Raw genomic sequence first — 60,948 nt, 5'->3', positions numbered from 1 at the left:
AATGTCGGCTTTAAATGCAACTCACTGATTGTTTCTTTTGCTGAGAAGAAGCTTTTAAGTTTGAATCCATCCCATTTATTGTTTCTTTATTTTAACTCTTGCACTATAGGAATCTTTATTAAAGAAGTCAGGGCCTAATTCCACATGATGGAGATTTGGGCCTACTTTTTCTTCTAATAGTCATAGTGTCTGGTTTAATTCGAAAGTTCTTGATCCACTTTGAATTGAGTTTTGTGCATGGTGAGAGATAGGGGATTAATTTTATTTTGTTGCATATGGATTATGTTGAAGAGGTTATCTTTTCTCCGATGTACGTTTTTGGCTACTTTATCTAATGTAACTGTAGCTATGTAGGTTTGTCTCTGTGTCCTGTAATCTATACCACTGATCTACAAGTATATTTTGGTGCCAATACCATGCTATTTTTTGTTACTATTACTCTATAGTATAGCTTAAAGTCTGGTATACTGATGCCACTTGCTTCACTCTTCCTGTTTAAGATTGCTTTACTATTCTGGGTCTCTTATTTTTTTCAGATGAATTTCATGACTGCTTTTTCTAATTCTATGAGGAATGTCATGGGGGTTTTGATTGGAATTGCATTAAATCTGCTTTTGGTAGTATGATCATTTTGACAGTATTAATTCTGCCTATCTAAGAACAAGGGAGAACTTTCCATTTCTAAGGACTTCTTTTATTTCTATAGCATTCTATAGTTTATATTATAGAGGTCTTTCACCTTTATCATTGTTGATTCCAAGTATTTTATTTTTTTAAGCTATCATAAATGGGGTAGTTTTCCTTGTTTACCTTTCAGAGGATCTGTCACTAATATACAGATATGCCTTTGATATTTGTGTGTTGATTTTATATCCGGCTACTTTGATGAATTAATCTGTTAGTTCTAGAAGTTTTCTGGGGAAAATTTTGGGTCTTCTGGATGTAGAATGATATCACCAGCAAATAGGGCGAATTTGAGTTCTTCTTTTCTTATCCATATCCCTTTAATTTCTGTCATCTTTTAGTTGCTCTGGTTAGTGTTTCAAGAACTATGTTAAATAGAAGTGGTGAAAGAGGGCATCCCTGCCTTGTTCCAATTTTTAGAGGTAATGTTTTTAATTTTTCTCCATTTAAAATGATGTTGGCCTGTAGTTTAGTATACATAGCTTTCACAGTATTGGGATATGTTCCTGTTATCCTGAGTTATTCTAGTTTTTTGAACTTGAAGAGGTGCTGTATTTTGTTGAAATTTTTTTCTTCAATTTTGAGATGATTCTTATCTTTAAGTCTATTGATGTGATGAATTACATTTATTGATTTCCATAAGTTGAACCAACCTTTCATTTCTGGCATGAACCCCACTTGATCTTGCTGCACTATCTTTTTTATATATTTCTGTATTCCATTTGCCAGAATGTATGTACATTAGAGATAATGATGTGTCATTGCCTGGTTTAGGAATCAGGGTAATACAGGCCACATAGAATTACTTTGGAAGTGTTTCCTCTTTTTCTATTTCACAAAATATTTTGAGCAGTATTGGTATTAGTTATTTATAGATCATGTAGAATTCAGCTGTGTATCCATCCCATTCTGGGAATCTCTTTGTTAATAGGCTTCTGATGGTGTCTTCTATTTCATCACTTGGAATTGATCTACTTAAATTGTGTGTATCATCCTGATTCAATTTGGACAAATTATATGACTCTAGAAATTTGTCAATGCCTTCAATATTTTTAGTTTTATTGGAGTACAGGTTTTCAAAATAATTTCTAATTATCTTCTGTATTTCTGTAGTGTCTGTTGTGATAATAAATTTTTCATCACATATTTTAGTAATTTGAGTTTTCTCTCTTTTTCTCTTCATTAACATGACTAAGGGTTTGTTTTATTTATTTTTTAAAGAACCAACATTTTGTTTTGTCAATTTTTTCAATTCTTTCTTTTGTTATAACTTCATTGATTTCAGTTATTTTTCTTTTTCTGCTGCTGTTTTTGGTGTTAATTTGTTAATTTTTTAAAGGCTTTGAGATGTAATGTTAAGTTATTTATTTGTTGACTTTTTCTTCTTTTAAAGAAGGAAATTCATGCAAAGCCTTCATAGTGTCCTAGAGATTTTGATATGTTGTAGCAGTGTTCTCATTTACCTCTAAAATTTCTTAAACCTCCTCCTTGATGTCTTTTACAACAAATTGTTTAACCAGTAGCATATTACTTAGTCTCCAGATTTAGAGTAGCTTTTATTTCTTATTTTATCATTGATTTCTAACTTCATTCCATTATGATTTGATAGAATGAAGGGTAGTATCTCTACTTTTTTATATTTGCTAAGAGTTGCTTTCTGGCATAATGTATAGTCTATTCTAGAGAAGGATTCATGTGCTGCTGATAAGAAAGTATATTCATTCATTAAAGGCTGAAATATTCTATATATGTCAGTTAAGTCAAAGTCATTGATTGTATTTTTGAGTTTGATAGTTTCTTTTTTCAGCTTTTGTTTGGAATATCTATCCAGTGGTGAAAGAGGTGTGTGAAAGTCACCCAGAATTATTTTGTTGTGGTCTGTTTGACTCTTGAACTTGAGAAGAGTTTGTTTGATGAACATAGATGCTCCATTGTTTGGAGTGTGTTTATTTATAGTTTTCATGTCTTGTTAGTGTATGGTTGCCTTGCAAAATTTAAAGAGTTCTTCTCTATCCCTTTTGAGTAACTTTAGCTTGATGTCTACTTTATTTGAAATGAAGATGGAAACCCCTGATTGTCTCTGTAGTCCATGTGAGTGGTATGATTTTTCTGAACCTTTTACGTCTGTGGATGTCTTTTCCTATGAGATGAATCTCTTGGAGGCAGCATGTTTTCGAGTCCTTTATTAATCCAATCTGCTAGTCTATGTCTTTTGATTGGTGAGTTTAAGCCATTAACATTCAGAGTTATTATTGAGACATGATTTGTATTCCTAGCCATTTTTGTTTATTTTTGGTATTTCAATTGACTTTGTTTCTCCTCTGTTTAGTTTTTCCTTTAGTGTAATACCTCTCTCTGCTGATTTTCATCATTGTTTTTAATTTCCTCTTCATGCAATATTTTACCAAGGATGTTTTGTAGTGCAGGCTTTCTAGTTGTAATTTTTTAAACTTTTCTTTATCATAAAATGTTTTTATTTCATCATCAAATATAATGCTTAACTTGGCTGGATATAAAATTTTTGTTTGGCATCCATTTTCTTTCAGAGCTTGGTATATGTTGTTCCATGATCTCCTTGCTTTGAGTGTCTGGGTTGAAATATCTGCTGAGATAAGAATTGGTCTTCCCCTATATGTAATCTGATTCATCTCTCTTGCAGTCATTAAGATTCCATCCTTTCATGATAATGTGCCTTTGTGTAGAGCAATTGTAATTTTGTACATTTGGTGTCCTATAAGCCTTTTCTATTTGATTTTCCAATTCATTTCATGTTTGGGAAATTTACTGATACTATCTCATTGAAAAGATTGTATATTCCTTTGGTTTGAAACTCTGTGCCTTCTTCTATCTCAATAACTCTTAGATTTGGTCTTTTGATGCTAGACCATAATTCTTGGATATTCTTTTTATACTTTCTAACTTTCTTCACTGTATGGTCAATATCTTCCAGTTTGTATACATTGTCTTCATTATCTGACCTTCTTTCTTCTAAGTGATCTAGTATGTTGGTGATGCTTTCTAATAAGTTTTTTATTTGGTTTATTTTTCTTCACTTCAAGGATTTCTGACTTATTTTAAAGAATTTCTATCTTTTTCTTGAAGTAATCTTTTGTTACCTGCATTTGCTCTTTTATCTCTTTGTTGGAGTGATCAGTTATTGCCTGTATTTGATCATATAGGTCATTCTTTAGTTCACTGATAATTTTGTAAACATTCTGAACTCCTTTTCTGACATTTCATCAAATGCATTCTCCATTGTTTCTGTTCTTGTAGCAATCTGGTTTGTTAAGGGCAATTTTCTACCTTGTTTTTTTCATGTTGTCAATGTGTCTTTCTTTCTTGCATCATGGATCTGAGATATTACAGTTTCTACCTATAATGTTGTAGTATCCACACAGATTATATGCATCTCATCTTGATATTGGGCTTCCAGACTCTGCTGTTGTCCCACAATGTCTACTTCCGCAACTAAAGGTGATTGTGGTAATAGTTCGGGTAATTCAAGATAGCAGTGCAGGTGCCTCAAGATGAATGCAGTCTCTCTGAGATGGGGCTGAAAGGTGAGCCTTACATTGGCTTTGGTATGCCTGCTCCAAGATATAGCTGCTTCTAGGCCCTATCTATTGTGGCAAGGTAGAGGCTACTGCATGGGGAAGGCTATGGCAATGGCTACAGTGTCCCAAGATGGAAGTGGTTTAGGCCTGGGCTCCCAGGTGGAGCGGGGTGCCAGACTCGAACCTACCCTGGGCCCGGACTCCCAAGCAGATGTCAGTGGAGGTAGATCTGCATGTAAATTTTAACGTTAAATTTAAATTAATCACAAATATTATCACTCAAAAATAGGTAGGTACATATATAACCCTTTAATAGTTATAGCTCTCAACATCTGGAAATCAGGAAGACATATGTTCTAAAGTATATTTTCCATTTATGTATTCATTATTCCTTATGTTTATATACATATATTCCAAGTTCCTGTGACTTCATCTTATATTGTCTTCCTTGAACCTGTGAGTGTGTCTAAGTGTGTTTGTGTGGATGATTGGGCAAGTTATAGATACTTATCTTATTAACTACCACTCAATTTGAGGAGCTGATTGAATCAATAATCAAGCAATAATGTCTTAAAATTCTAGATTTTGGCAATTGAGGGCAACTAATGATAAAATAGTAAATCATACTTGGTTACCTGGCAATCTCACTAGAAGTTACATTTTACAGCCTCTTTTCCAGGTTTCTGTAGTCCTGTCACTAAATTTTACATTGGGGATTATTTTTGGAAAGTCTGCATGACTTTTCCAGTTTGTGCACCTGAAAAGATAAAGTGAATACTAGTCTTAATTCCCCTTCTCCTTCTTTCTTTGTGTGGGGGATGATGAGGTCTAACTGTCCAATGCAGATTTATAGGAGGCAGACTTGTGTTGACGATGACAGGAATGTCTGAAGAATCTTGAACCTCTTAAAATTTTTTTTTTTTTTCTGGTAGTTTAATGCTTTGGAGGCAAGCCCTCTCTCTACCAACAGAGCTATATCCCCAGCCCTCTTGAAAACATTTACTGGCACATAAAATCCTTTTTAATTGAAGGCACTGACCATTTGCAGTTTTGATAAAATATTTTTGTTTGAATCATAACTAGCAGTTGTTAACTGTAGATTTCTAATGTTTATGTTTATTAATAAGCACAAAAAGGAAGAGAAACTGAGAATATAAGGGATGTATTAACCCCTTATATTAAACATAACCAGGCATGTTTAACGTGTTATATTAAACTCCTTGAATATCATGAAAAGTTTTCCTCAATTAGGAAGTTACTTGGGAAAAGACTTATCCCCAAGGCAGGCACTATTTCCTACCTCAGGAACACTGCTTTTTTTTTTTCTTTTTTTCCTGGGATAGAATATAAATAGACAATGCTTACCCTTTGATTCAAATGCAGGTAAATTTCTAAAATATAAAAAGGACACACTTGTTTATTATTTTGGTCTTTTGCTATCATTAAGGTAAGCATTATGTCTAACCCAATTCTAAAATAGATAAGCATGGAGTACTTTGACAAATATAGCATGTATTTTCATGTCTACTTATAAGAACATAAGCAACTAGAAATATTTAAAATTTTAAAGGAACCATTTGTTGTTGCTTACTTTTTCAATTCCAAGATGCTCTTTCAGATAACATTTGTATTGTTGTGATTTCTGCCATTTTTAGGTGAACTGAAAGCAAAATGAAAAATTCTTTGCAATAAAAAGAGGCAGCCTCAAAGTATTTTCATCATCTTCTTATGTGCTAATATTTGCTAAATAATTATGTGATAAGCATGTTTTTAACTGTTTTACATCAACAAGACCTGGACTTCTAATCTGTTTTAAACCAAATTATATATATATTTTGCATATATATATATGCAAAATATTCAATTCAGAGTATTAAAACGGCTCTGCATTCTACTACTAAAAAAGTTTCCTGTTTTAAGGGTCAAATCCATGATAAATGAATCTAAAACTGCTAGAGAAATATTAACATTTTTGTATATTTTTATTTTCAGAATCCAGGGGTACCCAACCACTTAGCTTCATACCCAGGGCTTTACTCCTTTTTATTTTGAGAAAAGTGTTGCTAATTTTCCCAGGCTCATCTCAAAATTTTCCTCCTCCAGCTTCAGCCCTCTGAGTAGCAGGGATTATAATATTCTTTCCTTTATATATAGTTGGACACAGAGAATTACATTAAATTCTCATAAAATTGTTGGTTCAATTTGTTAATGGAAATTTAAGTCTCTCTCACCTAGGAAAAAGAAAAGAAAATAAATGGAAAAGAAAGTATACATTTTAGTAGGTATAGATAGAGCACAAGTTGTGTTCAGAGTGCTTTTTTTTTCCTTATTAAATTTTGAAAACTTGGTTGTAATTTGCTTTATAAAAGTACCCTCCTTCTTGAACAGAGGAAAATGAGAGCAAAAGGAGATTACAATGTGCAAAAAGAATTAAAAAATCGAGAACTAGTATAGCAAAAAGATAGAAGAAGGTGGCAATTTCTAAAAGTTAAGGTTAGATAATCAAATGTGGTCTCAAATATATCATAGTCCCCAATAAATTGTTGATTCGATCAATGGTTTTCATAAGTGTCAATTTATTGAGTTCTCAGGCTAATTAAATACAAGAATAACTGCTTAAAATTTTTTATGTTGAAAAATAAAATACTTTGTGTAAGAGTTTCACATCCTTATTATCGCAGTAAAGCCAATTTGAGTCTCAGTTACACATTTTTACATTAGAATATCAAATTTTCTTTTAGAGTAATTTTATAATTGTTGAAGAAGTTTGAAGTACCTTTAGGATTTCAATATTTGGTAGAATATTGTAGATGTAGCAAGAAATTCTTATGTAACTTTGCCATGTTCAATTACGAACTCCACAGGATGCCCAAGTTCAGCATGAACTGTTGATCTTTCCCTATTTGCAACTGTTTTAGAAGCTCAAATCTTGACAACTGTTCAAACTTAACAATCTTATAATAAGATTAGAGGTATTCATCATTATTGCATATAGTCTCTTTGTATTTAAATTATTTATTACTCATATGGAAATTACTTAGCAAATAATGAGATGATAGACTTCTTCTGAAAGAGTTAATGAGATATAATAATTCACACATAACCATGAAAAACACAAATACATGTACAAACACACACACACACACACACACACACACACACACACATACACATATACACAAGGCATGAATAGAAACTCAGAAATTCAGGAACCAGTACTTAAGTCTTAGGCATTACTTCAATTATTTGACTCATTTTAATTTATCCAAAAATTCAGCCAATGAAAAATGTTTGGAAAACTATACGTTTCCACATATAAAATAGTGTTTATAATATCAAATATGATATATTTCATAGGTCTAGAAATAAAAGGAATTCATTCATAATATAAATAAATAATAGCATACAAACACACTCATATATGAAACCACACATAAAGCAAGGGAATAGACTGAATGCAGCAAATGAACTTAGCAGAACAGCAGTCATTCCTGAGGATGTGAATTATCTAGGAAAATGTCCAGGAGAAGAGATGTGCTAGATGTCTTTTATATGCATACATCTGCATTCAGAATAAAGAGGTGCGTAGTCTATCTAGGACCTGTTTCCTGAATGAAGATGTAAATGAGATTGCTTCTTGACTATTGAGCTTCCTTCTGTAGGAAAATCATGTTAACTGTCCCTCATCCTTCTTGAGATCCTCAGTATCCTTCAGAATGTCTATTGTACTAGAAAATCTGAACAAAATCTATGATTTCTGATTTCATAAACTTACAGTTAAATGAATATACAATTTTAAAGATTAAATAGTATTGCATTATATTTCATGGACAGTTAATCATTATTTTTAATGGATTTTACAGAATATTAAAGCTAAAATGATCTTAGGAAATATAAAAAAATCAATTTCAAAGATTAAATACACTCTTTCCTAAATTTAGTAGAAATGTCTTAAAGAAAATATTCTCATAAATTTAAGATAATTTTGAATTGATCATTGTGCACTAAAGAATGTTGGGAGAGCAGAAAAATATGAACTAAATGAGTAGAATTTTTGCTCCACTTGAACCTAGACTCAGATTTTTTGAGTATTCAAATGAAAATTTAAGTGACACGTCTCATCACAGAAACAGAAAAAATCTGTAATAACTTTCAGCAGAAAAAAAAATACAACTTTCATGTAGCTATACTTAGGGATAATTTTTAAAAAATATTTATGGCAATTTCAGACCAAATAGAAGACATAGGTCTTTATCTTAAAGGTAACTGGGAAATTTGAAATCAGGCCATCTTCAGTGTACACATAAGAAAACAAAAGGAAAATGTAGTTAATTTTCTATTTTTGATTGACTCTTCCCCATAGATGAAGCATGAAGAGATAGTAGTAGAAGACAATGTCTCCACAGTGGTAAGGTTTGTCCTGCTGGGATTTTCTGAATTTCCAAATATCCAAGGTTTCCTATCTGGGTTTTTTCCCATCATTTACATGGTTGTCCTCATTGGAAACTTCCTCATAATCATAATAACCAGGCTGGACCCTGCACTGCACAAACCCATGTACTTTTTCCTGGGACATTTTTCTTCACTGGAAATCTGTTATGTTTCAGTCACTCTCCCGAGGATTCTGGTCAGCCTTTGGACTCAGGATAGGAGCATCTCTCTACTGAGCTGTGCCACACAAATGTATTTCTTCCTAATGTTTGGAGCAACAGAATGTTTCCTCCTGGCTGTGATGTCTTATGACCGCTATGTGGCCATCTGTAACCCTCTGCACTATCCTCTAGTCATGAACCCAAAGAAGTGCCATCAACTGGCAGCTGGCTCCTGGCTTGGGGGAGTGCCAGTCCAGATAGGACAAACATGGCAGATATTTTCTCTGCATTTCTGTCATTCCAACCAAATCAACCACTTCTTCTGTGACATACCCCCCATTCTCAAGCTAGCCTGTGGGGACACTTCTGTGCATGAGGTGTCTGTCTACATAGTAGCTATGTTGTTTGTTGTAGTCCCTTTTATGTTGATACTTGCCTCTTATAGCAAAATTGGACTCACAATTCTGAGGTTGCCAACAGCCCAAGGAAGGGCTAAGGCATTCTCCACTTGTTCCTCCCACCTGCTGGTTGTGGTTTTATTTTTTGGATCAGCTTCCATTACCTACCTTAGGCCCAAATCCAACCATTCTGCATTAACTGACAAAGTGCTCTCTCTTTTATACACCATAGTGACCCCTATGTTTAATCTCATGATATACAGCCTTAGGAATAGGGATGTGATTGTTGCTCTGAAAAGATTCATGCTTAAAACATAGTATCACATATTTGTGTATGAATGTTTGCATTGCTGATCTCAAAGTTAATCAGAGAAATATTTCAGATCTTACATTTCCCCTTTGACATGCCGATCACTTCCATCTTAGCATCTATTTGTTTTACTTCAGAACATTAGCCTGAAATTTACTCAACCTGGATGTATTTTAGGCAAATCAATTTATTTTCAATATTACATATCTAAGGAAAAGTATTTTCTCATCAATGAAATTGCAATGTACATCATATATCCCTTGAAAAATCTATTATCAGAATCCAGTACTATGACTTGTGACAGAAATAAACTGGCCCAATTTTTGCCTGTAAAAATTCTTATGTATTCACAGCTGTAGTTGTTAGTTTTCCCCTTTGATACTTAACTCCTGGAGTTAACAATTGTGGTTGAATATTAAATATTTACTGAGTGAGTGATCAAATGAGTGACAGTGTACTTGCATACTTCTGTTCCCTACCTCAAACTCCTGGCAACATTTTATAACATTGCTCAGCTCTGATAACACTTTAACTCACTGTGTGTCAGTATACAATCCATTCAGAGGCAATACCAAAAGAAAATTTTATGAGCATTCAATTATCTTCATTAACACTTTCTATACTAGTACATAAAATACAACATGCCTATCTGGTGAGTTATTTACTCACTTAAACATCTAAAGCCTTTGATTAATATGAACTCTTTTGAATTTATTCCTCTATAACCTATGACTGACTGAAATACATGCTGTATGATGCATCAGTTAATTATTTTAACATTTAAAGATCTGATCAAATAAAACATTTATAGTAGTCATTCAATTTCACTGGAATATTGTGACAGACTAATGGTCCCCCAGATATCACCTGGTCCTAATTCATGGAATATATGAATTCAATGATTTTATGACAAATAAAACTTTGCACAGGTCTACCAGATTACCAGCTATAAAACTAGGAAATTATCCAGGTAACACAACTGATGACATGAGCCCTACAAAACAGAGAGAAGAAAGATGAATGTGTCAGAAAGAGGCAATGACAGAAGAGTAAGGAAAATTGCTGCCTTTCAAGTAGTAGACTATATGCCCAAGTAGTGACTTTGAGAAGTCACCAACAGCATTTAACTGACGTTCATTGAGATAGCAGGGACCACAGTTTGTGACCTCAAAGAACAGTATTCATAATAACATAATTGAGCATGAATGGATTCCCCAGGATAGCCTACCAGCCTTCTGAAAACCATGCATCTCTGATGATAACTTTATTTAAAAATAAAGAAGACACCTCAAGGCTCTATAGCATAGCTTAATCTCAGCTCAGAACTTGAACATGATCAATAGAGTGAATAAACAACCTATAGAATCACAAAGAGTTCTCCATCCATAGGGGGTTAATATCCAAAACATACAAAGAACTCAAAAGCTCAATACAATGAAAACCAAGAATCCAATTTAAATATTGGGAAAAACATGAGCAAACATTTCTAAAGGCATAAAAATGGGCACAGTTATGTAAGGCAAGTACTCAATATCACTAATTGCCAGAGAAAAACAAATTAAAGGTACAATGTGATACCACTTCACTTGTGCAGATTCATGATATCAAAAAGATGAAAGACAAATGTGTTTCTCAGGACATGGAGAAAATGAAACTTGGAGCATTTGGGGGGGTGATATAAATTGTTCAGTCATCATGGAAGAGAACGTGTTGGCTCCCCAGAAGTTAAATAGAACTACCATATGATGCAGCAATCGCACTGCTAAATATGTGTCCAAAGGAGATTAATCCATAGGCTGATGAGATACCTATACTGCCATGCACATTTCAGCATGCTTTATAATAGTGAGGATATGAATAAGCCCTGTACATCAACAATGAAATATAAATATAGAACCTGGCATAAACACAATGCAATATTGTTTGTTCTTAGAAAAAAAATAAAGAAAATCATGCCATTTGTGGCAACGTGGAAGAACCTTAGTAAAGTAGGTGACATAGGCCAGATACAAAAAGAAACACAAATCATGATCTCACTGATAGGTGTGATCAACAAATATGAATGGAGGAGCAGAGAGTAGAATGGTGGTTGTGAGGGTAGAGTGGAGAGATTGCAGAGGTGCTGATAAGAATAGGCATAACACATGGAGGAGGTGCAGGTTGAAGAGAACTGTTTTGCTTCATGTTCAGTTTAGACACCAAAAACAATATAGGTTTATGAAGGTATTTTATTTTTAGTTAATTTTAAATAATATGTAAACACAAAAGTTTACATATTAATTGGGTACCATGTAGGGTTTTGATACATACATAAATTATGTACTTTTACATTATGATAAATGTATCAATTTCCAAAAGCTTTTATGATTTCTTTCTGGGAATAATTTCAAAATCACTTTTTTTCTAAATATGGAGCATAGTATTGGTGCCTCTAGTCACCCCAATGTGCAACAGCACACCAGAATTCTTTCTCAAATGTAAGTGTAACTGAGAACACATTGATAAAACTTTCCCTTTATCTCAAAACTTCCTGCTCTCCCCGAGTTCTGCTAACCAGAAATGTACTCTTAATGTTTGTGAGATCAACTTTTTTTAAGATTCGACATGTGAGTGAGATCATGTGGTACTTGGTATGCTCTTGGCTTATCTCACTTAATATAATGATCTACAAATATAATCACACTGTCACAAATGACAGCATTCTACTCTTTTAGTGGCTGACTCATAGTCCATTGTGTATATGGATCATATTTTGATTACTAATCCATAAGTTGATAGACACTTAGATGGTTTGTATTTCTTGGCTGTTGTGAATAGTGCAGCAATAAACACATAAAGGCACATTCCTTTAAATACTGTGGTTTATTTCCTGTGGAGATTGGTGACAGAGAATCGGACAGCAGTGCCTCAGATTGGAGTCTCTGATGACCTCTTGCATGTGGCATACCTGGTGCCCTGGTATATCCCTTTGCAAGGGTGCAGGATGCCTAACTGCTATGGCCATGTCCTGCAAGAGGAGTCTCTGCAGAAGAGACTTATGAGCTTCAACTTTGATCTCAGACACATAGTTTTGAGAATAGAGAAACTTCCTTGTTAGACAACCACAATGTTTTACAAACTCTTACTTCTGAAGGTTCCTGCTTAACAGTAATATTTAAAAATGTACTTTTTTATTGGAGATCTACACAAAGTTCCTTGCAAACTATAGATTGTAACGGAGAAAATAATACACCTTACCCAGGATTTGTCAAGAGGCCAACTCACCTAAGACTCTGCCTTTCACATTCCATTGTTATGAAAACCACTCATGGTAATTTATAGGTAAGTTTCAAAGAAAGATTTTTTAATTAAAATTACTGTAATCCTAAAATAAACAAAAAATGTAAATGTTTCTAGCCCTGTAACTTTCTGAGTACAAAGAATAAACCTTGCATGGCATGACCTTTAACCTGATGAGGAGACATATAATTTATATATATATATATATATATATATATATATATATATAAAATATATTACTGGCATAACTCTTTAGACCTGCTTCTCCATCAGAGAAGTGTTCCACCAAACCCCGGCTTTATCATCAAAATTATTCACATGTGTGAGTCTTTGTTTTTCTTCTCCCACTTTGCCCCTCACTGAAACTGCAAGTTTGGCAGCTCTTGTAGCACCATTAACATCCAGTGTAAAAAAAAAAAGAAAAAAAAAAGGAAAGACAAGGTCCAAAAAAGGGGATCTTTATGTGTCTATCCTTAAAAGTATGCTTAAAAGAAGAGGTAGTTCTATCAGAAGAGCACAGTTGTTACAATTTATGAACTTTATTTCTAAAACTAGACTTTGCTTCCCTACAGAAGGAATGGCAAATGTAAAGACATGGACAACTGGCACCTTACTTAAGGTAATCCTTAAAACTTGAGGGAAAATAAGAGGTGGGGCTCCCCAAGGAAAACATAAACTATGAAACCATACTGTAAGGGAAGAAAAAATGGTTACTACAATTGCACTTACTTCTTCATTTCTGCTGGATGTCTAGTTCTCCTAGGCTTATATTTAAACTAGAAATTACAGAGCCAAAACCAGTGAAGACAAAAGAAAAAAGTGTTCCTTTTAAATCAAAACTGCTTGGCTACCAATCTTATCTGTTTTCAGCCAGTTTTCTTAACCAGTTTCTCCCTATTGATATAGCACAGAATGACAAAAGGTTCTATTTTTAATGTTTTGAGGAAGTTCCATACACTTTTTCATAAGTCTGCCCTAATTTAGAATCTCACCAACACTGTGCAAGTGTTCCCTTGTCTCTACATCTGCACTAATTGCTATCTTTTGTCTTATTGATCACAGTCATTTCTACTGAGGTAATGTTTTAGTTTGCCTTTCTGTCATGGTTAGTGAGGTTGAGTATTATGTCATATAATTTTTGACCACTTTTCTTCTTTTGAGAAATATCTATTCAGGTCTACTGTCCATTTTTAATTGGGATATTTGTGGGTTTTGCTGTTTGGAAGTTTCTTATATAATCTCTTTACCCAGAAGTAGGTAAATAAATAAAAAATACTAGCATCATATATTCTTTGTCAATTCATCACAAACTCTCAGTCCATTATGTATTTTGGGTGTATATTGTAGTCATGAGTTTTTACACTGTTTCATATTTCTTTGTTTTTTGTTCTTCTTCCACTCTATGTTGGTGACACTTGCTGATATATTTGATATGCAGGTAATTAATTCCCTTTCATTTCTGTGTAACATTCCAGTATAAAATGAATCATAATGTTACTTATGTAATTAAAAGCTAAAGTCAGCATAATATGGCACATGCAATTTTTAAAACTCAAACAAGAAGTTACTAATGCACTGTCTATTTCTGTTTATATGATAGAAGATAAACCTGAGTGGCTGTGATAAAGTTCAGTGCTGCAGACCCTAACATGTATGCATGTGTGAGGTCTGGTTTCAATTCCCAGCACTACACTCACAAATGCACACATGCAATTACCTCTTCAGAAGATAATTTTAAAAAAATGGATATGTGTTAATCTATGATGATTACAGATGGTATTGCTCAGTGCCCAATTCACATTAAGAAAGAAATGTACTGTGCACTCTATTCCATAGGGAGCCTAAAGAGAATGTATTCTGGCTACAGTGAGAGTTATCTGGGCAAAATTAAATAGAGCAAATAAGCAGAAGCCTAAGAGCTGCTCTTAATTAGAAATTTAAATGTGTAGGTGAAAGAAGTCCTTGGACTAGACAAAACAGCTGACATTTAAACAGCTCTTTGTAAAGAACAATTATCTTAAAAGCAGAAGGAATATCTATAATGACATAAGGGGTCTCATTTTAAGCAATTTAAATATCAAAAGAGTTAAGCTTTACAGTGAGGGAAAAAACAACCCATTCAAGAAAGGTAAATATGAACTCTTTTATCCTGATAGCAAAATTTAATTCATAAGACAAACTAAAAATTGATATTTAAATTATCCTGAGAAGATATATGTTTTATGATAGTGATCAATATATAGTTCTTATTCTATTAAATATAACTTGCAATGAAATAATAATTATAAGTTTTCTTACTTCATACAAAGTTTATGTGAAGTAAGAAAACTGTGCTGATTGTTGTGTTTTTAAGCATAGATAATATCATTGGAAAATTTAATTTCAAGCTAACACCTTGTAAAAAACAAGGCCCATATATGTGTATTCAGTCTAGGTTACACTTTAATAGATGATTTAAAGTAAAAGAATCTATGAAAAAAACTTAGAATCATTGAGGAATACAATAAATAGTACTGTAGATATGTAATTTTTAAAATAATTATTTATGATATAAAATTTTATAGGATCAAATTTTTCTTTAATTTTAGTTTAAGTTGTTAATGTACAAGAAATACACACAGAGAGAAAAGCTTAGGTAGCATGTAATAGTTGGGTGAACTTAAACATTACTACATAATACTTTAATCTTTTGGATTTTTTGAGAAAATAAGGACCTGAATTTAGAATAGAAAAATTAAAACAGTAAGATTTTTTACTTTTGGTTAAGAAAAACTAAATATTTGCCAAAAAATAAAATAAAATCGTATTTGAAGATATTGAGGACATTTCTTCTCTTTCTACCTTGCTCCCTTTGAGTACAATAATATTTAATTTTTGTATGTACTAATTATTTCATAAAAAAATATTGGTTTTCTATTACATTCAATTATATTTTATTTATCACTAAAAATTATTTTAATAGTATAATTATTTGTTAAATATTGTCATTCACCATAAAAATACATAAAGTTTAAATTATTGTCCTTTTTTCTCTTCAGATGGATAATTTTAATAGTATCTTTTACTTTGAATAATTTCTGAAAAATTACTGAGCACTATACAAGGTGGACAACATTTCTGAAAGATTAGGCCAAATTTCAACACACTGGGCTGAGGAGTGATTTGTATTTTGTATACCAGAACCACAGAATAAAGATGAGAATATAAACAAAATGTGACAGAGGACTACTGGATATTTCATCTTGAGACTCTGGGAATTTCATAACTTTGTAAGATTGCTATAAGATCTCTCTCTATTCTTACAATAAACATATCATATAAAGAAAAATGATTTATAGAATATTTTTCCCATTGCCTGAAACAATAAACTTGAGAGAATATTAATAAGTAGCATTTACATAGATTTGCATAAATGCCATAACCTCTTACAGCTGTCTTACATAATCTGGGTACAATTCTTAGCCTGCTTTTTTTGTTATTTGTTTGGCTTTTGTTTGTATTTTTTTTAATCCTGTGTCACAGGGAATATAGTGATTTGTAAGAATCTCACAGCCAGCAGGAAAAGGATCTGTAAATCAATTCCAGTTCTTCTTAGTAGGATTCTGTCCCTACTGTGTGGGGGGGACCAAGTCTAAAGTACCAGGTTTGGAGGGATGATAAGCAAGACTGGGATTAGTAAAGAGGCAGAAACTTTGGGTGCAATATCTAAAGTAGCCTTCACTTTCAGAATTGTACACTAACTAAATGCTCCCTGAAAATGAGTGAGCCCTTCTTAAATATTTTATCAAAGAGTCAACTTCAACTTTCCATCATTCTGACACAAAAGAAAAATAAATAAGAATGGGATAAAGTACATAAAAAGTAAGCAGATAACACTATGCAATAAAAATTTCTAAGCAATGTGCTATCAAGGGGGTGGGGCTAGTGACATATTAGCCTAATAAACAATATCTATAGTCTATACAATTATATGTATAGACCCATTACTAGATGACAATTCTTCAAAAGGGATCATTGATATTTTGCCAATAGTATATCATTTACTTGTCACAAATAAGGTAACTTAGAAATGTTAAATAGCTTTTTCTTATATCACAGAAAATAGTCAAGTTACGATTCAAACCCAACTTCAATAAAAAAATTTTCAATGAGAAAATGAAAAAAATTGTCTATTCTTATTGAGCCTCAATATATTAATTTCTAAAAAAAAACCATGAAAATAGAAAAGTTTGTAGAGTTTTTTGGTTTCTTTGGGGGTTTGTGTTTGCTTTATTTTATTTTTGTTCATGGAACAGCAGAGACTGGCATGGCATCTTGAAAATGGAGTTTACATTAGTGGAGAGTATATTTTTTTTTTCACTTGTGCCACACAGATATACACTGTTGCATACCTCACTGCCCACCTTGGTTTACTTCAGTACATTCTCAATTGATTCTATCTAGATCTATGCTGCAATACTAAATAAAATCCTTCAAGTGTGCCCACTTACTATCCTACTGAAGGATACATTTTCCTTTTGTCAATAAAATATTTTCTATTTTTTCAAATCCATGTAATTATGAATTCTGTTAAAGACATTTATGTTAAAATCAAGTGATGGGAGGAGATGGAGAGGTGAAATATCCACCTAAAAATGTATTCTATATTTTAAAAAGTATGAATGAATGATCATGAAATTTTTTACAATAAGGAAATAATGATTTGGGAAATAAATATGTAACATGATTTAAACATTACACAATGTATACATGTATGAAAATATACATGGTACTCCATTGATATGTTTTAGAGGGGAGAGAAAGGAAGGGGAGGGGGTATGAGTGTAGGAAGTATAGTAGAATGAGTCAGACATCATTACCCTATGTGCATGTATTATTCCATTACCGGTGTAATTCTATATCATGTACAACAGGGAGAAGGGGAAGTCATATGCCATTTATGTATGATGTGTCAAAATGCATATTACTGTCAAGTATTACTAATTAGAACAAATTTTTTTAAAAAATGTTTTTAAAGTGAGGGTTGGGAGTGTAGCACAATTAACATGGGCTTGAGCCTAGCAGTACTAAAAAAATAAATAAAATTTATTTTTAATAGTGTGGGAGAAGATAATCTATGATACAGTCCTGTTGACAATGATTGAGAAAATTCATGGAGACATGCAAGAACAGGGTTTCTAAAAATGTAATTAATTTAACCTAATTAAATTTACTTAATTAAACCTAAGATACCAGGGCAGACCTATAGATTCATCTTTAATGTTGCCAATTGTACAGCTGCCTGTGCATAGTATGGATTATGCTGGGCTTTAACAGGAAACACCTGCAGTGATTCTCAAGCAATCTCAGGGTAATGTGTGCTGTGATCATGCATAGGATCTAATGCAATAAAAGGTGGAATGTGTAAGGAGTCATATTCTTACAGTGCAAACCATCTCAGTGGTCTTGAGCATTGATGTGGATGACCAGATTTTTAGAGAGCAGGCACCTATTGCTGAAGGTCTATGAGAAGCACATGTTCCCTTTTTGCTTTCCACAGATGAAACACCAGGGAAAAGCACCAGAAGGAAACCTAACAGCATGGAAGGAATTTGTCCTTTTGGGGTTTACTGAAGTGCCCCAGCTCCAGTGGTTTCTGTTTGGACTGTTCTTTGTCATCTACATGATCATCCTGCTGGGCAATGGAACTATTTTGGTAATAACAAAAGTAGAGCCTGCTCTCCAGACCCCCATGTATTTTTTCCTTGGCAATTTTTCCTTTTTGGAGATCTGTTATGTTTCAGTTACTCTCCCCAGAATGCTCGTAAGTCTTGGGACCCAGAGAAGGACCATCTCTTTGGTTGCCTGTGCTACACAAATGTGCTTCATTCTTGTACTGGGGGCCGCAGAATGTTTCTTTCTGGCAGTGATGGCCTATGACCGCTATGTGGCCATTTGTAACCCTCTGAAGTATCCTCTGGTCATGAACCACAAGGTCTGTATCCAGCTGGTGGCTGCCTCCTGGATCAGTGGAATTCCTTTTCTGGTAGGGCAGACTTACCAGATTTTCTCCCTGCCATATTGTGCTTCCAATGTAATCAACCACTTCTTCTGTGACATCCCCCCAATACTTAAGCTGGCCTGTGGAGAAACCTTCACGATTGAGCTGATCGTCTATGTGGTTGCTCTGCTGTTTGTCTCGGCCCCGTTTCTGTTAATACTCATCTCCTATATCAAAATCATCTCCACAGTCCTTAAATTGCCATCAGCCACAAGCAGGGCCAAAGCCTTCTCCACCTGCTCATCTCATCTTACAGTGGTGGTGTTATTCTTTGGATCAGGCATTATTACATATTTAAGACCTGAGGCTAGTCATTCAGCAGAAACTGACAAAGTGCTTTCTCTTTTCTATACTGTTGTGACTCCCATGTTCAACCCCATGATATATAGCCTGAGGAACAAGGATGTTATAATGGCATTGAGAAGATTATTAGGTAAATAGTTTACTTGATTCAATGTAAGTTATATTTGCAAGACTTTTTTTGTCTATAATAAAATCTTCAGTGGCATCCATCTTTAGCTCTGTGTCTTAAGTATCTCTTCAGTGGAAACTCTTTTTAAATTAAATATAATTTGTGATGTTGAGAGAAGCTATATAGGTGACATGTGTCACAAAATTCCAAATCATATTTCACTGATATTTTTAAATTTTTGTATGTGTGGGAAACATGTTTTCTCAATGTACTACTGTTAGCTTTAATTATAATTGTACTAATAATATTACAGACTCCATCCTATCACTTTTTGAAAATCATGTCATTCACATCCATAGATTTGTGAAAACTATATTTAAAACAGGTACAAAGTGGACATTAAATGAAAAATACACAAAGTGACAAACACACATACCCACAATATGTTTTGACCAACAATGACCATTCAGTGAAACCACTTGTCTAGGAAAAAAAAAAAACGTAGTTTCATAAATGATGTTGGTGAATATTATGCCTGGCTTATGTACTTTTAAAAGTTAATATTCCTATGTAGTAATCATGATATGTTATAATAAATATTACTAAAATCACACAAATAAAATGGAGAACTGGGAAAAGGAAGAATATTGTGAATAACTGACAAGTATTATTTTATTGAATATTGAAAAGTTATTGTTTTTCAAGTTAAAATTTTCTTGGGGAGATAAAAGATACAGTAGAATTAAGGAAGAGGATATAATATTTTATAAAGCATGTATTTAATATAAAATCACAGATATTTCACACATACTTTTACACAATAGTCACTGAAAATGATGAATTAAAACCTAATCAAAGTTAATGGTAGCTATCTCAGAATAAATTTTTCTCTTATGTCTCTTTTATTTCCCTGATATTTAGAGCTTTTGCCATTAATTGGTGTTATTTATGTAATAAATAAAAGTGACTGGTAAATTGTATACACTGAGGATAAGAAACATGTAAAAAATTTCATGTGCTATTTTTTCATTCATATTCACATAAGTAAACTTATTATTATTACTATACACAAAGGTAACATATTTCTGAGAAATTTGTCCTATCAACAGATTAATGATTAAACAAGTATGTTGTAAGGTTTGCACCTGCTATTAAAGGCATTTGTCTTTAAGTAAGTAATACCTGTTCTTATCACACTTACATGGAGATATGTATCACCAAGGGGAGACAAAATGTGGTACTACTTTCTGACTAGCAGAAGATATTCAGAATATGTTTTAATAAATCAAATGACATGTCCGAGAAATCTACCCCAGCTGAGATCAAAGAAAGGCATGAATAAATCACCAATAATTTCACATAAAGCCTCTATCAGAAGCTACTAAAACCTAACATAAATGATTGGTAATAAAAGAATGATAAAAGAAAGAAAAATATACTAAGAATTGTTCCAGGAAAATAATTTCAAGACAGAAATTGGACAAACCAGAAGCTATTGCATTTAGAATTAGATGAGGCAGAAACTGAGGAGACTTTTTATTCTCAGTGTCCCTCCTGTGAAATACAGAAAAAAAAAATTGTTTGAGAGAAGTGAGTTTTGGAAGAAGCAAGCTCTTAATAAGAACACAATGTTTCTCTTTTTGTGATGGAATAGGTCCAATGTAATCAGTCTGCCATTAGAGAATTGGAGGGTCAGTGGAAGAAATGTTGTCATATCAAGAATTAGATATTCCTCAGTGACTCTAATCAGATTGAGGATAATGATTTGAAGTTCATGTGTCTGTGTCCATTCATATCCTTACCCTACATCTGCATGATCACTTGGCACAAGAGCCAGGGGACCATGCTAACAGTAACTGGGGACAGAGCCTGGGTGGTAACCACAGAAGGGATTTTTCTATCCATTTAATTATCCAAAACTTCCTCAATTGAGGTCAACCTTTGATAAACATTCACATGGTTCACAAATATCTTCACTTTTTTTTTTTTGATCATTAAGAAAAGTCTATTTATGTATCTTTTCTAAAGAATTCTTAGTTATCATTTTTCAATTTTACTACTTCAAAATCCCTCACTGTTCTCTCAAACTATTACCTTAAGCCCACGGATGGGTACACAATCACACAGCTGGCCATTTTTTCTTTCAAGCTAAATGAACAATCAGAAGTTCTGCTCAGAGTTCTTCTCCCTGGGAATACATCCTCTCACCAATCCCCCTCAAAGATATTCCAGAAAGTGGCTACATGGTTGCTGAGGTCAGCTTTAGCTTGATTTCTGAATGCCACACAGAACCAAGTAAATCAGACCCATACTTTCTTTAGCCAAATCAGCTTTCATGAGGTCATTAGTGTAGAATTAGAGAGTAAATAATTTAGCAAGAGAAAGGACCCTAAGAATCTGGACCTTTTTCTCATGTAAATTACTTGTGTCATCTGGACCTGTTGAGCTCCTATATACATCACTTCCATTTGAAACTCAGGCCTTTTAAATAAAAATTCAACTTCCCTGATAGTTAGGTGGACTATGCACATTATCCATTTAATCTTGAGGAAGAATAGCATTTTGTGGATTTTAGGAATGATTTTCATCTACTTGCCATATTCATAGTTTTAAAGTCATTAGGAGTATTATTATTAGTACTTCAATAATGTCTATGGGTTTTTATGTAAAATTTCCTTTTGATCCTCATATCTACTATTTCTGATTTTTCTATTTTTATCAATCATCTAATATACATGCATATATTGTTGAGCTTCATAAAAACAGTTTATTGTTTTTTTTGTTTTGATTATCTTTCTAAGTTTCCACATTTATATATATTAAAAATATGTAGAATGAAGAACATTAGATTAGAGGAAGCCTAATACAGAAAGGGGGAGGGGAGGGAATGAAGAGGCACTAGGAACTGCAATGGATGGGATTTAAATCCATACTACTATGAATATGTCAAAATAAACTCAACTGTTACATATGAATATAATGCAGTAATAAGAGCATTAAAATTTATGACACAAAAAACTGAAAGAAGAAAAATAGTGAAACCCTCTCATATTGACTTTTTGTGTATAGATTTATTATCAATTTAATTACTCATTAGAAGTCTATGTAGATATTTTATTTTATATTAATGCACATAATTTGGGCTATAATGTCATTTTAGAAGTTGATTTGTCATATGATAATTTTTTTCTATAAAATGTTTATATTATCTTTAATAGTGATTTTAATCTTTAAAAAATCAGTTGTAATATATACAAAATCACAATTTTAAATGATTATTTTAAATTATTTAAAGGGGAAACAGAAAAATTATGCAAACACTTTGCCTTATAATTACTGGTATAATTTGCTTCATAATGGCTCTCTTTGTTTTTTAATTTTTTTTAATTGTGATTTGATATATGGTATCACTTCCTTTCAACTCAAAGACTTTACTTAATATTTCTCATAGTGAAGGTCTCCTAGCAGCAAACTGTGATTTTTTTCAATGTTATTGACTGTGATTCTGTGTATAGGTCATACTTTCTTCTTTCTTTGCATATCTCATAAAGTCTGGTGAAAACTGAACAAATTATCTAACATTCTTCAGCAACTTCAGATTCTAGTAGCATTTAGGAGCGGGGGTTGTTGCCTTTTGTTTGTTTATTCTCTTGCCTGAACTAATTTTGTGGAATTAGTATACATTGTTGTTGTTGTTATTATTATTATTATAAAATCTGGTTGCTAGTAGTAGTAGTAGTAGTAGTAGTAGTAGTAGTAGTAGTAGTAGTAGTAGTGGTAGTAGTAGTAGTTATATTCCATTGTCTGAATTCCTAAGTATACCTCATTGGTCAGTATAGCTTAGTGACCAGCCAATGATATTTATTGTAGGCAGGAAGACATCCAACATTTGTTTGTTGATGAATTTATGGCTGACTTGTAAACTTAGAAAATGTATTAAAATTTCATGAACTTTGCAAGTGTTTGATGGATTTTATTTTCTGCATTTACATGGTCACATTTACCAGAATCTCTCTTGGGATAACCTTGAGTGTGTGTGGCTTTACACTTGCGCCCACTCATTCAGATCACTGCAATAATTAGAATTTCAACTGTATCCATTTTCATTTTATCATTCTTCAGAAACTTCTGTTAAATTGTTGGCTAATCTGTCCCAAAGTCTATGCACATCCCACCATAGCTATAATCTTGGCCCCATCCCCACAATGACTTGCTTCTGATGTTGACATCATTTATAATAATTCTGGAAATTTTGTTCCAATATGCTGCTTGAAGTCACAGAACATTCTCTTATAAAATTAGAGAGCTGCTAACCTATCTGGTAATTAGTGTCCTGGCAGATCTTCAGTTCCATGTAACTGAGAGTAGTAATGGAAACTGTCTTGTGCAAAATACAGTGAATTTTTACTATTCTTATTTAGTTAGGCTTAATTTTCATAAACATTTTATTAGTGTAACATAGCTGTATATAGTTTTTTGAGGATGCTAAGACTCTTTACTAAAAAAACAATGGACTTCTATGCAGAAAACTCTAAAGCTAAAATTCTTGTTTTAAGAAATTCTTGACTTATTATTTACTTAGTTATATAATGTTTAAAATACATAGTTATTGCAAGAACATGTATGAAAAAATATGTGTGATCATGGATAGGAATTTATCAATAAATGTTAGCCAAATCACAAACCTGAAAGAAAAATCTTTATAAGTCATACTTTACCAATATTAAATATTTTGTTCTGTGTTAACATTGTTAAGAAACTGCAAAATATAGGCTACAGTCTCTGAAAATATTGGCAAAGCACATATCTCTCAAAGGAAAAATACATAAAATATATGAGGATCTCCCTAACTGAGAAAGACATGGCCTAATTAAACAATGTACAAGAGTCAAATGAAATTTAAAACAGAAAATAATATTTCATGCATATTTTAATGCTAAAGTTAAATTAATCCCAAATAATATAATTCAAAATAAGGTAAGTACATATATAACCCTTAAATAATCATAGTTTTCAAAGTTTGGAAATTAGGAAGCTATAAGTTCTAAAGTATATTTTCCATTTATATAATCATTATTTCTTATATTTGTTGACATATATTCCAGGTTCCTGTGGCTGCATCTTATATTGTCTCCTTTGAACCTGTGAGTGTGTCTAAGTGTGTTTGTGTGGATGATTGGGCAAGTTATAGAAACCTATCTTATTAATTTACACTCAATTTGAGGAGCTCCTTGAATCAAATATGAAGCAATAACTTCTAAAATTCTAAATTTCGACAAGCGAAGGAAATTAATGATAAAATAAGAAACCATAGTTGGTTACATGGCCATCTAAATAGAAGTCACAATTTATAGCTCCCTGTACAGGTTTCTATAGTGTTGTCACTAAATTTTACATTGGGCATTATTTCTGGAAAGTCTGCATGACTGTTCCACTTTGTGCATCTGAAAAGGCAAAGTGAATATTAGTCTTCATTCCCCTTCTCCTTCTTTCTAAGTGGGGGATGATGAGATTAAACCCACTAATGTAGATTGATAGGTGGCAGAATCATATTGAAGATAATGGGAACATCTGAAGAGACTTGAACCTCTTGAGAACTTTTAACGACACAAACATTTTTCTAAATGTTGTCCTGAACATAAATAGAATATATTCATTTGTATCACAACTACTATGCAGTTATAAATTGTAGATTTTTCAATGTTCCTATTTATTAACAAGCACAGAAAGGAAGAGAGACTGAGAATAGAAGGGGTCATATAGCCAGGCATGTATTAGTGTGTTATGTTAAACTCCTTGAATAAAATTAAAATGCTTTCCTCAATTAGTAAGTTACCTGGGAAAATACTTATTCCCAGGATAGACAATATTTTCTACCTCAGGAGCACTGCTTTTTTTTTTCTTCCTAAGAGTAGAATATATATTAGGCAAGGCTTACCCTCTGTTACAAATGAAGATAAATTCCTAAAATAGAAAAAGGACACACTTCTTTATTATTGTGTGTATTTTATCAATTATTAAAGGGGTAAGCATTATGATTAACCTAATTCTGAAATAGATAAGCACAGAGAAGTTTGAAAAATACAGAATGTATTTTCATGTCTACTTTTATCTTTAAGAACATGCGCAATAAGAAATATTTAAAATTTAAAAGGAATCATTTGTGTACTTTGGTTACTTTTTCAATTCCAAGATGTTCTTTCAGATTACATTTGTAATCTTGTGACTTTTGCCATTTTTAGGTGAACTGAGAGCAAAATGGAAAATCGTTTTTAAAAAAAGAGGCATCATTAAAATATTATCATCATCTTCTTATGTGCTAATATTTGCCAAATAATTATCTGATAAGCATTTTTTTAACTATTTAAATCAACAAAATCTAGACATCTTATCTGTTACAAACCTAATTATACATACAGGTGAACAAAGTATTGAATAACTAGTATTAAAATGGCATCCTAGTACTATAAAAAAGCTTCCTGTTTTTAAAGGTTAAATGCATGAAAAATGAATCTAAAACTGCTAGAGAAATGTTAGCATGTTTATATCTATATCTATATCTATATATTTTTAGTGATTTCTGTTAGAAGGTTATCTTTCTGACTTCTGTACCCTTGTATCTTTTATTTCTTAGTTTTAAAGTGATTCCATTAACTTACTATAAATATAATATGTATGAGAGAAGCTCTGAATAATTGCACAATATTTACGCAAAATGAAATAATTTTTTCATTGATAAAAGGGGATAACAGTTAAATAAACAAGAAGTATATGAAACAACAACAACAACAAAAAGGTAGCTATGTCTAACTGAATTACTAATCACTTTCTCACTTAGTAGTATAAATAGAAATTTCTAAAGATTTCCCAAAGTCTGAGAAATAAGCAAGAATATTGGGTGATTTGAGTAAGTTTGGTATGCCCAATTGTGTCTAGAATTTAAGCACAATTTGAATAATTGTAAGTAATTATATCATTTCTCTCCTTTTATGTATTGAGTCTTGAATCCAGGGGTACTCAGCTACTGAGCTAAACATCCAGGGCTTTATTCCTTTCTATTTTGAGATAAGATGTTGCTAATTTTCCCACACTGATCTCAAAATTTTCAACCTCTCACCTCAGCCCTCTAAGTAGCAGGGATTATAATATTTGTTCCTTTATATGTAGTTAGACTTAGAGAATTACATTAAATATTCATAAAATCGCTGGTTCATTTTATAACTGAAATTTAAGACTCTCTCACCTCTGAAAAAGAAAAGAAAAGAAATGGAAAAGAAAGGTTTCAATTCAGTAGATATAGGTAGAGCACAAGTTGTGTTCACAGTGCTTTTTGTTCCTTATTACACTTGGAAAGCTTGGTTGTAATTTTCTTTATAAAGGTACCCTCCTACTTGAATAGAGGGAAATGATTACAAAAAGGAGATTACAATGTGCAAAAAGCATAAAAAATAAGTGAGCTGGTATAGGAAACAGATGGAAGAAGATGGCAATTTCTAAAGGCTAAGGTTTGATAATCAAATATGGTCAAAATATATGATAGGCACAATAAATTGTTGATTCAATCAATGGTTTTTACAAGTGTCCATGTGTTAAGTTCTCAGCTTAGTTAGATACAAGAATAAGTGTTTATAATTTTTTATGTTGGAACACAAAATAACCTGTGGTAGAGTTTCATATCCTTATAATCACAGTAGAGTCACCTCTATCTTATAAGATAGCTTGTGTCATTGTAAAGTCTCAGTTACACCTTTTACATTGGAATATCAAATTTTCATTTAGAGTAATTTTATAATTATTGAAGAAGTTTGAAGTACCTTTAGGACTTCAATATTTGGTAGAATATTGTAGATGTAGCAAGAAATTCTTATGTAACTTTGCCATGTTCTGTTACAAAAATGCACTGAATGACCAAGTTCAGCATGGACTGTTGATCTTTCCCCATTTGCAACTGTTTTTGAAGCTGAAATCTTGACAACCGTGCAAACTTAACAGTTATAGAATAAGATTAGAGGTATACGACCTTCTTACATTTTTTGTATTTAAATTATTTATTACTTATATGGAAATTATTTAGCAAATAATGAGATGATAAACTTCTTCTGAAAGAGTGAATGAGATATAATAATTCCTACATACCCACCACAAGTACAAACACATTTATACACACACACACACACACACACACACACACACACACACACGGCATGCTTAGAAACTCAGAAATCCAGGAACCTGTACTTAAATCTTGGTCAGTAATTCAATTATTTGACTCATTTGTAATTAATCCAAAAATATAGCCAATGAAAAATTTTGGAAAAATATCTCTACTGCATATAAAATAGTGTTTATGATATCAAATATGATATATATCATAGGTCTAGAAATAAAAGGAAATTCATTCATAATGTAAATAAATAATAGTATACAAACACACTCATGCATGAACCCACACATAAAAGCAAGGGAATAGACTGAATGGAGCAAATTAACTCAGTAGAATAGCAGTCATTCCTGAGGATATGAGTGATCTAGGAAAATGTCCAGGAGGAGAGATGTGCTAAATGTCGTATATATGCATACATCTGCATTCAGAATAAAGAGGTGCGTACTGTAGCTAGGACCTGTTTCCTGACTGCAGATGTAAATGAGATTGCTTCTTGACTATTGAGCTTCCTTCTATAGGAAATTCATGTTAACTGTCCCTCATACTTCTTGAGATCCTCAGTATCCTTCTGAATGTCAATTGTGCTAGAAAATCTGAACAAAATATGTGACTTCTGATTTCATAAACTTACAGTTAAATGAATATACAGTTTTAAAGATTAAATAGTATTGCATTGTAGTTCATGGACAGTTAATCATTACTTTTTAATGTATTTTACAGAATATAAAAGCTAAAATGATCTTGGGAAAAATACAAAAATCAATCTAAAAGATTCAATGCACTCTTCCCTAAATTTATTAGAAATGTCTTAAAGAACATATTCTCATATATTTACGGTAATTTTGAGTTGATTATTGTACACAAAACAATGTTGGGAGAGCAGAAAAAAAAATAGAAGAGTAGAATTTTTGCTCCACTTTAGACCTAGACTCAGACTGTTCAAATGAGAATTAATGTGACATACCTTATCACAGAAACAGAAAAAAATGTGTTATAACCTTCAGCAGAAACAAAAAATACAACTTTCATGTAGATATGCTTAGGAATAATTTTTAAAAATATTTATGACAATTTCAGACCAAATGGAAGACATAGGTTTTTATCTTAAATGTAACTGGGAAATTTGCAATCAGGCCATCTTCAGTGTACACATAAGAAAACAAAGGGAAAATGTAGTTAATTTTCTACTTCTGATTGACTCTTCCCCATAGATGAAGCATGAAGAGATAGTAGTAGAAGACAATGTCTCCACAGTGGTATGGTTTGTCCTGCTGGGATTTTCTGAATTTCCAAATATCCAAGGTTTCCTATCTGGGGTTTTCTCCATCATTTACATGGTTATCCTCATTGGGAACTTCCTCATAATCATAATAACCAGGCTGGATCCTGCACTGCACAAACCCATGTACTTTTTCTTGGGACATTTTTCTTCACTGGAAATCTGTTATGTTTCAGTCACTCTCCCGAGGATTCTGGTCAGCCTTTGGACTCAGGATAGGAGCATCTCTCTACTGAGCTGTGCCACACAAATGTATTTCTTCCTTATGTTTGGAGCAACAGAATGTTTCCTCCTGGCTGTGATGTCTTATGACCGCTATGTGGCCATCTGTAACCCTCTGCACTATCCTCTAGTCATGAACCCAAAGAAGTGCCATCAACTGGCAGCTGGCTCCTGGCTTGGGGGAGTGCCAGTCCAGATTGGGCAAACATGGCAGATATTCTCTCTGCATTTCTGTCATACTAACCAAATCAACCACTTCTTCTGTGACATACCCCCCATTCTCAAGCTAGCCTGTGGGGACACTTCTGTGCATGAGGTGTCTGTCTATATAGTAGCTGTGTTATTTGCTGTAGTCCCTTTTATGTTAATACTTGCCTCTTATAGCAAAATTGGACTCACAATTCTGAGGTTGCCAACAGCCCAAGGACGGACTAAGGCATTCTCTACTTGCTCCTCCCACCTGCTGGTTGTGCTTTTATTTTTTGGATCAGCTTCCATTACCTACCTTAGGCCTAAATCCAACCATTCTGCAGGAACTGACAAAGTACTCTCTCTTTTATACACCATAGTGACCCCTATGTTTAATCCCATGATATACAGCCTTAGGAATAGGGATGTGATTGCTGCTCTGAAAAGATTCATGTTTGAAACATAGTATCACATATTTGTTTATGAATGTTTGTATTGCTGATCTCAAAGTTAATCAGAGAAATATTTCAGAACTTTCATTTCCCCTTTGACATGCCGATCACTTTCATCTTAGCATATATTTGTTTTACTTCAGAACACTATCCTGAAATTTACTCAGCTTGGATGTATCTTAGGCAAATCAATGTATTTTTATTATTACATATCTAATGGAAAGTATGTTCTCATCAATAAATTTGCAATGTACATCATATATCCCTTGAATAATATACAGAATCCAATAATATGTCTTGCAACAGAAATAAACTTGCACATTATTTATCTATATAATTTGTGTGTATTTACATATAGTTGTTAGTTTTCTCCTTTCATACTTAATACATAGACTTGCCAATTGTAGTTGAATATTATGTTTATGGATTGAGTGATTAAATGATTGAAAATATAAGTGCATACTGCTGTTCCCTACCTCAAACTCTTAGCAAATTCTAGCGATTTTATAGCATTGCTAAGCACTGTTAGCATATTTAACTCACTGTCTGTCAGCATAAAATTACTCCAGAGACAATATCAAATGAGAGGCTTATGCACATTTAATTTTCTTCCTTAAAACTCATCCAAGTACTTAAAATTCAACTCTCTTGCCTGGTAAGTTATTTACTCTATTAAACATATAAAGCCATTGATTATTATGAACTCTTTAGAATTTAGTCCTAGGTAAGCTATGACTGCCTGGAATGCAATATCATATGATACATCAGTTAATAATTTTAACATTTAAATATATGATCAAATAAAATATTTAAGGTAGTATTCATTCCATTTCAATGAGACATTGTGATAGAATAATTGTCCCCCAGATATCGCCTGGTCCTAATACATGGAACTTGTGAATTTAATCATTATATAATAAATAAAATTTTGAACAGGTATACCAGATATCAACTATGAGACTAGAAGATTATGTGTAGGGATTCTGATCATTGAGATATAGAGGGAAGCATTCCTTTGCTGAGCAAACTCATATGGGATAACAGGCACCTGTTTTCAATGCTTAGGATGTTCCGCAATTTCTCTTAGATCCAGTAAGATAATTAATATATGTGCATTGTCTAGCTGCTGTTGGAATGCCCTGCATTAAGTGGCTCCGTGGGGCTTGACAGTGATCTCAGGCATACAGCTCCTGGGAATAAAGGAACTTGCTTGCCAGATAACTACAATATTTCACCAAGCCTGGTGCTTCTGGATCTGCCAACAGTAACTTCTTATGTTCAGAGTCACTTGAGACAATGGACTTTATTGAGAGCTGCACAAACTCCTAACTTTGCATATTGTAACTGTAGAATAAGCAACCTTACTGAAACAATAAACAATAATGTAGTTATGGTACTAATGACCTAATGTAACATATTGGTTTAAATAAAGGTGACCACTTGGAAAAACAGCCATCTTTCCTGCCTCTGCATCTTGTCCCTGTGTCTCCTTTTTTATTTTCCTTATAATTATCCAGGTAACACAATTGATGACATGAACCCTGCCACAGTCCGGCTGCAGCAAAATAAGCCGGGGGTTTAGAACAACTTGTGTACATTGATACAGCAGGAGTGGGAGCTGTTTATTGTAGGACAGGAGGGGTATATATGCATTAAAAACCGCTTATCTTAATTAGCATAAACTAGATACAGCAGTCAACCAATAAGGAATCTCCACACTTAATGGCTCGATGGCATTACTTCACAAACCACTCCCTCTGGCAAAATGCCATCTTGACTTGTTTACAGACCCTAACAGAATCCTAAAATAATATAGAAAGAAGAAAGCAGTGTATGTCAGAGTGTATGTCAGAGATGCAATGATGAAAAAGGATGGAAAATGTAGGGATAAGAAGAACCTAATTTGTCTTTGCTGCCTTTCGAGGAGTGGGACCATATGCCAAAGTGGTGACTTTGAGAAGCCACCAGTGGCATTTAACTGACATTCATTGAGAAATCAGAAATCATAGTTGATGTCTTCAAAGAACAGAATTCTTTAATAATACCATTGAGCATGAATGCATTCCCCAGGATAGTCTCCTAGCCTCCTGAAAACCATGCATCTCTGATGATACCTTTATTTAAAAATAAACAAAACCACCTCAAAGAATTATAGAATAGATTAATTCCAACTCAGAGCTATAAAGTGATCAATAGAGTGAATAAGCAACCTACAGAATGGCAAAGAGTATTCTCAAACCATAAGGGATTACTATCCAAAGCATACAGAGAACTCAAAAGCTCTATGAAGTGAAAACCAAGAATCTAATTTTAAAATTGGGAAAACATGAATGAACACACATTTCTGAAGGCATAAAAGTGGACAGTTAGGTGAGACAGGTACTCAAGATTGCTAGTTGCCAGAGAAAAAACAAATTAAAGGCACAACGTGATATCTTTTCACTTTTGTGGAATGATGTTACCAAAAGGTGAAAGAAAAAAAAGCATTGGTCAGGATGCGGAGAAAATTAAACTTTGAACACTTTTATATAAATATAAAAATAATATAAATTAATTCAGATATGTGTCCAAAGGAGATTAATCAATATGTTGATGAGATATCTGTACCGCCATGCGGTAGGGTGATTGCTGCATGATATGGTAGTTCTAATTTTAATCATCTGGGGAGCCACCATGTTCTTTTACATGATGACTGAATTAATTTATATTATTTTTATATATACCTTTGTCAGAATATATCAATGTTGCAGCTTGTTTCTGAATCTCGTTCCTTTTTATGACTGCATAGCATTTCATTTTATGAATAAGAGACCCTTTGATTATCTATTTCTACTGGATGGATATTTTGGGTGTTTCTATTTTATTTGTTTTAGTAATAAAGCTGTAACTACTTGTATCAATAGCAATAATAAAGGCCATATTTTTCACCCACAATTGTCACATTCCATCCCAACGATGTGCCATCCTTCCACATATCTTAAGATTTTATGATTATGGTGCATACTCTATAGTCAATACACTGCTTTTTGAATTATATGTAATTCATCCATATGAGGATTTCTCTACTAAATTTAAGCCTCAAGGAATAAAATATATATATTTTTGTATTCTCTATAATCAGTACTAAAAGATTTCATAGAGTTAATTGCTAATTAAATATTTTTTGGCTATTTTAGAGAGCAGTGATCAAAAGTTAAAAGTATACTGTGTTTGCAGGATTTTTTGTATAAATATACTTTATATGTGTAAGAATGATTCACTTAAATATTTTACATAGATAAAATCTTCCTAAAAAACAGTTACAAATGTTTTGTGAAAGTTATTTCATTTTCTACTATTCATACTAATTCTTTGCTAACTTGGTTAATACTGGAAGACTGAATTCTATATTCTCCAAATATCACATATCAAGAGTTTCTTCATATTTCTTGAAAGTTGGTCTATCGCTGATATATTTGATTTGATTAGGCTACCTCTAAAGGATCCAGAGCCAACCCCTGCTTCACATTGATCTGATTGAAATTTCTTACATTATTCTATATAGGTGTTATTAAATAATTTGTTAGGTTTTTGCACAGCAGAAACAAAAGGAGATCACGCATATAGTCACTTTTATTGAAAATGTTAATTAAATGTTAACTTAGGAATAAAAGAAGTTAAAAATTTCTGCAATTATAATTTTCACAGATTAAAAATAGCTATAAGCATTCAGATGCATCTCCTTAGACCACAGTGTCCATTTAGCCTCCCTTCAAAGTTTTGTTGTCATTTACTTGCTCTGACCTAAAAAAAAAAAAAAAAAACATAGAAATCATTCTAGGTCATGCTATTTCCAGTCTTTAAGAAATTATACTGAGAGTGTCACAAGCTATTACCTAGTGAGCTAAAATATCAGTGTGAATCACTCTGTGACTCCATGGGGAGTTCAAGAGGACCAGATGAGCTTGTCTTTCTAGAGACATTCACATGCTTATGTCACTTGTGAGACACTTTTTCACCTCTCTCAGATGTCTACTGAATACCATAGTCAATAGAAAGACCAGCAGAATAATGATAGTGGTTATTTTGAGCCCTCTGTTCTAGAACTTTATATAGCAAAAGTTACCTATAACAATGTGGAGAGAATATAATTAGATATATACTTTTTCAGAAAGTACTTATTTTTAACACTAGCTCTATATATGTATATACACATAATCTGTTATATATGCATGGGTTTATGTAGATATGCATGTGTCTGTTTTGTCACAGACTGAAGAAAGCATTTGACAACCTTAGATCTGACAAAGGACTTGCAGTCAGAATATGAAGAACTCACAGCAATAATAAGGAAATAACCAATCATATAAAAAAATGGAGCAGAGATTTCATTAGAAACTTCTCCATAGAAGATCTTTGGATGGAAAGTTAATGTATGAGAAGATGAAAAGCATCTATCATTATTAGGGAAGTGATAATTAAAGCCAAAATAAGATATCATGACATACCTGCAATAATACATGAGCTAAAATTTTAAAAAATCATATGTACCATTAATGAAAATATTGTGGAATATGACCTTTCATGAACTTCTGGTGGGCAGGTATAATGTTGCATTTTGGAATACATGTGGGCAATTTCTATGAATGTTACACAGACTTGTGCTGCAATACAACTATTTTGTTTCTGTGTATTACCTAAGTCAAGCCCCATGTTCATACAATGTTTTCTTAATGGGCATTTATAGCTTTGGTTCCTAATAACCAAAACACTGGGAATAACTCAAATCTATCAATGTGAGTGGTTGCACAAATTGTAGAATATTCCTATACTACAAATATACACATAAATAAAAATGATAAATCACAGAAACATGCAATAGCATGAATGAATCTCAAAATAATTGTGATGTTTAGGAGAAAAACACACTTGAGAGATATATATACTGTATACTTCCACTTATAAAAATTATATCAGAATAAAATCTAATCTATATAGGTGACAAATTATGTATCAATGCAAAATGCTTATAAAATGCATGTGGTTTCCTGAGGTGATATGAAAAGAACAGATGAAAAAAAATGGTGCAAGGAAATTTTAGGTGATGATTGATTTTTTCCTTGTCTTATTGTACTCATATTTAAAACAAAGATATATGGCAGAAAGAAAATTGAAAGGAAAAACTAGTGAATAGGATTGATTAGTATCTTTATACTCATCCACTAATCTCATTTCATTCTGTAAATGGAACCTGTTAGAAATCTGGTAGCCTGTACTTAACTCAGTTGTTTGGTTAAGTCACTTAGTCTGACTTATCTGAAAACTATTCAAATACTTGTTGCTTAGTTTCCTTACCAAAAACAACCCGTCTAAAAATTTCATAAGAAAATTTCCAGCAGTAAAAGATGGTGAATGAATTCCAAAAGCAAGGTATGTAAGGCTATAAGATTTAGAAATTATATGAAATGATAGCTATGTGAGCCTACTTTCTATAGTAATCATTTTACTACCTAAAGGTTTCTGGTAACATCATACATATATATTAAATAAACATAATAAAATTTATTTTAAAAAATAATTTGAATTTTTTTTCTAAATTTGCACTAACAGGGAACATAGATGTGATTTTCAGAGACATTTGGTTTCCATTATAGTCTTAATAAATGTAACAATGTAAAAATATATAGTTTGAAATTAGTGCAGTAATATTAAATAAAAGATATTAAATAATTGTCAGAATTCACTTTATGGTTCTTTGTTTTATTAAAGCCTAACTAAAATATTTTTATAATTAAGATTTGATATATTTGCTACTTTTTAATATCCCTTTTAAAAATTTTCTTTTACAATGAAGGATGCCACAGTAATACTCTAAAATGTTATATTCTAACATTGAGGTTCTGGGAGAAAATTCATTTAATACTTGAAATGAATCAGAAAGATTATGAAAATGAAACTCTCTGAGCAGTTGACCTACCCAAGGTTTCCTAACTACTGACAGATAGGTTTAAGGACAAGTCACTTAAGTAAGGAATTCAGCATCTTTGTTCTATTTTAGCCTAGATTTCACACAGCTCTAAGGAATTCCTTTCTTCTTTAGAAGGGAAAACAAAGAACTGCTATTCCAGAAGTACTTTGGATTAGGCAGAAGGAAGTGAAGGAAGGGGATAGGGTATGGGGGTAGGAAATAGAAGAATGAATCAGACATTATTACCCTATATACATATATGATTACATGAACTGAATGATTCTACATCATGTACAACCAGAAGAATGAGAAGTTATACTTCATATATGTATGATGTGTCATAATGCATTTTACTGTCACATATAAGTAATGAGAATAAACTTATAGAAAAAAAATCACAGTTATGACTTCTTAAGAATAGGATAAATTACATAGTGAATAGTGATTTTTGAAGCTAACAAAGAGAATATACATTGATTGAAGTTTATCCTTTACATTTGTGAGGCAAAGAATAATAATTCTGTCACAGAAGAACTGTGAAATCTGCTGATGCTAATATAAGCAGAACCCCAACCTGTCCTGACAAGTCTGTACCATTACATACAATACTATTTATTTGCAAATGAATCAATAGAATCAGAAAACAACTGCTATTTCTGTACCCACACACTAAGGGGAACAGGTGCGATTTGTGCAGCTTTTACAAGGTGATTAGTCACTATCACTTGATGCTGATGACAGATGAAAGACTTTAGAAAATTGAAGATAAAGCTCAGATTCAGAGTCTGAGCATTTTGATGGTGTTGTTATTTAATTCGAGAAACACTAAGGACAGAGGTGATCAATTTTCAATTAAATTTTTAAAAATCAAAACTCATGCATTGAACTGCACTAATCCTAGACATGCTTAGTTTTTATCAATCAGTATATTCAATGGATTTAGAATTTATTTATTTTATAGGGGTTTTTTGGCTTTTGTCAGTACAGATTATTCGTTTATTTTATTTCATTTATTTATTTATTTTGGTGCATCTCAATTATACAAACTGGTATTTGTTGTGGCATATTGCAATATATGAATCCACAATTTGATCAATTTCACTCCCCAATAATTCCCACTCTCTGCCCTTCCTCCTCAGAACCCCTGGCTCTACCCCAATTGTCACCCTTCTACTTTGATGGAGTCCCTTTATTTCCCTATGTTTTCCATCTAGCTTGCACATCTGAAGGAAAACATACAATATTTTCTCTCTGACTTATTTCTCACAGAATTATGATTTCAATTACCATCCTTTTTTTCTACAAATGACAGAATGCCATTCTTATTTGTGAATGAATAAAACCCCAGTGTGAATAGAGAACATTTTCTTTATCCATTCATCTGTGGATAATCACCTAGATTGAAATAATAACTTAGCTATTATTTATTGTGCTTCTATAAACATAGGTAAGCATAGACCACTAAATTTTGCTGATTTATTTTTTTTTTTTAGTGTGGAGGAGTGAGGTAGCTAGGTCATATAGAAGATTTATTATTAGCTTTTTGAAGCGCCTCTACATTGACTTCCATAATGGCTGTACTAATTTATATTCCCACATACAAAATAGTTCCTTTCCTCTGCATCTTCACCAGAGTTTATTGTTATTTGCATGCTTGAGGATTGTCATTCTAATTGAGGTGAGGTGGATCTCAGTGTAGTTTTGATTTGTATTTCCCTAAGGGCTATACTTAATAAGAGACAAAAATGGTAAAATTACAACAGATACAACTGAAATCAGAAGGAATTTATATACTACTTTGAGGTATTATTTTCCAATAAATTGAAACATATGTAAAAAATGGATAAATTTCTAGACACATGTGATTCACCAAAACTGACCAAAGACAACAAAGAGGATATAGAAAACCTAAAGAGACCAATAAAAAAGATTGATATATAGCTGAATTTTACTAGTTGTTTAAAGAACTAATTCCAAGACTCCTTAAATTATTCCATGAAATTGAGAGAAAAGGAATGCTTCCAACACCATTTTATGAAGCCTGTATCACCTTGATAGCAAAACTGGAAAAGAACACTTTAAGAAAACTACAAACGAACATACTTGATGAAAATAGATGCATAAATCCTCAATAAAATATAAGAAAAGAGAAAGAGACTTCCACAACACATTTGTTATGGTTTAGATGTGGGGTGTCCCACCTAACTAGTATGGGACAATGCAAGAAAGTTTAGAGGTGAGAAACTGGGTTATAACAGAATTAATTTCATTAGACCATTAATCAACTTAGGGATTAACTGGGTGGTAACTGTAGGCAGGGCGTTGGGAGCATGCCTTTAGGATATATACTTTGTCTCTGGTGAGCAGAGCTTAGTCTTTCTCTGCTTTCTTGTGGTCAGGTCCTGACTACTTTCCTCCACCAAGCTCTTCTGCCGTGATGTTCTCCCTCTATGGCACAGAGCAGCCATTAGCCATCTATGGATTAAGACCTCTGAAACTGTATTAAAGAAACAAAAAGAATCAGTCCTGTAATTTTCAAATATGTCTATTCTTTGACATTTTTTTCTGTCTGTTGCAAATGTCAATTAATAAGGATATTTCTCCAAACTGTGGATAATAAAACTTCCACAAAAGAAAAGACAAGAGCCCAACAGTGGAGCTATACTCTCATTTTATTTATATCATCACTATCTGTTATTTCACAGTTGAAATTTTTCATATTTATTTCAGGGGAAGATTTACCTTTTCTTACATGTTTGTGTCTCTTATTCTTACACATTTTCTGTTCTTAAACTTTAACTTTTTTTCACAATTTTTGTCAATAATTAAGAAGTTACTGAAATAACATAATGCTCCTTTTGTGAAAGAAAATTAATGACATTAACAAATATTATTTGCCAATTAATTTTGATTTTAATGTAAATATATGTGCATTGTACTTTACCTATCCAAATTTCACTCATTCTAAAAAGACTTCTTAAATATTATTGTCAAAATTTTATTCTGAATCCTCCATTACAATCACAGGGTGGTTTGTACTCTAAATCTCATAAGAATCATAGGTGTACTTTGAGTACTCTATTCTCATCATTTTGTGTCTTACATTTATTTATGTCTGTGTTCTATTTTCCTACAAAAGTTATTTATAAATTTTGATTCGTTATTTGTATCTTTTGCATTTGTTTCATAATGTCTTCCTGGTTTATATTCTGAGTAAATTTTATGAAAAAAATACAGGTTTACTATTGATTGTTTTTAGTTCTTGCCATATATATCTGACAAGAAAAAAAAATTGTTATTCCTTTTACAATATTTTTGGTTCATTTTCCACAGTGGTACCATATGCTTGGATGTCCATCACAAGTTATTACCAAGTAGGATGTCTAAATAATAGGTCAATTATTAACAAATTTGTGTATATAGAATAATATAAAGTCTGGTTCTTAGACTGTTTCCTAAAAAGTCGAATGAGTACGAAATTTCTTGATATATAAAGTACAAAGCAAAAATTTCTGAGGGATTCTTTAATGTTAGGGTGAAGACTGGGCATTGAAGCCTGAAATTGGTGGGGTTATGGCTTAGTTGGCTGCTGGAAATGACCTTTACAGAATGTGTGGATGAGAAGTAAAAAAAAAATAAAAAAAAAAAGTTAAATCTGAAGATGAGGTTAAATAATTAGAAAGCCAATGAGCAAAGAAGAAGACTTTCTGACAGGGAAAATATATGGTGAATTGTAACATACAGAAACAATTTCACTCACTATAATGGGATGTATTTTGGTAAAAAAAATAATTTATCCATAATGTTCAGTAAGAATATGGCATTCTGAGACTGAAGAGAACTAAGTACTTCAACCTGAGTACTTAGCAATAAATATTTTTTTGAAGTGCATGGATGTTTCAAAATAGATGGCTACTGATTCTTCATAGCTGCCATTTCAGCAAGAGTTTTTAGGATCAGCCCCTCAGGGTATAACATGAAATGAGTTGCTGTGGGATTAATTATCCAAATTCCTTGGAAATGTGGGGTCTGGAACTGAACTCCTTAGTGTAGTTTTAGGCCCCTGATCTGAGCAGGATAGAGATGTGCTTGGCGAAGGTCAGCAGAGGTAGCATGAGGAGCCTCTACTCAGCCTTAGCCAGGAGCAAAGGCAGAGTCAAGAAAATAGGTCATGAGGAGGATAAGGAGAAAGCTGCACACATGATGGAAACCATATTCTAAAGCTGGATTCTGACCAGCTAAGGGAGACAGATCCTAGAGAACAACTCATGACCTGGTTCTATCAGCAACACCATCCTTTCTTGGAGCACTAGGAGATCAGCTCCTGAGAGCTTACTCAGTAGACTCATAGAGACTGTCCAGAACAAAATCATATGTATGTCTGCCGCAGTCTCTCGGCTGGGCACAAATCACGAGTCTCCACACAGCTTGTAGATTCAAACAGCAATTCTTTATTCCCCAACTCACACCGGCCGTCTACAAACACGTTCTGGGGGAATCCACGTTCTCTTCCCAAATCTCCACTCTGTCCAAATCCACTCCTGCCTAAATCCACTCCGCATGGGCTTCTGTCTCCCAAAATATACTGTCTGACCCTAAGCACTCAAGAGGAACTCAGCAGCAGGATACGCCCTATTCCAAAAGAGGAACACCCTAATCTCCTATTACTATACCGCCCTATTCTAAAGGGGAAACACCCTACTCTCCTATTATGCTAAACTGCCCTATTCTAAAGGGGGAACACCCTAAACACGGATCCTGCCCTGGTCCTTGAGCAAGGTCACCAGACAGCATGGGAGTAAGCTGGCAAGGAATTTGTCATACCTACTTGGCTGATGGCTCCCAGCATCTCCCCCCTTCTGATTAATTAAACAACAAGTAATGTGGCTTAAGGACCGTGCCTGGTAGGTTGTCCAGTTCAACATATGGCTCTTACCCGTCATCGGAAAACTGACCTTTAGGTAACTGACCTTTAGGCGTCAGCCTCCTGTCTTAGGTTGATACCATTGCAACTGGATCATACCCGTCACTGACTACTGGTCCAGCATACAGCCATACTTGTGGATAGGTCTATGCACCAGTGGGGGGGTGAGGTTCTTTGCCTCACCTCTGTTGGCCCCCAAATTTAGCCTTGGTGCCAGTGGGGGAGTGAGGTTAATGTGGCTTAAGGACCGCGCCTGGTAGGTTGTCCAATTCAACATATGGCTCTTAAATCTTGCAATAATCTCCATTTACCAGATTTCTTTTTAATGACAAAAATGGGAGTATTATGGGGAGATATGGAAGGTTGTATATGTCCTTCCGCTAATTGTTGTTTGACCAGATCATGGGCTACTTGTATCTTTTCTTTAGTCAGGGGCCACTGAGGAACCCACACTGGTCTTTCTGATTTCCAAGTAATTTTGATTGTCTCAGTGGCCCTTTCTGAAAATCCAACCCATGTCTGTCTGTTCCTTGATCTATTTGAATTGGTGCTGCTATACCTTGTCCTTGTTTTCCTAATCTTTTTTCTTTCCTAAAACCTTGTCTAGCCCTAGTAGTGGGCGCATTAGGATTGATGTTATTTGTTAATGTCAAACCTAATTGATCTAGGACATCTCGTCCCCATAAATTTATAGGAAGATGATCCAATACATAGGGCTGTATAGTTCCCTCACATCCTTCAGGATCCTTCCAATCTAATATCATTGCACTTCTATGGGGATTAGTAGCCACTCCTAGGCCTCGAAGCGTTTGAGTGGCTTGTTGTAATGGCCAATGTTTTGGCCATTCCTTACTAGATATGATGCTAAGGTCTGCACCTGTGTCCAGTAGCCCATTAAAGTCGTGTCCTTGAATATTTAGTTTTAACATTGGGCGAGAATCTAAATTTAAAGACAACATAGCCCAATCTACACCTGGAGCCTAATCCCCTGGAACCTCTTTTTACACTATGACTAGGAAATTTATTATGTAGGCTGGGTATTATTAACAACTGTGCTATTCTGTCTCCAGGTGAAATTACTGATATACCTCTTGGAGAACTAGCTATAATTTTTATTTCACCTACATAATCGGGATCAATTACCCCGGGACTTATCATAAGTCCTTTTAATGTAGATGAACTACGTCCCAATAATAAGCCTACTGTCCCTTGGGGAAGAGGTCCTTTTATTCCTGTGGGAATGATTTGAACTCCCATCTCTGGAGTTAGTACTGCTCTGGCAGAGGCGCAGATGTCCAACCCTGCGCTCCCTCGGGTTTGTCTGATGAGGGATTTAATGGACAATGTGTCCTGGGCACTACTCTGATGGTGTTGCTGGGTTCCTCCACTGCCCCGTATATTTGTGGTTGTGGGCCCCGGAGCATTGGGCCCGGCTGTCCGTTTTTTGGCAACGGAGCCTGATGCCTTTCTCCAAGGTATCGTGGGTAAATACCTGGTCCTTTTCCGTTTTTTGGTAAGGGAGTACCCTCTATGGTAGTTTGAGAACGGCATTCATTAGCCCAATGTCTCCCTCTACGGCATCGTGGGCAAATACCCGGTATTCTATTTCTTTGATACCTAGTTTTGTTAAATCCTCCTCCTATGGGGCAACTCCTTTTAAAATGTCCTGTTTGTTCACAATCATAGCATGTTTTTGGCCTGGTATCTAAAGCCTGTTGTACTGCAGCTGCCAAGACTTGCCCTTGTTCATTAATATCTCTACATAATTTAATATATGTGTTTAAATCTTCATGTCTCCATGGTCTAATAACCTCTCTGCAGCAACGATTTGCTTGGTCATAAGCCAGTTGTTTTATTAATGGCATTGCTTGTTCCGTATCCCCAAAAATTTTGGCAGCCGTTTGAATTAGCCTATCTACAAAGTCAGCGTAAGGTTCATTAGCTCTCTGTATTACCTTAGATAGCTGACCTTGTAAATCTCCATGTCCTTGTAAAGTCTTCCATGCCCTAACTGCGTCTGCAGCAATTTGTGCATATATAGCAGGATCATATTCAATTTGTTGCCGCTGACCCTCATAAGGTCCTTTTCCTAGCAACATTTCTAAATTTCTTTGAGGGTAACCGGCTGCTGCATTTCTCCTAGCTGTCTCTGCACAAAATTCCTCATTGGCAACCTTCCATAACAAATATTGTCCTCCATTTAGCACAGATTTACACATGCTAGCCCAATCTGCTGGCGTCATGTCCAAGTTAGTAATGGACTCGACCATGCTCACCGTGAAGGGAGCTTGGGGACCATAGGTTGTTACAGCCTCTTTTAACTGCTTCACTGTTTTAAAATCTAAAGCACGGTGAATTCGCTGCCCTCCTACCTGTTCAAGTACAGGGCATGCTAATCTTTGAGGTCCTGTCTCAGGATTCCATTTATCAACTGCGGGGTTTGAGGGCCACTCAGCTGTCTCTATCGGTGGGGCTGTTGGTTGAATTAAACCCTCTTGTGATAAAACGGAGTTAGTAACAGCCTCCTGTTGTGGCCTTTTTCCTAACAACCCCTTTTCCTTTAAATTTTCTTCCTCTGTCTGACTAGCTGGAGAGACCTTCTCTTTTGCTTGATCTAAAATGTCTTTCACCATGTTCTGAACCTCTAACAATTTACTTAACATCTTTTCAGTTTGTTTTAATCTACTATAAAGATAACGCAACCCAATAAGATAACACAAAACAAAACCGAAACTGAATGAAGCAAAAACAGAATAAAAAATCGTTGTATCAATTTTCTCTTCCTCAGGGCCGACAAACTTCAAACCTTTAGTCAACCATTTTTTCCAGTTTGCCTGAGAAATTTCTAGGGATAGGCAGCTTGAAAGAAAAACAAAATAAATCAAAAGAAGAACACATTGTTTTCTGAAATGGTCACCCATTCTCTCGCCTTCCCTCAGGGGCGAGCAATTTCACTTACCTCCAAGTTTCAGACGTTCCGCGTACGGGCCACCAGATGCCGCAGTCTCTCGGCTGGGCACAAATCACGAGTCTCCACACAGCTTGTAGATTCAAACAGCAATTCTTTATTCCCGAACTCACACCGGCCGTCTACAAACACGTTCTGGGGGAATCCACGTTCTCTTCCCAAATCTCCACTCTGTCCAAATCCACTCCTGCCTAAATCCACTCCGCATGGGCTTCTGTCTCCCAAAATATACTGTCTGACCCTAAGCACTCAAGAGGAACTCAGCAGCAGGATACGCCCTATTCCAAAAGAGGAACACCCTAATCTCCTATTACTAAACCGCCCTATTCTAAAGGGGAAACACCCTACTCTCCTATTATGCTAAACTGCCCTATTCTAAAGGGGGAACACCCTAAACACGGATCCTGCCCTGGTCCTTGAGCAAGGTCACCAGACAGCATGGGAGTAAGCTGGCAAGGAATTTGTCATACCTACTTGGCTGATGGCTCCCAGCATATGTCTACTATCTTTACGTATGTAACTGATAAATATGGATATACAGATACAATCATAGAATGTGTATATTAAACCAGTGTTTAACAGATGAAAAATCTAAGACCTGAACGTAGACACATAACCACCAAGTAATGAGAGCACACAGATTTGAAACCAATACCTGGCTCACTTTAAGGTCCAAATTTTATTCTTAAATTCTCTCTTATTTTTATCATTTTTAATAATTAAAACAAAACAATAAAGTCAAAAATTAATGACTGTTATATATCTTTCTTTAAAAGAAAAGCTGACAAAAATATATGAGAAATATGTAGCAAAAGGAATTCACAATGTGTGTTTGATTTTTATACATGCCAAAATATTGAATATGTTTTCAATAAATAACATTGAGTTGGGAAACTGGACAATGATTAAGAGCTCCTTATAAGTAATATATTCCATGAACAATAAGTATGCCACCTGAGATTATAGAGACAAGCAGATATTTAAAAGATAGGACACCATTGTTTGTTTCTTTTAAATTATACAGCCAGTAATACAAGATATACACTCTGAGAAAATTACATATTTTTATAAATTTGTTCATTCCTATAAATTTTAATGTAATAGTTTTTTAGCACATTTTATAAACAAAATGATGTATAAAAGTAGGGAAGAGGATTTTAATGAAAAACTTGCATAAACGCAATCTTCCTTTCATAACAACAACCTGAGATAAGATGAATGCTCTTGAAAGCTTGAAATTCTGTGATATTTTTCATCACCAGATTAACCAATGAGTGATAACATTGACAACATTCGCCACCAATTAATTTAACTATTAGAATATTTATAGTATTTACTGATACTCATCCACTCTTAAATGACCATTATTAACATTGTTTATTATATAATAGAGTTTCAGTTTATTTTTCAGACACAGAAAGAACCAATATAAATCATTCTAAAGGAAATAATAATGTAAATGTTACTTTTTTATATATATTTATGTTAATTCTTCTTCCTTACAACTTACAATGTACCAAGTGGTCATTACCATTGTTCTAATTTTAACTAAGAATATTATATTATAAAATGCTATGAACCCACTGAGAGAGAAGGAGGCCCCCTTTCCTGAGGCCTTTGGAGAAGGTCCTGGTCTTACATCTCTGGCTTCCAGCTGTGCAGCACCACATCTGTCCTCTAATCTGAGGGCAAAGAGGGAAGTCCATTCCTATGCCCAGACTGCAAGGGGAAAGGAAAGGCTGGAGTTTATGGTACAGGGGTTATTACTGCTAACTGAGGCAGACTGAAGAAGTGTGGATGTGAGCTAAGAAGTTCTGTACATTAAATGCCCTCTTTTGCTGATAATTTCCTTCAGTTTAAGCAGAAGGCAAGAGGTGTGGAGAGATTTCCTCTAAAGCAATATAGTTCATAAAAAGTGAGGAAGGGAGAACCTTTAAATTTACCAATACTCCTTTTTGCATTTATTTTGCAGGAGACACTGCTTGGTTTATTCAGTAACTGTTTTCAAATGGCTCTCTGAAGCCAAACACCCCAAACAACAGAGCCAAACATAATGGGAAAGGAACCAGACAAGAACATTGCCTTAATAAACTGTGTCTAATGTGCTCCCTCTTTTTCATTCTTAAGTATTTATTTACTATTTAGTTATTCTAAGTGTTATCATGGAAACTTATAGAAAGACATTAATGCTGAGGAAGGAAACAACAAAGACTGGGTTTTACTCTCTCAATCTTCCTCCGGTGTGTCAACTGTGTCCACTAAACACATATTTGAAGTTCAAAGCTTAAGGAGGGTGTGTTGAATGAGCAAGGCATCCTTCTGGCTCAAACACCAACAAGGTGTGAGACCTAAAGGACCCTTTCTGCAAAACACCTCAGTGATGTTGTTTTGCTCTTCACTTAAAAGAGGAAGACCAATAATTACAGTGACTTAATCTCAATTTCATCACAATAGATATTTTGAAGTTTGTACTGATAAGAACCTTTGTCAATGCATTTATGCTTTAGTCTCAAAATCTGTTGATGTTTTCTGAGTGTGAAACATGATTTCATCCAGAACACAAGTTAGTGCTGATAGCTTTTCTCAGAGCACCCTTTACATCCGTATTTCTTAAGCTGTAGATCAGCAGGTTCAACATGGGGATAACAACTGTGTAGAAAACCGAGGCCATTTTATCTGTGTCCATCGAGTAACTCGAGCTGGGTCGAAAATACATGAACAGGAGTGTGCCATGAAATATGGCCACAGCTGTAAGGTGAGAGGCACATGTGGAGAAGGCTTTGCGTCTGCCCCCAGCTGAGTTCATCCTAAAGATAATCAAGACGATGAAGCTGAAGGAGAGGAGGACAGTGACAATGCTGAGTCCTACAACACAGCCAATGAAGGTGAACATCACTATCTCGTTGATGGACATATCTGAGCAAGAGAGGGCTAGACAATTCAGTGCCTAATACATATGACAATCTGTGGTGATAATTAATTAATGTAAAATGCCTGACTAGGTTGAGAAGGCTAAAATTTTCTTTTGAAGGTGAAATCTATTTGTTCTTATAGGCTATTTCTTAGAATATATGTTAAAAAAAAACCTTACACATGATAAATTATGTATGCATAATTTTACTTATAAGTAGATGTTTTATAATATGAAAATTAGATATAAGAAAAATGGCCATTAGTAGAAGAGATTAAATAAATTAATGTATGCAAATAGAAAAGCATCACATCTAATCACAATATTTATTTGTATGGAAGGTATGTTTATCTGACATTATTTTTGTTGAAGATGAGAAACTCCTTAGTATAGAAAACAAAACCTAGTTATCATAAGACCATGTGAAAACTGTCCATTTTTGCTCCCTTGTAAAATTATTTCTATTTTCATCTTTTATTTCTTTTTACCTAAAAAGTTTAGTACCTGGGACTAAAATCAGGGGCACTCGACCAAGATCTGCATGCCCAACCCTATTTTGCATTTTACTTAGAGACAGGATCTTGTTGAGTTACTTAGTGCCTTGCTGTTATTGAGGCTGGCTTTGAAATCATGATCCTCCTGTCTCAGCCTTCCAAGCCACTGGGTTTAGAGGCATGCGCCATCATGGCCACCATAATCTTTGAATGTGTTTGATAAAGAATATTTGTGTGTTCGTGTCCATGTAAATGTTTAAGGATTCACTGATTTTACATTTATGTCATTAAAACAAATAAACTGGCACACTGAGATATGGAATGTTGGTTGACTGCAGTCACTTTAGTGTTACATGACCTAATATTGGGCATTAAACTAGATAAGAAAGTAAGAACAATTTTTTTTTTATGCTTTTAAAACAGGTATGCATTTATTTCCCAATTACCTTACTTCTTAAAAATATGAGATGCTAAACTTATTCCCAAGGGATAAAGTGCTCAGCACCCAGAGGTCAAACACAGAGATGTTTAAAATCCCAGGTAATCTGAAGACAGAGACTAGCCTTGGGAAGGATTAGGTGCATCCAGATACCAGGTCTGTAGGTAGGGTGGGATGTCACAGAAAAAGTGATTGATGATATTTGAATTGCAGAAGGACAATCGAAATGTCAAGCAAGTGTGGATTGCTGAGTCTACCAAGCCCACGAGGTAGGCAACTGCCACTAGCTGGGTACAGATCCTCCTGGACATTGCGATTGTATAAAGAAGTGGATTACAGATGGCAACATAAGGATCATAGGCCATGACAGCCAACATGAGACATTCCACATCTGCAAAGGCACCAAAAAAATACATTTGGATGGCACATAAATCATATGGAATTCCCTTTTGCTCAGATAAGTAATCAGCCAGCATCTTTGGAGAGACAGTGGAAGAATAGCAGATGTCACATAAAGACAGATTGCTCAGGAAGTAATACATGGGTGTGTGAAGTCTGGGGTTGACCTTGATCAGCAAGATCATCCCTAGGTTGGCAATCAAGGTTATGCCATAAACAAGGAAGAAGAACACAAAGAGCCCCTTTTGCACATCCTGTCTGCCAGATAGTCCCAAGAAGATGAACTCAGTAAACAGAGTGAAGTTCTCAACTGCCATTGTTAAGATCTGGAAATTCCTATATATGTAAAAACAAAGTGAAATTGGAGGTCATCACAATCTTTCCATAGTACTAGTTAATCTCCTGGCTCACTCCATCTTCTTTCTCTCTCTTGATTCCTCCCTCCCTCCTTCAGTCCCTTCCTTGATTCATTCACTCCTTCTTTCCTTCCTTCCTTCCTTCCAGTAGTCATAGAAAAAAGAATGTTAAAGTTCTTTAAGATAAGTTTTCTCTACTGGAAATATGTCCTTTTTAATGTAAATCAAAAGAATAATGGTACCTCTTATATTTATCTTACTCTGTACAAAGATTATAACATTCTTTCATCTAAATTATGCCAGGTGCTTTTATGAAAACCTATGTAGTCCTTGGAAATGTTTTTGTTAGTTCTTTGTATAGATTAATAAGTTGATGTACTTATAATTTAATGTAATAGTTCCTACAATAAGTTGATCCAGATATCCACATTTTCTGAGGAGACTGTTGTTTTATTTCAAATTTGTAGAAAATTCTTCATTCCGTAAGAAAGGATTTTAGTTATGTGAAAATGGAAATAAAGTATATATCCCATTCTTGTTCCCTCATTATCTTGGATACCTGGGCAAGTAGCAATTAGTCTTAGACTAGCTTTCTACCTCTCCTTTACCTTTTTAGTGCCATTTAGCTGCTATCATATGTCTATATGCTATTGTCACTTGGAAGAAGATGGTGTGTAGATGAGGACTCACTTAGGATAGGAAGATTAGTTGTTTCTGGAAAAGTAGGTATTCTGGCCTTCATGAGCAGTAAACTAGCATAGGTAGAAGGAAACATTCTAGAGTGCACCATTTTTCCCTTTTAACGTGGTTATGGTCTGGCTGAGATTCTAAAGGCATTGTGAACTTAATTGCAGAGACATTGGTAGGGTAGGTAACATAAAGGCAAGAAAAGCACTGTAGTTTACTAGATGAGTCCTTTAAATTTCCTAGTATCCACACGATGTGTTCACTACAGTACATATGATGAAAGTAATACATGATGAATATCTTATTTGTTCACTGTCCCATATCCTCAGAGAGATTTGTCTCTGAACTCTGTCTCCCCAAAGTTGTTATATGTTTTATTATTTTCATTGTTCCCTGTTTCTGTTTTATACCAATGAATTCTGCTAATTTTTATTTAAAAGGCCAATGGAATTCTAGGTCCCACTGTCATATTTTGTCAAAACTAATTGTACATCTTATAATAACATTCCTGTGACCTTTGACCAGTGCAGATATAAGAAAAGTGGAGTTGAAGGTAAATGATTAAAAATGAAAAAGTTGAAATCTTACCAGGAATACAATGGTCAATGTGCAGGTCTTTGTATCTCAGCATAAACTCATTTAAATATTTACCACTATTTAAAGATCTGTAAAAGCAGTGATTTTCTTGTAATATGAGAAGGTTTTAAGATATATAAAAATGCAGGTAAGAGGTTAAATGACAAATGATATTAATTAATAATGCTACATGGTATATGGTATATAATTACCATATACCATGGTAGCATTTAGTGTATTCTCTGCTATATTTGTATTATTTAAATTGCTAAATAAATAAAGTAATTATAGTAAATGTTTGCATCAAGTGTCATAATTTCTTCTGTTATATAACAATTTTACTTTTATTTCAAAAGTGTTACAAAAAACTAAAGTAATATATAAGATAGAACAAAAGTAAAATAAAAAATAAAAAAAAATTCAGAACCTGATTCAGAGCTACAGACCTGGTATCTGGATGCACCTAATCCTTCCCAAGGCTAGTCATTGTCTTCAGATTTCCTGGGATTTTAAACATCTCTGTGTTTGACCCCTGGGTGCTGAGCACTTTATCCCTTGGGAATAAGTTTAGCATCTCATATTTTAAAGAAGTAAGGTAATTAGGAAATAAATGCAGACCTGTTTTAAAAGCATAAAAAAATTGTTCTTACTTTCTTATCTAGTTTAATGTCCAATATTAGGTCATGTAACACTAAAGTGACTGCAGTCAACCAACATTCTATATCTCAATGTGCCAGTTTATTTGTTTTAATGACATAAATGTAAAATCAGTGAATCCTTAAACATTTACATGGACACGAACACACAAATATTCTTTATCAAACACATTCAAAGATTATGGTGGCCATGGTGGCGCATGCCTCTAAACCCAGTGGCTTGGAAGGCTGAGACAGGAGGATCATGATTTCAAAGCCAGCCTCAATAACAGCAAGGCACTAAGTAACTCAACAAGACCCTGTCTCTAAATAAAATGCAAAATAGGGTTGGACATGCATATCTTGGTAGAGTGACCCTTAGTTTAGTCCCTGGTACTAAACTTTTTAGGTAAAAAGAAATAAAAGATGAAAATAGAAATAATTTTACAAGGGAGCAAAAATGGACAGTTTTCACATGGTCTTATGATAACTAGGTTTTGTTTTCTATACTAAGGAGTTTCTCATCTTCAACAAAAATAATGTCAGATAAACATACCTTGCATACAAATAAATATTGTGATTAGATGTGATGCTTTTCTTTCTATTTGCATACATTAATTTATTTAATCTCTTCCACTAATGGCCATTTTTCTTATATCTAATTTTCATATTATAAAACATCTACTTATAAGTAAAATTATGCATACATAATTTATCATGTGTAAGGGTTTTTTTAAAACATATATTCTAAGAAATAGCCTATAAGAACAAATAGATTTCACCTTCAAAAGAAAATTTTAGCCTTCTCAACCTAGTCAGGCATTTTACATTATTTAATTATCACCACAGATTGTGATGCAATGAGTTGTCTAAAACCCATAAGTAATAAGTCAACTTATAGTGTTTTGTAGGCATTGTTTCACTGAATCCATAGAAATTTCTCATGTTAGATTCCTGAAAGAAGCACAATAAAACATGTATCTTAAAAATTACTTTTTATAATTTCTCACAGAAGTTAAAATGTGCTGATTTTAAAGCGATATTTGAAAACTTACAAAATTAGAGGGCCAAAGAACCTTCAGAGACCATTAGGATCCATTTGCAAACCTAGGCAGGATCCCAACAGTGACTGAAAAGAAAAGGGAGCAAATAGCAAGGGTTTCCACACTGGCGGACCATTTGTTTTATTTCTATCAACTTGGCTGGAAATCATTAACATTTTTACTAATAGAAAATAGTGTGGAGGGCAATGGCATTGCACAGTTCCAGGAAGAAAAAAATTAAACAGTTAAACTATTAAGCCATTCCTAAGTGCTCTGTCATGATTTTATCACCTTTCCAAGACTTTGATTATGAATAGCATTCTTTAGGTAGCATGACATCAGGGAAACAAAGAATGACAGTGCTTATAAGTAAACATTGCAAAAGAGTATGCATAATCAATTAAAAAAAAATTAAAAAGATTAGGGGGTTAATTGTTAAAGTATGGAACAGGTGGAAATATGTGAAGCCTTTTGTTAAAGATACTGCAGAGGTATTTTCCATCAGGATGTCTTCTCCTAACTTGTCAAAGTGTTTCACATGCAACTTTGGAAGCAGAGGTCTTTGGATCTTCATTTTAGCCTATAGTATTTTCACAAAGAGACATATCCCTGAGGCACCTGGAAAACCTGAGAGATGCAGTGGCTTTTGCTTCCAAAATTGAAAAGGATAATTAAGCAATGCCTTGTGTTTTCCAGGGCCCTTAAAATGTGGCCATTCACAAGAAGTTAAATCAGTACTTGAGTCATGAGAAAACCAATGTACAGAATATTGATAAAGGCAAGTATCAAGGATATACACAGATATAGGCCATTTACTTGCTATTAAGTTGATATCCATGTCACTGTGAATATTTTGGATTTGTATACACAACAATTTTATGTACTTTCTTTAAAAATATTTGGGATGTGGTGTGTGTGTATGTGTTGTCTCTCTCTCTCTCTCTCTCTCTCTCTCTCTCTCTCTCTCTCTCAATATATATATACCATGCCACTGATTGTGTTTTTTTTTTCTTTAACAGCATCTATTATGTACTCAGAACTACTTTGCTATTTGGCATTTTTATTTTAGAATTTGTTTACTTTACCCATTTTGTGTCCCAGATTTCAGGCAAGTATTTTAAATAGGATAAAATGCTCAGTCCTTAAGCAAATATGCTCACAATCTCATATTGGAGATATTGACTTAAGAAAAAGGATTGATTATACAATTCTTTAAAGAATTTTTGAAAACTTACAAAATTAGAGAGCCAAAGAACCTTCAGAGACCATTAGGATCCATTTGCAAACCTAGGCAGGATCCCTCCAAATGTTTGTGGAGGACAGATGATGACTTGACCAGGACTGAGAATGGGGAAGAAGGAAGAGAAATCTTCCTGGAAGAAGTTACTGAGGAGATGAACTTGATAATTTCATCACAGATTACTCCTTAACAAGTTCATTTTAATTCTTTATTGTATTCTTTGCTTTTTAAATGTCATGGATTTGTCCATCTGAAGACTTCTCTAGTTTCCCACATCTCTGCCTAGAATCAATATCTCTGAAAGATTTTAAATGTGAAACTGTTCTTTGCTGCCCAAGGAAGATTTTTTCCTGCACATTATATTTAGGCATTTTGCTTTGAAATGTAACTCATCATCTTTTTTATTTCAGAGTTTTTTGAAGCCTATTGTCATAATTAATGAATTGACTGATTTACCTAGAATACAATGTACATTCTTATATAAACTAATAAATTCACAATAAAACATAGGCACAAAAATATATCAAAGGCAGTTAACAAGAGTTTATTGTATTGTAATATAATTGAAATAAAGCACAAATAGGAGAATGAGCAAATAAAACTTTGATAAAATTAAAAAATTGAGGATTTTTTTAATAGAGATAACATGTTAATTTCAGGTAAACAGGGAAGCAGAATGTTTGTACAGCTGAAATATTTTTTATAACTAAAGTTAGCACTAATACTTATTTAATAAACTATGCGAAACAATTTTCCTTCTGTGCATCATGCAATATTTTAAAATAAATTTAACTATAAATATGCAGACAATGTCCACATATTACAATTATTTAAGTCCACCTTTTATTTTTGAGTTTTTCCAGGGCCTCTTTCACATCCTTGTTCCGAAGGCTATAAATCAGGGGGTTCAACATGGGAATCACAATGGTGTAGAACAGTGAGGTCATTTTGTCTTGATCTAAAGAGTAGGAAGAACTGGGCCGAAAATACATGAAGAGCATGGTGCCCTGGAAAACTGCAACTGCAGTCAAGTGGGAAGCACAGGTGGAGAAAGCTTTGAGCCTCCCCTCAGCAGAGCGGATCTTTAAGACTGATGAGATGATGTAGCCATAAGAGACCAGGACTCCAGAAAAGGTGCTCAGTTCAATGAAACCAAAAAGTGTGAATATTGCTAACTCATTGACCTGTGTGTCAGAGCAAGACAGTAACAGGAGAGGAGGGACGTCACAGAAGAAATGATTAATCTCATTAGACCCACAGAAACATAAGCGGAATGTTAACGTTGTGTGTATCAAAGCATCTCCCAGCCCTACAAGGTAAACCCCAATCATGAGCAGGTAGCAAACCCTACTGGACATGTTGACTGTGTACAGCAAGGGGTTGCTGATGGCCTTGTACCTATCAAAGGCCATCACTGCCAGCAGCAGACACTCGGAATCAGCAAAGATACAGAAGATCAAGAACTGGAGAGCACAGCCAATGAAGGAAATTGATTTGTTCTTAGCAAATATGTCAACCAGCATCTTGGGTCCAATTGCTGTGGAATAGCAGAGGTCACAGAAAGAGAGGTGGCTGAGGAAAAAGTACATGGGTGTGTGAAGCTGGGGATCCACTCTAATTAAGAAGATCATTCCAAGATTTGCCAGAAGATTAATGAGATAAACCAGGAGAAACATAGCAAATAGAGTGCTTTTCATCTTAGGGTTATTAGTAATTCCCATAAAAATAAATTCAGTCTGTGTGGAACAATTTCCTCTGTCCATTATTCCTTATTCTTACCTAAACTTTTGGAGAAATCATTAACAAAAAAGATACATTCATGTTTCATTCTTTACATTCAGACTGTACTTACGTGGAAGAACAGCACTTGTTTCTGAGATTTTCTTTTTTAGTCTCAGAAAAACACCCATTCGTGTGTCCCTCTTTGTAGAACAATTGCATCTGCTTGACAATATTCATGATAAATCTGAGAAAGCTGATGGAAAATTTTGATTCAAATATGAATGTCATTCAAGAAATATGTGACTTTCTACAACTTCATTATTTTCTCTGGATCTTTTCTTTTTATGTTAAGGAGAATATTTTTATTCTACTGAAATCTGTGTTCATCTGAAAAATAATATGGAAGAAACATTAGAGTAACTATTACAGTTAGAGAATTGACAACATTCACATAGACCAAAGGGGTAACTTCAATTACATTGGTTTTCAAAAATCATGATTGGTTGAAAAGATCATTGTAGTAGTTCTAGAAATATTAAGCATATCACTGACTACTAAAAATAAAAATTGTTATTCTACTGTTATTACATATGGCTTTTAGTATTTGTGAAATATAAAATAAATATTCATTGATTTCTGTATTTTTTATAAATGTTGTATGATTTTACCACAATGATTGTTGCCTCTTTTTAAAGATAGTCTGGAATTAAAGGATAAGCCTACGGACCATGCAAAGAAAAATGCTAAAAAGGCAGTAAAACCACCTTCATTTAATACATATATTTACATTTCAACTAGATTGTAAATGGAAGCTTATAGTAAAAAAAAAAAGAAAAAGAAAAGAAAAAGAATAAGGATATTTTAATAGGCATGTTTTACTTAACCATAAGTGGATTTATGTACTTCTAAAGTGATTGCATGTGTGTATTATTCCTAATTGGAATATGAGAAATAGTGAGAGATAGATATAAATGGGATTTAGTTTTTCTGCTTTTGGCCTAAGTAACAACAGTATATGATTCATCCTGACTTGATTTTGCATATATAATTATTTGTAATTCAGTGCTTCAAATATCTATTAAATAAGAAAACAAAAAAAAATAACAACAAAACCACTTAATTTGATGCAAATACCTATATGGTATAAAAAAAGTGATGATTTGTTGGTGAATCTATATTAAAATGGAATTAGTAAACAGGAAATTCAGTGGTAAGGAAATTTACTTATGTCTTCCAGTTTTGAGAAGAAATTATCATTTTTAATCATAAAACCAGAATTTATGGAACAGAGTAATGGCATAAAATGATTCATTTACAGATGTCTTTTTAAAATGTAATTTCTTTAAACCTCAAGTCTTTGAGTTTGGAAACGCAGGAACTTACCTGACACAAATTTACCTGACATTCTTTGTTAACTGAACCTTAAGCAGGTAGCATGGAACTATACCAGGTAACTTTGGGGATTTAACTCTCTGAAGCGATTCCCTCAGGCTTTGTTGTTATGCAAAATTATGACTTAATTATATTTATGGTTTTTTATTTTCCCCTCTGAATACATCAACATCTTTATGAAAGATAGAGTTTTTATTATTGGCTATCATCAACAAACTGATCTATGACAGAATGAAAACTACGAGTAAATTTTATGGTGCAATGTACATAAAATACATACATAACTTTTACTATAAAATATGATCTATATCATCCTTATCTAATTAAAGCAGAATGTGAAGGAAATCAACCCCTCAATTAGTCATTTCCAACACCTTTCTTTTTTAAAATTTTTTCTGCTTTTTAAAATATTGTCCATAGTCTTAATGGATAAGTAATGAATAAGTAATGACTTAATGGATAAGTAACTTTACTAGAACTTGCATGGAAGATGGAAGGAGACCCTCATCGTTATACAGAATATATGTATGATAATGTGAGGGGAAAAAAAAAGAAATGTGCCACATTAGATTGTGTACAGAGAAGTGATGGGAGGGGACGGAAAAGGGAGGGGGAATGGAAGGACAGCAGAATAAAATAGACATTATCGATGTTGTGTGTATATATGTCACTACATGACCAATGTGATTTTGCAACCTGTACACTCAGAAAAATGAGAAATTATATCCCATCTGATTCAAATGTATTATATGTCAAGATCATTATACTGTCACTTGTAACAAATTAAAACAAATTAAAAAAAATAATGTTAAAAAATCTATGGGGGGTCACTTGCCTTCTATTCTATCCCTATTCCTTAGAAACTTTAATTTATGGTTCTATGTGTTCACTTACCCTAAGCATAAATGTCATCTAATATGTCCTTTTGTATCAGTCTCCCCTCATTTAGCATCCCTTTGTCTTAATATATCCATGTTGCAGCATGTTTCTGAATCTTGTTCTCTTTTATGACTGCAAAGCATTTCATTTTATGAATAAGAGACCCTTTGATTATTCATTTATACTGGATGGATATCTGGGTTGTTTCTATTTGTATCTGTTGTAATAATAGTAGTGTGACTACTCATATAATAAGGGCTATATTCTTCACCCAGAATTGTCACATCCCCACTCCAACCATGTGTCATCCATCCACATATCTTAGATTTTACAATTATGTTGCATGCTATACAGTCAATATACTGCTTTTTGAATTATGTGGAATTCATCCATATAAGGATTTCTCTAATAAATTTAAGACTTTAGGGATAAAAAAACCAACATTTTTTTGTATTCTCTATAATCAGTACTAAAAGATTTAATAGAGTTAATTGCTTACTAAATATTTTTGGCTATTTTAGAGAGCATTGATCAAAAGTTAAAAGTATAATGTATCTGAAGGATTTTTATACATATAGCTTATATGTGTTAGAATGATTCACTCAAATATTGTACATAAATAACAATCTTCCTAAAAAACAGTTACAAATGTTTTGTAAAAGTGATTTCACTTCCTACTATTCATACTAATTCTTTGCTAACTTGCTTAATACTGGAAGACTGAATTCTACACACTCCAAATATCACATAGCAAGAGAGTCTTCATATTTCTTGAACCTTGGTGTACTACTGCAGTGTTTGATTTGATTGGGCTACCTCTAAAGGACCCGGAGCCAATTCCTGCTTCTATATTGGTCTGATTGAAATTTCTGTCTTTCTTCTATATAGGTGCTGTTCAAGTATTTGTTATGTTTATGCACAGAAAAAATAAAAGGAGATCACACACATAGTTACTATTTATTTTAATTGTTAAGTTAAATGTTAAGCTAGGAAGTGAAGAATTTAAGAATTTCTGCAATGATAGATTTCACAGATTAAAGATAGATGCATCTTCTTAGAAACACAGTGTCCATTTAGCCTCCCTTCAAAATTTTGTTGTCATTAATTCCTCTGAGCAACAAAACATAGAAATCATTCTAGGTTGTACTATTTCCAGTCTTTAAGAAATTATAGAGGTAGTCACAAGCTGTTACCTAATAAGCTAAACTATCAATGTGAATCAATCTGAGACTACATGGGGGAGTGCAAGAGGATCAGATGAGCCTGTCTTTCTAGAGATATTCACATGCTTATGTCACTTTGTGATACTCTTTCACCTAGCCCAGCTGGTTCCTGAATATCACAGTGTGACCTCAGTCATTGGGAAGAGCAGCAGAATAATGACAGTGGTTATTTTGAGCCCTATGTTCTAGTACTTTATATAGCAAAAGTTAACTAGAGCAATGTGGAGAGAATATAATTAAATATGTATTTTTTCAGAAAGCACTTGTTTTTAATATTAGACACTATATCTGTACACATACTCTGGTATATATGCATGGGTTTATGTAGATATGCATGTGTCTGTTTTCTCACAGTCTGAAGAAAGCATTTGACAAAATTAGATCTGACAAAGGACTTGTAGTCAGAATATGAAGGACTCACAGGAATAATAAGAAAATAATAACCAACAGTATAAAAAACTGATAAAAGGTTTCAATAGAAACTTCCCCAAAGAAAATCTCTGGATGAAAAATTAATGTATGAGAATATGAACAGCAGCTGTAGTTATTGGGGAAGTGATAATTAAAGCCAAAATAAGATACCATGACATAACTGCAATAATACATGAGCTAAAATTTTAAAGAATCATATGTACCATTAATAAAGATATTGTGAAATATGAACTTTCATGAACTTCCGGTGGAAAGGTATAATGTTGCATTTTGGAATACATGTGGGCAATTTCTATGAAAGTTACACAGACTTGAACTGCAATACAACTATTTCATTCCTGTGTATTCCTTATAGTTACGTATAAGTCAAGCCCCATCTTCATACAATGTTTTCTTAATGGGTGTTTATAGCTGTTTTGTTTCTAATAACAAAAACATTGGCAATAACTCAAATATATCAATGTGAGTGGTTACACAAATTGTAGCATATTCCTGTACAAGAAATATAGACATAAATAAAAAGGATAAATTAGAGAAACATGCAATATTTGGATAAATCTCAAAATAATTGTGATATTTGGGGGAAAAACACACTTGAGAGAATATATAATGTATAATTCCACTTATAAAAATTATATCAGAATAAAATCTAATCTATACTAACAAAGTATGTATGAATGCAAAATGCTTATAAAATGCATGTGGTTTCCTGAGGTGATATGAAAAGAACAGATGAAAAAAGTGGTGCAAGGAAATTTTGGGTGGTGATTGACTTTTTCCTTGTCTTATTGTACTCATATTTTAAACAAGGATATATGGCAGAAAGAAAACTGAAAGGAAAGACTAGTGAATGGGACTGATTAATATCTTTATATTCATCCAATCATCTCATTTCATCCTTTTAATGGAATCTTTTAGAAATCTGGTAGCCTGTACTACACTCAATTATTTGGTTAAATCATTCATTTTGATTTATCTGAAAACTATTCAAATACTTGTTGTTTAGTTTCCTTACCAAAAACAATTGATCTAAAAAATTCATAAGAAAATTTACAGCACTAAAAGATGGTAAATGAATTCCAAAGGCAAGTTATGAAAGCCTATAAGAATTAGAAAAGATATGAAATGAGAGCTATGTGAACCTACTTTCTATAGTAATCATTTTACTACCTAAAGGTTTCTGGTAACATCATACATATATATATTAAATATACATAATAAAATTTATTTTAAAAATTAATCTGAAATGTTTTTCTAAATTTGCATTAGGAGGGAACATGGATGTGATTTTCAGAGACATTTAGTTTCCATTAATAGTCTTAATGAATGTAAAAATGTAAAAATATAGAGTTTCAAATTTAGAGCAGTAATATTTAATAAAAGATATTAAAGAATTGTCAGAAGTCACTTTATGGTTTTTTGTTTTATTAAGGCCAAACTAAAATATTTTTATAATTAAGATTTGGAACATTTGCTACTTTTTAATACAACCCTTTTAAAATTTTTCTTTTAAGATGAAGAATGCCACAGTAATACTCAGGCATGTTATATTCTAACATTGAGGTTCTGGGAGAAAACTCATTTAATACTTGAAATGATTCAGGAAGATTATGAAAATGAAACTCTCTGAGCATTTGACCTACCCAAGGTTTCCTAACTACTGACAGATAGATTTAAGGACCAGTAAGTAAGGAATTTAGCATCTGAATGATTCTACACCATGTACAACCAGAAGAATGAGAAGTTATACTCCATATACGTATGATGTGTCAAAATGCATTCTATCATCACATATAACTAATGAGAATAAACTTAAAGAAAAAAATCAAACAGTTATGAAGTCTTAAAAATAGGATAAACTTACATAGTGAATAGTGATTTTTAAGCTAACAAAGAGTATATACATTGATTAAAGTTTATCCTTTACATTTGTGAGGCAAAGAATCATAATTCTGTCACAGAAGAACTGTGAAATTTGCTGGTTCTAATATAAGCAGAACCCCAACCTGTCCTGACAAGTTTGTATGATTTATGCAGCTTTTACAAGGTGATTAGTCACTATCACTTGACACTGATGACAGATGAAAGACTTTAGGAAATGGAAGGTAAAGCTCAGGTTCAGTTTGTGAGAGTTTTGATGGTGGTGTTATTTAATGTGAGAAACGCTGCTTTAAGGACAGAGGTGATTAATTTTCAATTAATTTTTTTTAAAAAACTCAAAACTCATGCATTGAACTACACTAATGCTAGACATGCCTATTTGCTATCAGTCAGTCTATTCAACTGGATTTAGAATGAGTATTTTATTTATTTTGAGGTTTTTTGTTTTTTGGGTGGTTTTTTTTTTTTTGTTTTTGTTTTTTTTTTTTTTTTTTTTTTTTTTTTGCTTTAGTCAGTACAGTTTATTAATTTATTTTTCTTGGGCATCTCTATTACACAGACTGGTTTTTGTTGTGGCATACTGCAATACATGAATCCACAATTTGATCAATTTCAATCTCCAAAAATCCCCACTCTCTGCACTTTCTCCTTGGAACCCCTGCCTCTACCCCAGTGGTCATCTTTCTACTTTCATGGAGTCCCTTGATTTCCCTATCTTTTTCATCTAGCTTTAAGGAAAACATACAATGCTTTCTCTCTGACTTGTTTCTCACAGAATTATGATTTCAATTACCACCCTGTTTTCTACAAATGACATAATGCCATTCTTATTTGTGAATGAATCAAACCCCAGTGTGAATATAGAACAATTTATTTATCCATTCATCTGTGGATAATCACCTAGATTGATAAAATAACTTAGCTATTGTTTATTGTGTTGCTATAAACATAGGTAAGCATAGATTTCTAAATTATGCTGATTTAATTTTTTTTGTCTATGTCACATGAAAGTTCTATTACTAGCTTTATGAAGCTCATCTATCCTGACTTCCATAGTGGCTGTACTAATTTACATTCCCACCTACAAAAGAGTTCCTTTCCCCTGCATCCTCACCAGAGTTTATTGTTATTTGCATGCTTGAAGATTGTCAGTCTAATTGAGGTGAGATGGATCTCAGTGTAGTTTTGATTTGTATTTCCTTGAGGGCTATACTTAATAAGAGAC

The 60,948-nt window shown here is 33.5% G+C and overlaps 5 protein-coding genes across 5 annotated transcripts; 3 read left to right on the top strand and 2 right to left on the bottom strand.

Annotated features, from left to right (window-relative positions):
- The first annotated feature begins 8,601 nt into the window (after nucleotides 1–8,601).
- Nucleotides 8,602–9,546, top strand: LOC143391750 (olfactory receptor 10AG1-like). Its single transcript, XM_076844500.2, has one exon. It carries the CDS (start codon nucleotides 8,602–8,604, stop codon nucleotides 9,544–9,546), a length of 945 nt encoding a protein of 314 aa, XP_076700615.2.
- Nucleotides 9,547–18,353: 8,807 nt separating this feature from the next.
- Nucleotides 18,354–19,298, top strand: LOC143391749 (olfactory receptor 10AG1-like). The gene has a single exon (XM_076844499.2). It carries the CDS (start codon nucleotides 18,357–18,359, stop codon nucleotides 19,296–19,298), a length of 942 nt encoding a protein of 313 aa, XP_076700614.1. The 5' UTR covers nucleotides 18,354–18,356.
- Nucleotides 19,299–28,644: 9,346 nt separating this feature from the next.
- Nucleotides 28,645–29,589, top strand: LOC143391748 (olfactory receptor 10AG1-like). The gene has a single exon (XM_076844497.2). The coding sequence runs from the start codon at nucleotides 28,645–28,647 to the stop codon at nucleotides 29,587–29,589; it is 945 nt and encodes a 314-aa protein (XP_076700612.2).
- Nucleotides 29,590–45,962: 16,373 nt separating this feature from the next.
- Nucleotides 45,963–47,974, bottom strand: LOC143391746 (olfactory receptor-like protein OLF2). Its single transcript, XM_076844495.2, has 2 exons — nucleotides 47,427–47,974; nucleotides 45,963–46,353 (listed from the first exon to the last, which is right to left on the bottom strand). The coding sequence occupies exons 1-2, from the start codon at nucleotides 47,972–47,974 to the stop codon at nucleotides 45,963–45,965; spliced, it is 939 nt and encodes a 312-aa protein (XP_076700610.2).
- Nucleotides 47,975–53,024: 5,050 nt separating this feature from the next.
- On the bottom strand, nucleotides 53,025–53,957 carry LOC143390455 (olfactory receptor 5W2-like). The gene has a single exon (XM_076842840.2). It carries the CDS (start codon nucleotides 53,955–53,957, stop codon nucleotides 53,025–53,027), a length of 933 nt encoding a protein of 310 aa, XP_076698955.2.
- Nucleotides 53,958–60,948: the final 6,991 nt, after the last annotated feature.

The sequence above is a fragment of the Callospermophilus lateralis genome, chromosome 2 (assembly GCF_048772815.1).
Source record: "Callospermophilus lateralis isolate mCalLat2 chromosome 2, mCalLat2.hap1, whole genome shotgun sequence".
Taxonomy (NCBI): domain Eukaryota; kingdom Metazoa; phylum Chordata; class Mammalia; order Rodentia; family Sciuridae; genus Callospermophilus; species Callospermophilus lateralis.
The sequence above is the reverse complement of the archived record's forward strand: the minus strand, read 5'-3'. Positions and strand labels throughout refer to the sequence as shown.

Coding starts and splice junctions, on each gene's coding strand:
- LOC143391748 (XM_076844497.2), top strand. CDS start 28,645: ATGAAGCATGAAGAGATAGTAGTAGAAGACAATGTCTCCACAGTGGTA.
- LOC143391746 (XM_076844495.2), bottom strand. CDS start 47,974: ATGGCAGTTGAGAACTTCACTCTGTTTACTGAGTTCATCTTCTTGGGA. Junction 46,354..47,426: donor TTTTTCTGTGACATCCCACC/CTACCTACAGAC, acceptor TTAGGCACTGAA/TTGTCTAGCCCTCTCTTGCT.
- LOC143391749 (XM_076844499.2), top strand. CDS start 18,357: ATGAAACACCAGGGAAAAGCACCAGAAGGAAACCTAACAGCATGGAAG.
- LOC143390455 (XM_076842840.2), bottom strand. CDS start 53,957: ATGGACAGAGGAAATTGTTCCACACAGACTGAATTTATTTTTATGGGA.
- LOC143391750 (XM_076844500.2), top strand. CDS start 8,602: ATGAAGCATGAAGAGATAGTAGTAGAAGACAATGTCTCCACAGTGGTA.